Source organism: Lathyrus oleraceus, chromosome 6 (assembly GCF_024323335.1).
Source record: "Lathyrus oleraceus cultivar Zhongwan6 chromosome 6, CAAS_Psat_ZW6_1.0, whole genome shotgun sequence".
Taxonomy (NCBI): Eukaryota; Viridiplantae; Streptophyta; class Magnoliopsida; order Fabales; family Fabaceae; genus Lathyrus; species Lathyrus oleraceus.
In genome coordinates, this window is record NC_066584.1 from 288,418,209 (window position 1) to 288,490,297 (window position 72,089).

General features: G+C 36.9%; 2 protein-coding genes, 2 long non-coding RNA genes and 1 other non-coding gene across 5 annotated transcripts; 2 read left to right on the forward strand and 3 right to left on the reverse strand.

Annotated features, from left to right (window-relative positions):
* The first annotated feature begins 1,995 nt into the window (after window positions 1-1,995).
* Window positions 1,996-3,998, forward strand: LOC127098354 (thioredoxin-like protein YLS8). The gene is made up of 3 exons (XM_051036934.1): window positions 1,996-2,164; window positions 2,515-2,665; window positions 3,500-3,998. Exons 2-3 carry the CDS (start codon window positions 2,546-2,548, stop codon window positions 3,806-3,808), a joined length of 429 nt encoding a protein of 142 aa, XP_050892891.1. The 5' UTR covers window positions 1,996-2,164; window positions 2,515-2,545; the 3' UTR covers window positions 3,809-3,998.
* Window positions 3,999-9,958: 5,960 nt separating this feature from the next.
* On the reverse strand, window positions 9,959-10,065 carry LOC127098934 (small nucleolar RNA R71). Its single transcript, XR_007793617.1, has one exon. It is a non-coding gene; the product is annotated as a small nucleolar RNA R71 (small nucleolar RNA).
* A 13,030-nt stretch (window positions 10,066-23,095) lies between these two features.
* LOC127095239 (uncharacterized) lies at window positions 23,096-23,488 on the reverse strand. The gene has a single exon (XM_051033955.1). The coding sequence runs from the start codon at window positions 23,486-23,488 to the stop codon at window positions 23,096-23,098; it is 393 nt and encodes a 130-aa protein (XP_050889912.1).
* Window positions 23,489-36,730: 13,242 nt separating this feature from the next.
* Window positions 36,731-39,021, reverse strand: LOC127098356 (uncharacterized). Its single transcript, XR_007793340.1, has 3 exons — window positions 37,236-39,021; window positions 37,058-37,149; window positions 36,731-36,963 (listed from the first exon to the last, which is right to left on the reverse strand). It is a non-coding gene; the product is annotated as an uncharacterized LOC127098356 (long non-coding RNA).
* Window positions 39,022-39,055: 34 nt separating this feature from the next.
* On the forward strand, window positions 39,056-41,300 carry LOC127098355 (uncharacterized). The gene is made up of 2 exons (XR_007793339.1): window positions 39,056-39,886; window positions 41,104-41,300. It is a non-coding gene; the product is annotated as an uncharacterized LOC127098355 (long non-coding RNA).
* The last annotated feature ends 30,789 nt before the right edge of the window (window positions 41,301-72,089 follow it).

Here is a 72,089-nt window from a genome sequence, read left to right on the forward strand (position 1 = left end):
ATTCGACCGAAGAGGCTCGAATAATGAAAACTAGGTGTTACATTATGCTTTTAATTTATTCATTTTTATTTCCCGAAGGTAGTGGTTCTAGTATGCATGTTATGTATTTACCTTTACTAAGACATGTAGATAGAATAGGAAGTTACAGTTGGGGATCCGCTTGTCTGGCTTATCTTTATAGCTCTTTGTGTAAAAATTCACACAAAGACACATCCACCTTTTCTGGATGTGCTGTTTTGCTCAAAGCATGGGGTTGGTCCAGACTACCGTCCCTAGCGCCCGTCAACAACAACCCTTTCACATTCCCCGTATGCACAAAAGTAAGTTCTTTAAAATGGACTATATTTACTTACTTTACCCATTATTATCTCTAAGTATGAGTTGTAACAGATGTCCTAGAAACTGTGTTATCCAGTATCGCAATCTCTTGAACCACCTCTGACCGACAGATGTATGGATACTAACCTAATTATTTCGTAATAATTTGTTAATTTCTTCTACCAAATTTATAATCTAACATATTTTCACATTTCAGTTCATTTGGTGTCCATAGCTAAATTTGGATCATGACCATGAAATCAACGAAGAAGACGCAACCGTTTGGACTGCATGCACACCGATCATACGATTCACCATTGTGGAGATGCACAACAGTGATCGTGTTAAATTGCAGTTCGGTATGCTTCAACACATCCCAGATCCCCCAACAAACCTAGGAGAATGGAATCTACGCAAAGTTAACGACCAATGGAACTTTAACCCATGGCAAAGCTTCGCTAGATCTGAGTGTCGCAAATGGAAGCACCACCATGACCATGTCTTAACTGACACTGTGATGCCAACTGAAGGAAAACCAAGTTGTAATTATATGGCTTGGTATATATCGGTTGATTTTGAGTTCATCACTGAGGATATGTACCTATATGACCCACGTCATGCAACTTACACACCAGAGGCCTCAACATCTAACCCCAACAACATTGTCAGACCGGCTACTCACAACCCCCTATCCGTCAAACTTTCCGTTCCACAAACACACAAACATACAACCCTAATATGCCATGCACCCAACCACAATACCAAGAACATACCCCGTACCACCACCAACAACTAGATCATCAACCAGAGACCCAACATCGCTTCACATCCAACATATCACCCTACCAAAGTCGCCTTAGCCAAAACACTCAACGATCATTTAACACCAACTGTCCCTCCTCCTACTATAGCCAAGAAGCCCAAACATCTCAAAACCGAAACCTTCAACAACCATATGTCTACCAAACACCACAACAATCTTTCCAACCTTTCCTCGACGCATCATTCACACCAATGTCTCCCTTCAACCGCCCCGGTCGCCCTCCAACAACTCAAACACAACTCAACTACTCTGGCATGGGTCATGAACTCAGCTATGATGGTACACCTTCGATGCATACACAAGACTACGCTGATTTGTTTGACTATCTCAACAGGCAATCTCTTGTCGTTGGTAGTGATGTTCCTGGCCCCTCAGATACTCAAACACCTGGGATGAATCATCAACGTGGATTATGGCCAAAGTTCAGGTAGCTAGGGCATGTGGGACCGGAGGTCGGTTAGGTGATCTCAGTCATCAACATTAGTCTTTTTTTGTATAAATGAGAATTAATATTAATATGAATTGGTCCGATTTCGATTTTATCTATCACATAGATTTTTTTTTCAAAAAAAATCATAAAACACACGGAGGTGCCAATCCAATTGGCATCTCCATTTAAGTTTTACACATGGGCGCCAATTGGATTGACGTCTCCATTTAAATTTTGCACATGGGCGCCAATTGGATTGCCCACACCAGGAGCCTTAGCCAATCCAATTGACGTCTTCTCTCTAAATTTAAGAGGAGGCGTCAATCCAATTGACACCTCCTCTTAAAAATGGGGTAGATTAAGATTTTTTTTGAAATCGAGATTATTTTAGAATTTTTTTTTGAAAAATTGGGATATTTTGATAAAAAAATCTATAAGTAAAATTTTTCACTCAAAGTTCATAGCAAATTAGGGATTAAATACAAAATAAATAAGATCGTATTTATTTTATTTTTCTTCTCAGCACCATCGCACGCAAGCTCCGTCGCTGCAGGAATCCTCACCACCTTCAACTCGTTCTTCCCTTACTCACTGTAAGTACTCCTCTTATTTTTCCGATACTTATACCTTCAAACTCATAAAACCCTAATTTTATCGAAACCCTAAATTTCCCCTTTATCTCAAACCCGAAATTAACCACTCATATGATTGATCGACTCTTTCGATGTTGTTTAATTTCATTATTTGGTTCAGTTTTTGTACATAAAGCAAAAAATCCCCAATTTTTGTAAAAACCTAATTTAATTCTCCCCTCTCAAATCCGAGTATGATAATGTTCATGAGTAAATTGATCTTTTAGTTTGTGTTATCTTATACATAGCTCTGATGTTGTTGAATAATGAAACCCTAATTGAAGAAAGTTGATTTGTGTTTGTTGGAGCAGAAAGTAGAGTTTGTGATTAAGAACAAGAAAGATGTCGTACATGTTGCCTCACTTGCATTCGGGGTGGGCTGTAGATCAGGCGATCCTTGCGGAGGAAGAGCGTCTCGTTGTCATCCGTTTTGGACACGATTGGGACGAGACTTGTATGCAGGTAACTGTTCTATTCTATTTCAAAATCATTCATTCACTATAACTACTTTACAAAATATCATCGAAGGTTGTATGGCATAATTTTCATTCGTTCAACTATACATGAAAATGTCGAAGTTTTATACTTCGATTTATTGATAGTACTATTTGGCTAATTGAGGTTTTAATGTATCAATAAACAAATCACCAACAAGTACTTTTTAGTATATAGTTTTTAAAAGAATATTACTTTTTAAGACAAAGCAACTTGTATATAAGTTGAAATTAGTTCAGAAGTTCTATATAGCGCGGATCTTTCCCTAAAGAAAATTATACGAAACCGATAATGGTCAAAGATAAAGAAGATAGGAGAGATATAGTGTGAATTTAGGGAGGAGATGGTTATTCACAAGGTGCAAAACTCTTTCTTCCTAATTCGTTTAATTTGATTTCACAACAAGCATTTTCCAAAGTTGTTTCTGCATCTTAACTTCTCATGAGCTCCCTCATTTGGCTTTTCTGCAAACACAACAGAATCTATATAGTTAAAGGATTTTTTTCCCGATAAAGTTAATTCAAATCTAGTTTTAGTCCCGTAGAGGTAGTCACACGTTTATGATTTATCTATAGTTTTTCACAATTTCAAGGATGTGATGTAATGTGATGAAACCACAAACACCCCTACAATTTTAAAGCCTGGATTGTTTTATCATATGACTCGTCATGTTTGTTTATTTCAACATCATCATATCCCAATTCTTGGTTGTAAGTTGATATGGGTTATGTCGAGTGAAATTGCATTAATTAGGCTGGTACTCCTATTTGATTTGGTGTTCTATTTTTTTTATGTGCCAAGATGGATGAGGTGCTGTCATCGGTTGCAGAGACAATAAAGAACTTTGCCGTGATATACCTTGTGGACATCACAGAAGTGCCTGATTTTAACACTATGTATGAGTTGTACGATCCTTCGACAGTTATGTTCTTCTTTAGGAACAAGCACATCATGATAGACCTTGGAACTGGAAACAACAACAAGATTAATTGGGCTATGAAGGACAAACAAGAGTTCATTGACATCATTGAAACTGTCTACAGAGGTGCAAGGAAGGGGCGTGGTCTTGTCATTGCTCCCAAAGATTACTCCACCAAGTATCGATACTAGAATATCTCAATTTCTATTGGGATGTTAACCTCATTTGGTTATTATTGGGATGTTACCTCAATCTATCTTTTGTTCCTGTATGAAGTGTGCAAATACTTGTCTGTCATCTTAAACCTAATAACTGCTATGATGTGTGTATGCCTAATATTGACTTTATTCTCTCAACAAGAATTTATATTTTATTATAGAAGTGATAAAAGGAATAGAAAGGTAGTATGGTGTGGGGTAGACAAGCAAAAGAAATAAAAAGTATTTTGGTCCTCCTATTTTGCATTTTTTTGGCTTTGATCCCCTTATGTTTAAAAATTATATTTTTGGTTCTCTTTTAAGCAAAATTACTGTTTTAAAATGGGGGACCAAAACCCAAAAAAGATAAAATAGAGGGATTAAATTTACAATTAAGCTAAATAAAAAAGATATGTGAGTATGAGTAAAAATTTAAGATATAATTTTGTTGTGTCTTCAATCTTTTCTCCATTGATTTTGGCAAGGGGCCAAAATTTTATAAAAATCAAATCTAAATTTTTTATTTATAATTTGCATATTGACCCTTGAAATAAAATGAAAATAACAATTTTTATTTTTGAATTTCTTAACTTGTCTATGTTTAGCATCATCCTTTAAACTCTCTTTGAATATCATGAAATGAAGGAACGTATGTTTAGCATCATCCTTTAGACTCTCTATGAATATAATTTGTTTTAAAACAATTGTTATTCTCACTTTTAAATGTAAATATGATTGTTCATTCCGCTTCGCTTTATTCGAATTTAAATGATCAAAATAATAACATATTATTTCATCTCATTCTTGTCTTTCCATTCGATTTCATCTATTCAAACAAGGTCTAAACAAGATTATTTTAATATGATGGGAAATGGGGGGATGAAGTTAATGTCAAAGGAAAAAAACGTTATCTATTGAGAATGTAAGAAAAAGGATGGCGTAGGTAACCTTAGAAAAAAATATTTAGCATGCGTGAAGTGGTTAATATTTTAGGGTTAAATATATTTTTAATAAATATAACTTTTTATAATTTCGTTATTTTGTCCTGATACAAAAACTCACTTTTTAATCTTACTAAATCACTTCGCAAACAAGTTTGTTTTAGCTCTTTTATTAAAACTAATTTCTATAATATTATATATTTTTGTTTAAAAAAATTAAATTAAAAACTGGTTTAAATAATTTTTTTAAAAAATATATTGTTTGAGGTATTTCATTATTTTATCATAATATTTTTTAATATCAAAGTTTCAAAAATTACTTAAATTAAAGTTATTTTGAATAATTTTTTATAAAAAACATTTTGATATATATCTTTTTGAAAAATAATGTAACTTTGACCATTATTTAATGAGATTAATTACTATGCATTGTCAGTGTAAAAAGTTTTACACTGTCGATTCATCACTATCACCCATTTGCATTATTTTATAGGTTTTTAAAATAAAAATCAAACTTATTTCAATATCCAACGGATAAGATTAACTCATGGTGTAAAATTCTTTTACACTATAAGTGTATATCAATTAAATCCTTATTTAATTTTCAATAAAGCATATTTATGTTATTCGTTGCCAAAATAATCTTTTAAGAGAAAAAAGACTATGCACTTACACTGTAAAATATTTTTACACTGTCAACCAATCAAATACGTGTATCCCGCTAAATCACACATTTAATTTTAAAATACTGGTATGACATGACAAAATGTTATAATTCTATTGGATGATGGTGTAAAAAAAGTTTACACTGTCAGTGCATTACCTTTAATCTCATCTTTTAATTCATAAAAATGAGTTAACAAATTTATTTTCATAAAAAATATTTTTAAAAATATAAAAAATTATGTTTTAAAAGTAAAACAAACAGACTCTTTATCATTATAAATAAATCAATATATGTTTTTAATAGCTTTTCACATATTTATCTGAAATATTATACAAATCCCCTCTATAAAAAAATAGTTCAAAAAATTGATTTTTTTTTTCTTTCAATTTCATATTGAGTTTTTAGTGTTTAAAAAAGTTATATTTAATTTAACACATGTTAAAAAAATTCTAAATTTTTGTGGAGATTTTTTTATAATCTAAATGTATGTAAAAAATCATTACAAGATATATGTTGACTAAATAATAAGGACTAAAATGGTTTGCAAGATAAGTTTGTAGAGACTACAAGTTTGCAGTGTTTTAAAAATCGATCCGGTTATCAAAACGGTGAGGGCATGGCCTGCCCAAGGGTAAAACAGGCTAGACTCTTGCCTTGGACTTCCAAAAAAGAGAAAATTGCCAAAGGTATTCTATGGATTGCTATCACACCATATGAAAAATCGAAATACCCCAAATTTCGGAGATACATTTTTGAACGCACTTAAAATACATTTTAAATTCAATGGTGAGATTCAGGCTTTAGGATGCTTTAAAAAAATTACGGAGATGCATCTCTATAAACTTTAAACGTCAAGATACACATTTCCTACTTACCATGTATCTCGTGATGATATTTAATCAAAAGGGCGTCAAAACTCTTTCTCCTTCCTCATTTCTCATAATATTCTCAAACTCTCATCTACCAAATCCTCTCAACTCACATTCACTCAAAATCATTCATGAAACTTCCAAATATTCTTCCATCAACATAAAAATGATCAAAGAGTTCATTCAACATCAAACTCCAATCATATTTGGTAAGTTTTTTATTTTTTTATTTTTAAATTTTTCCATAAATATAAATAGAAATTGAGCATTTGGTTATGTAATAGGTAGTTTAGATAGTTCATTTACATTAACAATGTGTTTGGTAGGTTATTCTATTGAAAAAATGCATTGTTTTGCCTATTGGGTCGAATGCATGTTCGCCATGGACGACTTCTGAGTTGCAAAACTTTACGGAAATGCATCTCCGTAAAATTATAACGTATTTTTAGAAAATGGAGATGCATGTTCAGAAGTTATTTTTTTGTTTGAATTTATATGTTTCATTTGTTTAATGGTTGTGTATTTTTGTTTTAGGAATTATGGTTGATAGGCAAGATAGATTGAGGTATGGTAGAGTTGCGCAACATGCATCAGTTCGGAGGGAAATATCCTAATCCTCCTAGGCACCTATTAGTTTTATCTCGGTCGTTGCTTATAGCCTGATTGTTTCTTCTAAGGGATCGACATCTAGGGCTCGTGCATCTCTTACTACATCACCTCGTAGGAGACAAGTGTCACCTACTGATACACAAGAGACACCTGACTCCCAGCAGGAGGCACCCAAGGCCCCGCATGAGGAACTTGAGGTCCTGACATCTGATGTCCCGCAGGGGTTTAGAGGAGGCCCACCTGACTTACCATTATTGCCTTTTATACCTGAACCAGTTTGTTAGACATATCTGAGACGGAGAGGTAAACCATGAAAATTAAAAGAAAAATGTATCTTCATCTTAATTTGAAAAGACATGTCTGACGATTTTTTATTTTTGTTTCAGGATCGAGATGCATTAAAATTTATAAACCATGGCCGGAATATTATGAGGCTATATGTGCCTAATGAGTTATGGTTTATGGATGTGTTGTAGGCATCTGAACTGAGATATTTAAGCAGGACCAAGTATCCTACTAATAATCATGGACTATTGTTTGTGTTTGTAGAGAGATGATACTCAGAGACGTCATCATTTGATCTCCCATATGGTGAGATGTCTATCACACTAGACGATTTCTCGTGCCTAATGTATCTTCCGATCAGGGGGGATAGATTCTTAAATCACAATAGGATCAACAAAAATGAGGCATCGGTGATGTTGGTAGGTGATAACATGAAATAATATCACATTTTTGGACTCGATTTAATTAAATTATATTATTATTTGTTTGGATTTATTTCATTTTATTCGAGATTACTTGGTATTTTTCCTTCTATTTATCTCAGGTAATTTATTTGAAGCAAAAGTGGAAAAAAGAAGAAAAGGGGTGCAAAAATGAGGAAAGCAAAAGCCCAGCCCACAATTACAAGCCAGGAGCGTTGAAGTTGTGACGATCGCCACACAAGCTGTGACGAGCGTCACGCCTTACTACCTTGTGTTACGAGCGTAACACATGGTGTGACGCCCGTAACACCCCTCTCCTATATTTTAGGCTTCAGAAGCGCAACAGAGGCACGTTGAAGCTTATTCTTACGCTTGACCCTTGGAACGTGAAGACCATTTTACGGAAAGGACTTTTGGAAACCGTTACAAAGTAGACTAATATAAATAGTTGCTTTTAGCCAACCCTGAAGCTCTCCGTCTCTTTCCGCCGTGCAAGCATATTTTACAGCATTACTTTTCTACAACTTTCTACTTTATTTGCAATTTTTATTTTCTTTTCCAGTCAATCTTTTAAGCACTAAATTAATTTTTCACACAATAGTTTCTACACCGGAAACTATTGTGTATCTTTTACTAGATCTAACCTTACGTTAGATCCTAGAATTTTATTCCTTCGCTTTTATTTTCCTGTCCGATTGAAGAATTCAAGAACGAATCCAACCGGTCTGTGGTGGAGAGTTCAAGATTGCTATTAATTATTCAGGTTCTTTAATTTATTATTTAATTTATATATGCTCTGCATTGCTGTTTATTTATATTGTTTGCCTGATATGGTTTTATTTAAGCATGATGATTGTTTAGACCTGTTTAGCATGTCCGGCTAATTAAATTAGACATTGGTATGTAAAGTAAGCGGAATGAAGGAATCAAAACTAAGTTGGTTTAATTTCATTTAAAAATAAAGTTACTCTTTTTATGGCCTCAATTTACAGCATTAATCCCAAAGTTTTTGTACGAGAGTAAAAAACATAAAGAAGTTAAAATCAATAGAACGAAAGTTTGAGTTTTTAACTGGACAGTGTAAATTGGACATTAATTCTAAATCAGGGCGAAAGCAATTTTTAGAGTTAATTAAATTCTAATCTTTTTCAAAAAGTATTTTTAAAGGTTGAATGTGAGAACGAGAGTTAAGCATTTAAGTTTAATTATATAATCTAAGTCAATAGAGCGAGAGTTTGAGACGAGGGTGTTTAAACGGTTAGTGTTTTCTTAAAGAAAGTTTCTATAGATTCTGTTGTTTTCAAAAGGTGATTTTAGACTTAACTAATAAGTGACAGCTACGTTAATATAAAGTCATGGTCTATTCAACAGAGCGAGAGTTTGAGAAAAGGCTTTTAATCAATAGTGTCTACTGAAAAGATTTATTTTAAAACCAAGAAACCAACGAAGATTTGATTCCCTAATTACGACGAACTACATACCGATATCCGCTTAATTGATATTTAATTTAGATCTAGTTTTAGTTTTACTTTTCCCCGAACAATCAAAGTATCATCTGCCATAGCTTTACGAAGTAACCTTAGAAAACGGTATATCGATTCATAAGTCCCTGTGGGATCAATATCTTTTAAAACTACACGATAGAACTGTGCACTTGCAGTTAGTACCCCAAATCGACTCATAAAGTCGCGATCAAGTTTTTGGCGCCGTTGTCGGGGACTTTTATTTAGTCGATATCGTAACTCTTCTGATACGCTGTAAAGACTAAGGCAATTTTTATTTTTCATTTTTGTCTTTCGTTGATTTGTATGCCACACACTCGCTCACAAGGCGAACCGTACTACTTACGAATCAACGACGTTGAACTATATCTCCGAGTCTTACGACGAATTCGGGAATATCGTGCTGCAAACAATCTTCCTCCAATCGAAATTCCCGACCTCAAAAATCTTCTTCCTTCGCCGATACCCGAGATGGCAGAACCAGCTCGTGCTCTTCGAGATTACGCCGCTCCATCGTAAGATGAGCCGCATTCGAGTATTGCTCCACCCGCAATCGAAGCAAACAACTTCGAACTTAAGCCTTCGCTGCTACAAGCAGTGCAACAGAATCAATTCTCTGGAAATCCTACCGAGGATCTAAACCTTCATTTATCCGTATTTGTCCAATACGCTGATACTGTTAAAGCTAATGGTGTCACTTCAGAGGCAATTCGACTTCGTCTTTTTCCTTTCTCGTTAAGAGATAAAGCTAGAAGATGGCTTCAGTCTCTACCTTCCAACTCAGTCACCACATGGAACGAGTTGAAGAAAGTCTTCCTTGCCCGATATTTTCCTCCAAGCAAAACTGCTATGTTGAGAGCCCAGATAAATGGATTTAAACAGAAAGATAACGAGTCTCTTTTCTAAGCATGGGAAAGATACAAAGACATGATGAGACTTTGTCCACACCATGGTTTAGAGGACTGGTTAGTAATTCATACCTTCTATAATGGTCTCTTATACAACACAAGGTTAACAATAGACGCCGCCATAGGTGGTGCGCTTATGGATAAACCTTATGCCGATGCTTATCAACTTATCGAGAGCATGGCCCAAAACCATTATCAGTGGGGAAGCGATCGAACAATGGTAGAGAAACCTCAAACGAAAAGTGGCATGTACGAGATAAGTAGCCTGGATCATGTTAATGCAAAAGTGGATGCTCTGGCCCAGAAAATTGAAAGTTTAAATGTATCACCTCCAGCCACCGTGGTTGCCGCAACTCAGAATTGCGAAGTCTGTGGAATCCAAGGTCACACTCCTGCAGATTGTCAACTCCTAACAGGAATCCAAGCAGAGCAAGTGAATTATGCTCAAGGAAATCCCTACTCGCATACCTATAACTCTAACTGGAAGAACCATCCTAATTTTTCATATAAGAGTAATAATGCTTTATACGCACCAGGACAAGCTCCCAATCAAGCCCCAGCTATACCTCCGGGATATCAAAAGCCGATCCCATCTACACCTAACAATAACGTTCCTAGGAAATCCAACTTGGAAATCATGATGGAGAACTTCATAGCTTCTCAACAGCAAACCAATAAAGATTTCTTAAACCAGAATGTACACACTAGCGAACAAATTAAACAACTAGCAAGTAAAGTAGATGCCCTGGCCACCCATAACAAAATGCTGGAAACACAAATCTCACAAGTAGCTCAACAACAAGCGCCTACTGCTGCCCCAACTGGTACATTTCCTGGACAGCCCCAACCTAACCCGAAAAGCCACGCTCATGCAATCATATTAAGAAGTGGAACGGAAGTAGAAGGACCGTCTGATCCAAGGATGGAAAACCAAAACTCTAAAAAGTCAAATGAGGAAGAAAGTAAACCTAAGGAAAAGGAAGAGAGTAATAAGGAAACCGTAGAAAAGAAAGAACCTTATGTACCTCCACCACCTTATAAACCACCTATCCCTTACCCTCAAAGGCTTATTAAAACCAAAGATGCGGGCCAATTTAAAAATTTTGTTGACCTACTGAAACAATTAAACGTCACAATTCCGTTTACAGAAGCTATTACGCAGATGCCCTCGTATGCTAAGTTCTTAAAAGAAATTCTTTCTAATAAAAGGAAACTTGAAGATAGCGAAACCGTTACACTCACTGCTGAATGTAGCGCCATAATCCAGAATATGCCTCCAAAACTTAAGGATCCTGGTAGTTTCTCTATACCCTGTCACATAGGAAAATTTGTCATAGATAAAGCCTTATGCGATTTAGGAGCCGGTATCAGTGTTATGCCTTTATCCATATGCAAGAAACTGGAAATGGGAGAATTAAGACCAACTAAAATGTCTGTGCAACTAGCAGATCGTTCTGTTAGATATCCTGTAGGGATTCTTGAAAATGTTCCCGTGCGCATAGGTCAATTCTACATTCCAACCGATTTTATAATTATGGACATTAGAGAAGATGAAGTTACACCCATTATATTGGGAAGACCATTCTTAGCAACCGCCGGTGCGATCATAGACGTAAAACGAGGACGACTCACTTTCGAAGTAGGAGAAGAGAAAATTGAGTTCATTCTTTCCCAATTTTTGAAAGCACCTGCAATAGAAGACACATGTTACTTCATGGATATCATCGACGAATGCATAAAAGAAACAGAGTTAGAAAATGGCAAATTGTTTGACTATCGTGTAGAAGACGAACTTAACCAATGTTTAGCAATGACATCGGATCCTGCGCAATGCCTTAAGAAACCAAACCTCAACCTGAAAACACTTCCCAAAAATCTGAGATATGAATTCCTAGACTTAGAACTTGAACGACCAGTAATAGTTAATGCAGACCTAGGAAAGCTCGAAACCGAAAAACTCCTACATATCTTAAGAAAATATCCAACCGCACTAGGATACAACATCACCGATCTTAAAGGGATAAGTCCTTCTATTTGTATGCATCGCATCATGCTAGAAGAAGACTGTAAAACCTCTAGGGAACATCAGAGGAGACTAAACCCGATCCTGAGTGAGGTAGTGAAGAAGGAAGTAACAAAGTTATTAGAAGTAGGTATCATATATCCTATATCTGATAGCAAATGGGTTAGTCTTGTACACGTAGTACCAAAGAAAGGAGGTATAACAGTTATTGAAAATGAAAAAGGAGAAACTATAACCAAACGAATCGAATCGGGATGGAGAATGTGCATTGACTATAGGAAACTAAACAAAGCAACCCGAAAAGATCATTTCCCTTTACCATTCATAGACCAGATGTTAGAACGATTAGCAAAACATTCTCATTTCTGCTATCTAGACGGTTATTCAGGCTTCTTTCAAATACCAATTCACCCTGATGACCAAGAAAAGACAACATTCACATGTCCTTTTGGTACCTTCGCTTATCGACGAATGTCGTTTGGCTTGTGCAATGCTCCCGCAACCTTCCAAAGGTGCATGATGACAATATTCGCCGATTTTCTCGAAAATATCATGGAAGTCTTTATGGATGACTTTTCCGTATGCGGGCAAAGCTTTGAAGAATGTCTTGAAAACCTAGAAAGAGTTCTAGAGCGATGTGTAAAAGTAAACCTAGTACTTAATTGGGAAAAATGTCACTTTATGGTACAAGAAGGAATTGTTTTAGGACACATCATATCAAATAGAGGAATTGAAGTAGACAAAGCCAAAATAGAAGTAATCGAAAACCTTCAACCTCCGAAAACTGTGAGGGAAGTACGAAGCTTCTTAGGACACGCCGGTTTTTACCGACGATTCATTAAAGATTTCTCTAAAATAACTAAACCTTTGACCGGATTATTAATGAAAGATGTTGAATTCATCTTTGACAATAAATGTTTAGAAGCATTTCAAACGCTTAAACAAGCATTGATCTCTGCGCCCATAATGCAGACCCCGGATTGGAATGAACCATTCGAAATAATGTGTGACGCAAGTGATTACGCCGTGGGCGCTGTTTTAGGACAACGAAAGGATAAAAATCTTCACGTCATATATTACGCAAGTAGAACTCTAGATGAAGCACAAATGAATTACGCCACAACCGAGAAAGAACTCTTAGCAGTAGTATTTGCACTAGATAAATTTCGTTCTTACTTGGTCGGAGCTAAAATAATCGTTTACACTGACCACGCCGCCATTAAGTACCTCTTAACAAAAAAGGATGCTAAACCTAGACTCCTAAGGTGGATCTTGTTGCTACAAGAATTCGATCTGGAAATCAAAGATAAAAAAGGAACTGAAAACGTAGTAGCAGATCACCTCTCTAGACTCAAAAACCTGGAACCGGAAAGAACATCGATCAACGATGATTTCTCGTACGATAAACTTATAGCTACTTTGAAAGAAAATAAAGTTGATAAACAGGTAGAGACCACCTTAGATATATGTGTTACACCATGGTACGCTGACTTCGTCAATTATTTAGCTGCCGGAATAGTTCCACCTAATTTATCTTACCAACAAAAGAAACGATTCTTCCGTGACATAAAACATTATTACTGGGATGACCCTTTACTTTTCAAAAGAGGCCCCGATGGTATTTTCCGTCGGTGTATACCTGAAGAAGAGATAGAAATTATAATCCGACACTGTCATTCCGCTCCTTATGGTGGACATGCAAGTACATCCAAGACCTGCTCCAAAATCCTACAAGCCGGTTTTTATTGGCCAAACATATGGAAGGATGTGCATGCGGCTATAAAAAAATGTGATAGATGTCAACGCACGGGAAACATATCTAGACGTGACGAGATGCCACAAAAGGGCATTTTGGAAGTAGAGATTTTCGACGTGTGGGGAATAGATTTTTGGGACCTTTTCCACCTTCTTTCGGTAACAAGTACATACTCGTAGCGGTTGACTACGTATCAAAATGGGTTGAAGTTATAGCTTCTCCAACAAACGACACACGAGTAGTAACTAGACTCTTTAAGAATATAATATTTCCGAGATTTGGTGTCCCAAGAATAGTAGTCAGTGATGGTGGATCACATTTCATATCTAAGATACTCGAAAAACTACTGTTTAAGTATGGTGTAAGACATAGAGTAGCGACACCTTACCATCCTCAAACCAGTGGACAAGTGGAGGTGTCTAACAGAGAAATCAAACAAATATTGGAAAAAACAGTCGCCACCTCAAGGAAAGACTGGTCATCGAAACTACCGGAAGCTTTATGGGCATATCGAACCGCTTACAAAGCTCCCATAGGGACAACCCCATTTAAGCTTATTTATGGAAAATCTTGCCACCTTCCGGTAGAATTAGAACATAAGGCCTACTGGGCTATTAAAAATCTAAATTTAAACTATAAGGCCACTGGTGAAAAGCGAATTCTTGACATAAACGAATTAGAGGAACTTCGACAAGACGCCTACGAAAATGCCAGAATCTACAAAGAAAGAACGAAGAAATGGCATGATAAACGTATATCCAGAAAAATCTTCAAACAAGGCGATATAGTCCTTTTGTTCAACTCTAGACTTAAGTTATTTCCGGGAAAACTACGTTCTAGATGGTCAGGCCCTTTCCAAATCACCAATGTCTTTCCAAGTGGAGCTGTGGAAATTAAAGGCAAATCTATGGAACCATTTATCGTAAACGGGCAGCGTCTAAAACATTATCATTATGCAGAGAACAATGAAGATTTACAAGTCCTGCACTTAGACGAAATGCCTCCAGAAGTTATAGATTATATTTGATAGTTTTTATGTCGAGCTTGCGACATTAAACAAAGCGCTTCGTGGGAGACAACCCACAAATATTCTTTATTTTATTTTTTATTTCTCCTTTAATTATTCTTCTAAATTTTATTTAGTATTCATTCTTAATTTATTTTAACTTATAAATTATTTTTCTTCTTTTCTTCTTTCGGCATTTGGCCAAATCCTGACTAAAACTCTTGTTTTTCTTTTCTCTAGCTAACACTAACCTGATGGGACAAATTGATCGTATGGGTATCAAATTCAGAGGGAAAGCTCAGAAACAAAAGTTTGAGGAACTAGCAGAGAGAGAGATGCTACCTAGTTTGTATGCTGATGATTGGGTAATGACTGCCCTTGGACTAAGAGAGAGTGTCTTGTATTTGCTGAGTCAAATAGGGTGGGAAACCACACCTATCCGAAGACAATTCGTCACTTACCGGAGACTAACGCTTGAATTCCTTAGCTCCCTGATCTATCTACCCAGCCATGGAAAAGGAATAAGCAGAGGTTTCATTCAATTCAGAATGTTCAACATGGAGTATCAATTTAACATTCAAGATTTTACCAACCTTTTAGGTTTCCCTACCTCTTTTGATACATTCACAGTGAGCCAAGAAGACCTTTTTGAATATAGAGAACTTGAACATTTTTGGGGAAATTTGACTGAAAATGACGACCCTGAGGAACATGAGTTTCTTTTTGGAAACATACATAATCCAGCCTTTCGTTATTTCCATAAGATCCTGGCCCACACCCTTTTTGGGAAGAAGTCAAATATTACTACAGTATCACGTGATGAACTCTTCATCATGTTTTGTGCTTCCTAGAACCGTCCTATGAATGGTGCCACTTTTATGTTGGCGAACTTTGACCGCCTTATCCAAGATGAACGAGCACCAATTCAAATAGGCGGATTGATAACCATGATTGGTAATGCTATCGGATTACGTTTCAACCTATGCTTGACCTAAGCTCTTTCTGTGGCATTGCGACTATGAGTATACCTTTCCTCTTCAACATTATGTTTATAGCAAACCTCGGGCCTGAAGAGTTTGAGCTTATAATTAACAACCAGGTTCTTTGCCTATTCACCTTGCCTAGTCCGAGGACTAGTGTTCATAACCGCAATAACTGGCTCTACAACCTGAACGGAATACCATCTCCCGCTAGATCTACTGAATCCATCCAGGACTATGAGATTTGTGACGACCAGATTCCGTATGCTGAGTCTGACCCTCAGACACCATTTGGTTATTATGATATTGACCCTCCTCCTCAACCTATCCCGACCGAAGAGTCGGCAATACCCGATCCTAGACATCATATGCCCGGAGATAATTATAACACCATCATTCAAGCCTTGATGTCAGAACAAGACGCCCTCAGAGAAGAGTTAGCTAACATGGGACAAGAATTTCTGGGATACATGAGCAGTATGACAAATCAATTCCACGAGTTTCTAAACCGTGTTAACTCCTTTGCTCCTCCGGCCAGAGATCCTGCAAGTAGCTAGAAGTTGTTTTTCTTAGTTACTTAGTTTTAGTTTAGGCTATTTATTAATTTTGTTTCACATTATTTTTTTATTAGTATTTGTTTTTCTTTCGCATGTTTGCTTTTGCTTTCCAATATTACATTATGATTATTTTACGAAGCTATTGCATTGTTGGTTTATTTTATTTTGATCTATGCAATTTCTATTACAAATAATGATATCCACTATATGCTAATAATTACTATGCCTGTTGAAGAAATACACATATTATGGTAGTAGAATAGCATGCAAGACAATTTAAAAGCATTACAATAGCAAAATACAATAAACATAAGCAAAACAAAATAACAAAAATAAAATATAATAATAAAAACAGAGTATGAAGAACCCACGCAAATGACCGTTACAAGCTGACTGTGTGACGAGCGTCACACAAGCCATCACGGTCGTCACACCAAGTGCCTGTGACGCCCGTAACGCCTCTGTCACGAGCGTGACACCTTCAGACTAGGTGAACGTTAGTAACCGTTGGAGACACGACCGTTACACCACCCCACTTTTTACCTTCCCCATTCATTCACCCATTTACTCACATTTACCCACATTTATTTATTTTTCACCCACTCCCTTTCCAACTTCCAAATTTTTTCCTATAAATACCCACCATACCTTTTTTCATACACCACAAACCATTCTATAAAATACCTTTCATTTTCTTACCTTTTACTTCTTTCAACCCACTTATCAGTATGGCGGGAAACCAAGCATTCGAAAATATCATCTTCCGATCCGAAGATGATAATTATCAAAGGGAGCAGTTCGAGCGTTTCCAACAGCGAGGTGTCGTATCTACCAGGTACCCTGATTTAAATTGTTTACAAGAATTAGGATTACTTCAAGGTATCCAATGGATGCTTCGCCTTGCTGATTTAACCTTTCTATGCACTCATAATCAACCTACCTACCCATCTCTCACCTTAGAATTTTTAAGTTCTTATTCGTACAACACTCCCACCGGTGAAGACGAGTATTTAACCGGTACCGCAACCTTCCGCATGTTCAACACCGAATACTCACTATCCCAGGATCAGCTGAGTGTCATGCTACAGTTCCCTGTAGGAGACCGAGTCCACCCAAGAATCCCTCCGAACTCCCAGTGGCAAATAAACGCCTTCGACCTCTTTAGGAAAATATCTGGTGTGGAAACCGATAATTGGGATGCACTACTTGCTTCCCATATACATAACCCAACCATCCGGTACTTTATTCGCATCCTGCAAAACACAGTTTTTGGAAGACCGAACAACAGCAAAGTCAACGCCAAGGAATTATTCTTCCTCCACTGCGTCTTTGAAATGGATACAAAGGTAAACGCTGCTTCTTTCTTATTTCATCATATCCGCACCCTATGTGCTAGAGGCCGCCAACCTTTCGTGATTAGAGGATTAATAACCACAATAGCACTTGGCTTAAATCTAGGGGACCAACTTCAAAATTTACAAGCTCTCCCACCCCTATTTATGGATATAAGCTATTGTCGGTGCAGCTGCCTAATCAAAATCAGGGTAGGCGGAAGGTATTATCTTATGGTGAGTAACCACGAAGTCCCAAGTGTTGTTTTACCCAACATTGCCCTCACAGATGTCACCAACCCCAACCGCTTCATCTACGACCTTAATGCTCCCGAAGCTACCGAGCCTTCACACGCAAACCCGCCTACAGACGAGTTTGAAGAAATGGAGCAAGGCGATCAGGTTCCTGCACAACAATCAGTCCCGCTCAACCCTTCCGATAACGCAGTTGGTCCATCCTCACGAGTCACGACGTCGTCGACGAAGAAGGCCAGCAACCAACGACGACATCATGGATGCTATCGATGGTATGCAAGCGCAGAATCTCGAAGTGATGCAAATGATGCGCCAGATGCAACAACAACAGGAAGCAAGAAATGCCATAACCGACCAGCGGTTCACTGAGTTGCTCAACAGGTTTGACGACTTAGAAGTACGTCAGCGATCACCAGGTCCAAGAACAAGAGGCGGCAGGCAGCATTGATTTTAGTTTTTTCTCTCTTTTCTATTTCTTTTGTTTTCTTTGAAATATTGGGGACAATGTTTCATTTAAGTGTGGGGGGGAAAACCTTGTTCTTTCAACCTTCCCTCTTCAAGTATGTTATTTTCCCTTTCATTGTTATTTCCCTTCCTTATTATTAAAAAAAAATAAAAATTATTATAATATATATTTATTTTAAGTTAAGTCCCTAGTGTGAAAAAAAAAATTCTTATTATCTATCCCCCTCAATTTTCTTGAGCCACAACAAAAATTTAACACAATCAATAAATATAAAGGTTGCTTATTTTATCAAACTTGAGTGAAATCAAGACAAAATTATTACCATACCAACGCTCTAAACAAACCTCAACATGTTAGATCAGAAAAAGTACCTATTATACCAATCCCTTGAACTTTTAGTTTTATAGTAACCCCGAGTAGTTTATACAAGAAGTCAGCACCATCTTAATAGCAAACTACGTGGAGAGCCGATGATATAAGTGAATGATTCCCAAAATAACAAAAAAAAATATATATTAGGAAATGCACTAATTAAGTTAGGTGATCCTTACCAGATCATTTAATCTAAAGGTTCCAGATCATACAAAAGCATGATACGAAAGATCCATTATGAGTTGGTTCAGCAGGTATCTGGTGCTGAACTTGGTAGGGCGGACTACGGTCTGATCCCCCACAATTTGCTATGGACTAAATAACGAAGTTATCCAACTTATGTACCAGAACTTCAAGCTAAAAAGGGGATCAGAATCACTAACCGGTCACTCCACTATGTGCGCGAAAAGATAAAGGGCTTAATGTGATTTCGCTAGAATGAAAACGGGTGAAATAAGAGTAAAGGAACTAGGCTAGTTATAATAGCATGACTCGAACTGGTTTGCATAAGGTGAGGTTATCTGAGGTTGTAACGGTAGTTGTTGATGTCAAGATTAAACCCAAGATACTTCTAAACAAGGTTTACTTGCAACCTAGTACGAATTGATGTGTGTTTTGAAATTTCATCTGGCTAAATTTTTAAACGATTTCTATACTGTATCTTGCTTGAAGACAAGCAAAGGTCTAAGTATGGGGGAGTTTGATAACATGAAATAATATCACATTTTTGGACTCGATTTAATTAAATTATATTATTATTTGTTTGGATTTATTTCATTTTATTCGAGATTACTTGGTATTTTTCCTTCTATTTATCTCAGATAATTTATTTGAAGCAAAAGTGGAAAAAAGAAGAAAAGGGGTGCAAAAATGAGGAAAGCAAAAGCCCAGCCCACAATTACAAGCCAGGAGCGTTGAAGTTGTGACGATCGCTACACAAGCTGTGATGAGCGTCACGCCTTACTACCTTGTGTTACGAGCGTAACACATGGTGTGACGTCCGTAACACCCCTCTCCTATATTTTAGGCTCCAGAAGCGCAACAGAGGCACGTTGAAGCCTATTCTTACGCTTGACCCTTGGAACGTGAAGACCATTTTACGGAAAGGACTTTTGGAAACCGTTACAAAGTAGACTAATATAAATAGTTGCTTTTAGCCAACCCTGAAGCTCTCCGTCTCTTTCCGTCGTGCAAGCATATTTTACAGCATTACTTTTCTACAGCTTTCTACTTTATTTGCAATTTTTATTTTCTTTTCCAGTCAATCTTTTAAGCACTAAATTAATTTTTCACACAATAGTTTCTACACCGGAAACTATTGTGTATCTTTTACTAGATCTAACCTTACGTTAGATCCTAGAATTTTATTCCTTCGCTTTTATTTTCCTGTCCGATTGAAGAATTCAAGAACAAATCCAACCGGTTTGTGGTGGAGTGTTCAAGATTGCTATTAATTATTCAGGTTCTTTAATTTATTGTTTTAATTTATATATGCTCTGCATTGCTGTTTATTTATATTGTTTGCCTGATATGGTTTTATTTAAGCATGATGATTGTTTAGACCTGTTTAGCATGTCCGGCTAATTAAATTAGACATCGGTATGTAAAGTAAGCGGAATGAAGGAATCAAAACTAAGTTGGTTTAATTTCATTCAAAAATAAAGTCACTCTTTTTATGGCCTCAATTTACAACATTAATCCCAAAGTTTTTGTACGAGAGTAAAAGACATAAAGAAGTTAAAATCAATAGACCGAAAGTTTGAGTTTTTAACTGGACAGTGTAAATTGGACATTAATTCTAAATCAGGGCGAAAGCAATTTTTAGAGTTAATTAAATTCTAATCTTTTTCAAAAATTATTTTTAAAGGTTGAATGTGAGAACGAGAGTTAAGCATTTAAGTTTAATTATATAATCTAAGTCAATAGAGCGAGAGTTTGAGACGAGGGTGTTTAAACGGTTAGTGTTTTCTTAAAGAAAGTTTCTATAGATTCTATTGTTTTCAAAAGGTGATTTTGGACTTAACTAATAAGTGACAGCTACGTTAATATAAAGTCATGGTCTATTCAACAGAGCGAGAGTTTGAGAAAAGGCTTTTAATCAATAGTGTCTACTGAAAAGATTTATTTTAAAACCAAGAAACCAACGAAGATTTGATTCCCTAATTACGACGAACTACATACCGATATCCGCTTAATTGATATTTAATTTAGATCTAGTTTTAGTTTTACTTTTCCCCGAACAATCAAAGTATCATCTGCCTTAACTTTACGAAGTTTACGAAGTAACCTTAGAAAACGGTATATCGATTCATAAGTCCCTGTGGGATCGATATCTTTTAAAACTATGCGATAGAACTGTGCACTTGCAGTTAGTACCCCAAATCGACTCATAAAGTCGCGATCAGTAGGCTATCTAGGAGCTGACCCAGGGGAAGCCATGATGGAGTTAAAAGCCACTCGTGGGGCTCATTCTAGGTTTCGATGCCTGGAAAAGGTGTATAAACAACAATTGCTTAATGTTGTGTAAGGTGTTGGTGATGCTGAGCAGGTTGTGCACCATAAAGTATGCGCTATTAGAGCATTCATGTTGTATTCATCAAAGCATCTCTAAGTAAGATGCAGAAAAATGTTATCTGATATGGTTAAGAAGATGTATTTTCGGGATTTATCTGGTGTGATCACATAAATGCATCTTCAAAGACAATTTTGAATAACATTGGGGTTCTACTCAATTTGACTGCATTTTAGATATACATGTGGTGTATCCGGAGATGCATCTCCGAAATTTGAGAGATATATTTTTTTTCAAAGGGTGTTTTTCTAACTCATATGATGAATTAACAATTCCCAAAAAAAATTATGAAGAAATTTTAGACCTTAAAAAATAAAACATTAACATTTATTAAATATATAATATTATAACTGTCAATTGTACATTTAGCTCAGGTGGTAAAATTGACTAGGAATAATTTTCAAGTCCCGTGTACAAATTCAGGTAAGGAGAAAAACAATTTTTTTCTTATTATTTTCTATTATAGCTTATAATTTCTTTTTTATTTTGTTATTTATAAATAAAAAACAAATGTTATCTATTTAATCATAATATCGACTTAATATTTAATTTTAGAATTTAATTAAAATACACTAATAATGTAAAAATATTTTACATAGTTAGTTAATTATAGATGTTAGATGTTGAAAAGATTTTAACTTTTATTTTAACCACCTATAAAATCATGCAAACGAATGATGGTGATGAATTGATATTGTAAATTTTGTTATACTGACAATGTATAATAATTAATCTCTTAATTTTATAGTTAAATATATTTTAAATTTTGATATTTTTTAATCTTTATCTTGCATTAAATATAAAATATGAATATTTCTTATAAGTTAAAATTATATTTAATTCATTATTTTAATATAAATAGACTATTAATAATTATAAATTCTATAACTAAAAAATAACTATTTTAATTTTGTTCTATTTTAATTCTTGTTCTATTTTTGAAGTCGTTCACTTGAGAGATAACTGAATCCTAATAAAAATAATCTTAATGCGACTTTATCATTAATTTCATAGCAAATCTTAAAAATCAAATATTTTAACTGAATTTCTTAATGCACCCTATATATTAATAGTACACCACATGAAAAATACTAAAATGCCTCCTGATTTCGGAGATGCATCTTCGGACTCACCTTGGAACGTTTAATGATCTAGACTTGCATCTCCGTAATATTTTAAAAGTCATACACCATACATTAACTCTAAAAGATATTTGACACGCATATTATATCGAAGATGCATCTCAGTTTATTTTTCAGAGAGATGTCTCTGTAACTTATCAGAATAATGCATGTCACATTTTGCTTATATTTATTCAGATGAAGATTTATAAACGTTATGTACCATGTTATGTGACGAAATTTAAACCATATAATCGATATGCGAAAAATGGTGTATATAAATCCAGATGGTCCAAAAATATCATATATAAATAAATTTGAAATACACAATAAAGTAGCATGAGGTGAAAATAAAATACAATCCATAATGAATCCAAAGTACAACTACTATATACTACTGCACTACTGTGTATTTCAGACCAAATATCCTCTGTCTCCTTAGGCTCCTTGACCTTCAATACCCCCGTCCTCTAGCGTTGTCTCTGATATATCAATGCCCTTGTGCCTCTTCACGATGGCATCTAGGACCTGCCTCACATCAGACCCATCAGGGAAGGTAACTCTGTCAATGCATGCATGTGCAATCTCCATTATGCAACGACATCAAGGAAAGACATCCTCAAAATGATCTAACCGTGCCTACTCCTCCTTTAGTATCTCTTGATGAGATAGCCTCGGTGGATCTTCTGGAGCAGCATGCACCATATACGAATGTGGCACCCTGAAGAACCATCTGATGTACTCGTCGACGTAGCTCCAGTCACTCTTATCTGTGTTACTTTGTGCCTCCTCTGATACCAGATGGATCTCATAATCATCAAACATGGCATCCATCTGTCTATATGTCAAAGCAGGATGAGCAGAGACAACATGGTCTCTGAGAATGGTTTGAGTGTAGCCAAACTGCCGCATCACGCGCTCGGGCATATGAGAAGCAGTGAGACGTGATCTGCAAGTCAACCATCCAGAGTATAACGATATCTCGTCAAATGGCTGCATCTCACGGTGATTGATATAGTTGTTGAAGTGCATGTTCTTGGCAATCAAGTAGTCAAGATACACTCTAAACATATCTATCATTTGGTTCCCTCTGAGTGGGAAAATGCAGTAGCATGCGGCATATCCTCGTGTAAGTCAATACGCTTGCCCAACTAGAGATGCGCGGGAAGTGCTTGAGGATCCACTTCTAAAAAGTTTGGAACATGCGAATCATTAGTAAGGGAATTGGAAAGATGAAATGAAAATGACCCATAAAGATTAAAAAACCAATAAATATTACCAACAGTAGTGTGATGTTGCATGTGACCTGTAACACCCTTCTAAAATACCCCGAGTATATAATTAAAATAACACATATCAATCAGAGTAAATATGCAATCAAGGGTGTCACACAACATTTCACACCATAATAACTGTCATGCTCTTTCATTAACTCAAAACATAAAACATTTGCAAAATACGCAGCGGATAGAGATCAAATCGATCATTCAAAACATGCAACATACTACATGTAAACTGGTTCAACAATCATCAACAACAATATTAAAAATGTTCCCTCCCGATGTTACATCTATCAGAGCATGACCCACTTAGGAGACTACACTAGACTCCAAGCATTAGCTTCCACTCAACTCATTTGTTCGTTACCTGAAAAATAGTTGTAAGGGTGAGTTCCTCAATCGATATAATAAGCATTATAAATCATCATGTAATGCTAAGTAAATTCACACATTTCATCACCCTAATCGTAACATACATCCAGTAACGGCACATCAACTCAAACATCATACTTAATATCAACACAATTCCACTCCTCAATTAAATTAAATATCCATACAACAAGCCAACAAAATGCAACTCTAATGAGACTCGACTCGTCATGCATGTGGTACCATTCGGAGTAAAACTCCCAACTTAAAATCATTGCCATTTTATTGGGCATCAAGGCATAAGCCTTCAACTTTCAACTTAAAATTTGCCAATCCAGGCCAACGTGGTGTGAGCAAAGCTCCGACTTAATGCATATGAATGTACATGGCATACACGACTTTAAACTGTCGACAACATAATAATAATAGCAATACAACAATGTTTTCAACAACATCAACTTATAATCAACTTTGGCTCACCAAGCCTACAACTCAGTATTTTCAACAACTTTCCGTACACGGAACAACTCAGCAACATACTTGTATCAACACTTCCTAACATAAATCCAACAAAATTACTCATCACAATCAACTGTAATAGGCCAATCACCAATTAGGTTCGCAACATTAAAAATATCAATTTTCCTAATTTCCAACAGTGTTAACCGGTTAACGCCCTGGGTTAACCGGTTAACGCAGGATAAAACACACTTTCTGGCAAAACGCAACAGTGTTAACCGGTTAACGCCCTGGGTTAACCGGTTAACGCAGGCAAAACAGCACATTTCCACAAAATATAACAGTGTTAACCGGTTAACGCCCTGGGTTAACCGGTTAACGCAGACAAAACAGCAGTTCCTGCGCTAACACAAGGCAGAATGCAGAGTTCTCCGCATTTTCCGCCGTTGGAGGACTTCCGGACCTCCGATTCAATTTCCGTAAAAAGCTATACGTTCGGGGGAACACGACTCACACAATTACGGACTCAATTACAGCTTTAATACAACTTATTCATCACAATATTTCAGCATTCTAAATCCCAATTAGGGTCAATTCAACGGTTTATCACTACCCATTACATGCTAATCTATAATACCCATTAAACGACGATAAACCCCCCTTACCTGAGATAATCCGGCACTCTCTAAGCTTCAAGCTTTTCCGTTCTTCGACCTTTGCTCTCTAGCTCTTCCTCTTTGCCCTTTCTCCACTTTCCACTTTTCAGCCGCTTCTCTGTTTCACGTGAAAACTCTTTACCAAAAATGAAAACCCTTTTCTCTTATTCCAACTTATATATTTTCCACTAATTATTATTCCAAATAATAATAATAATAATAATCCAATAATTCAATTTATTTAATTAAATTAATAAATATATTATTAACTTAATTTAAATAATTCTCTTATTTTATTCGGGGTGTTACAACTCTCCCCCACTAAAAGAGTTTTCGTCCTCGAAAACATACCTCAAGCAAATAACTCTGGATAAGACTCTTTCATCTGACTCTCCAGTTCCCAAGTCACATTGCCACCTGCTGGTCCTCCCTAAGCTACTTTCACTAAGGCAATCTCTTTACCCCGCAACTGCTTCAACTCTCGATCCTCAATCCTCATAGGCGATATTTCAACAGTCAGGTTATCTCTCACCTGTACATCATCTACTTGGATCACATGCGACGGATCATGAATGTACCTCCTCAACTGAGACACATGAAAAACCTCATGCAAATTCGCAAGTGACGGCGGTAAAGCGATACGATAGGCTACCTCTCCTATCCTCTCCAAAATCTGATAAGGACCAATAAATCGAGGTGTCAACTTTTTTGACTTCAAAGCTCGACCAACACCAGTTATCGGAGTAACACGAAGAAACACATGATCTCCCTCTTGGAACTCAAGTGACTTCCTCCTCTTATCATGATAACTCTTCTGACGACTCTGAGCAATTCTCATCTTCTCCTGAATCATCTTAATCTTTTCTGTAGTCTGTTGAACAATCTCCGGTCCAACCACAGCACTCTCACCGGACTCATACCAACATAACGGTGTCCGACATCTCCTACCATACAAAGCTTCAAACGGCGCCATACCAATGAAAACTATTGTTGAAGGTAAACTCAATCAAAGGTAAATAACAATCCCAAGCACCTCCCTTTTCCAAAACGCAAGCTCTCAAAAGATCCTCTAATGACTGAATCGTCCTCTCAGTCTGACCATCAGTCTGCGGGTGATATGCAGAGCTCAATCTCAGCTTAGTTCCCAAAGCCCTCTGCAAACCTTCCCAGAATTTCGATGTAAATCTAGGATCTCTGTCCGAAACAATACTCGACGGAATACCATGCAAACTTACAATTTTCTCAATATACAACTCGGCTAATTTCTCTAACGGATAGTCCATTCTGATCGGAATGAAATGAGCCGACTTTGTCAATCTATCAACAATCACCCAAATAGCTTCAAAATTCTTAATTGTCCTTGGTAAACCAGAAACAAAATCCATACTGATACTATCCCACTTCCACTCTGGAATAGCCAACGGTTGCATTAGCCCAGACGGCTTCTGATGCTCAACCTTTGACTTCTGACAAGTCAAACAAGAATAAACAAAACTCGCAATTTCTCTTTTCATTCCCGGCCACCAAAATAACTTCTTCAAAATGATACATCTTCGTAGCTCCAGGATGAATACTCAACCCACTACGATGCCCTTCTTCAAGAATACTCTTCTTAAGTTCGGCAACATCCAGAATGCACACCCGCTTACCAAATTTCAGAATACCATTTTCATCAACTCTGAATTCACCACCTTGACCCTGATTCACCAGAGTCAACTTATCAACCAAAAGCACATCGGATTTCTGACCCTCTCTGATCTCATCCAGAATACCACTTGTTAACTTCAACATTCCCAATTTAACACTATTGTGAGTACTCTCACACACCAAACTCAAGTCTCTAAACTGCTCAATTAAATCCAATTCCTTAACCATTAGCATAGACATATGTAATGATTTCCGACTCAATGCATCAGCCACTATGTTTGCTTTACCCGGATGGTAATTCAAACCAAAGTCATAATCCTTCAGAAACTCTAACCATCTTCTCTGTCTCATATTCAGCTCTTTCTGATCAAACAAATACTTTAAACTTTTATGGTCACTGAAAACCTCAAATCTTGACCCGTACAAGTAATGCCTCCATAACTTCAGAACAAACACCACAACCGCCAACTCTAAATCGTGCGTCGGGTAGTTCCTCTCATGAACCCTCAGCTGTCTTGAAGCATAAGCTATAACCTGCTTATTCTGCATCAACACGCCACCCAAACCCAACAATGAAGCATCACAGTAAACTTCAAATGATTCCGACGAACTCGGTAATATCAGAATAGGAGCAGTAGTTAACCTTCTCTTTAACTCTTGGAAACCTCCTTCACATTTTGAGTCCCAAACAAACGCTTGCCCCTTCCTAGTCAACATCGTCAATGGTAACGCCAACTTAGAAAATCCCTCAATGAACTTCCTATAATAACCAGCCAAACCAAGGAAACTTCGAATCTCAGCAACAGACTTCGGAGCTTCCCACTTAGATACCGCTTCTATCTTAGAAGGATCAACAGCAACACCACCTCTTGAAATCACATGACCCAGAAAACTTACCTCTCCTAACCAAAATTCACACTTGGACAATTTAGCAAATAACTTCTTTTCTCGTAGAACTCCCAAAACCACTCTCAAATGTTCAGCATGCTCTTCTTCAGATTTCGAATACACCAAAATATCATCAATAAACACCACAACAAACTTGTCTAGGTACGGATGGAAAATCCTATTCATATACTCCATAAATACTCCAGGCGCATTAGTCACACCAAAAGGCATTACAGAATACTCATAATGTCCATACCTTGTTCTGAAAGCAGTCTTCTGAATATCCTCGGTTTTCACACGGATCTGATGATACCCAGATCTCAAATATATTTTGCTGAACACACTTACACCAACCAACTGATCCATCAAATCATCAATCCTCGGCAAAGGATACCGATTCTTGATCGTCACTTTATTCAGTTGCCTGTAGTCCACACACAACCTCATAGTACCTTCTTTCTTCTTAACCAATAACACTGGTGCACCCCACGGTGACACACTCGGACGAATAAATTTCTTATCCAACAGATCTTCCAACTGACTCTTCAATTCAGTTAACTCAACAGCAGACATACGGTACGGAGCTATCGATATCGGCCTAGTACCAGGTACCAAATCAATCGAGAACTCCACTTCACGCTCTGGCGGTAATTCATTCACCTCTTCCGGAAACACATCAGGAAAATCACACACTACGGCTAGATCGCCAATCACCAGTTTATCTTTAGCCTCCAAAGTCGCTAACAGCATAAACAACTCTGCCCCATCAGCTACTTCCTCATTCACTTGCCTTGCTGATAGGAACAAACTCTTTCCTTCCTCAATCTCAGGAAAGACCACCGTCTTATCAAAACAGTTGATAGAAACTCGGTTAAACACCAACCAGTTCATACCCAGAATAACATCAATCTGCACTAGTGGAAGACACACTAGGTCCATCCCAAAGTCTCTACCAAAAATACTCAAAGGACAATTTAAACAAACCGAAGTAGTAGTCACTGAACCCTTCGCAGGAGTATCAATTACCATACTACCAAACATCTCAGATATCTCTAACTTAAGTTTCACAGCACAATCCAAAGATATAAAGGAATGAGTCGCACCTGTGTCAATAATAGCTACAAGAGGAAAGCCATTAATATAACACGTACCTCGGATAAGTCTGTCCTCACTGGAGGTTTGAGTTCCGGTCAATGCGAACACCTTCCCCGTCTGAGATTTCTTTGGCTTCTGACACTGACTTCCAATATGCCCTTCTTCGCCACAATTAAAACAAATCATTTCCTTGTGCTTGCAATCAGCTATTGCATGACCAGTCTTACCACAACGAAAACATCTCTTTACTTCAGCAGTGCATACATTACTCTTATGACCAGCCTGACCACATTTGAAGCAAACTATACCAGCAGGAGCACCTCCCCTACTGGTCCTCTGAGCCAGAGCAGCTCCTTGTTTCCCTTTTCCCACTGGGGCATCATACGGCTTTCCACGGTTTTGATGTTGCTTGCCCCTGCGGTCACTGACAATCTTGTAATGAGCATTATTGTCTTCTTCAAATATCCTGCAGCTATCAACCAATTCAGTAAAAATGCGTATCTTCTGATACCCAACAGCCTTCTTAATTTCAGAGCGCAGTCCATTTTCAAACTTGATGCACTTTGAAAATTCAGCACCAGCACCAGTGTAATGAGGATAAAATTTGGACAGCTCCACAAATTTCGCAGCATAATCAGTGACAGACATGTTTCCTTGCTTCAGCTCAAGGAACTCAATTTCTTTCTTACCACGGACATCTTCCGGATAATACTTTCTCATGAATTCCCTACGGAATACATCCCAAGTAATGACTTCACCTGCCACGGTCAACCTCTCGTGAGTCTCTAGCCACCAGTCATCAGCTTCGACTGCTAGCATGTGAGTACCATACCGAACCTTCTGAGCTGGAGTGCAATCCATAACACGGAAGATTCTCTCAATCTCTTTCAACCATCCCAAGGCTGCATCTGGATCATGCTTCCCTTTAAACACCGGCGGATTCTCTCTCTGAAAAGTCGCCAAGCTACGTGATCCAGCATCACCACCAGCATTTGGCAAGTTCTGCACAGCTTGTGCCATTGCTTGCATTGCGGCAGCCATTGCAGCGTCATTCCTTCCAGCCATTTCAACTTAACAATACAACACAACTTAAAGTTAGATTAGTAACAATACACAATTGTTAGACAGTAACGACACGACAACTGGCCGGACAGACCGACCTGCTCTGATACCACTAATGTAACACCCTTCTAAAATACCCCGAGTATATAATTAAAATAACACATATCAATCAGAGTAAATATGCAATCAAGGGTGTCACACAACATTTCACACCATAATAACTGTCATGCTCTTTCATTAACTCAAAACATAAAACATTTGCAAAATACGCAGCGGATAGAGATCAAATCGATCATTCAAAACATGCAACATACTACATGTAAACTGGTTCAACAATCATCAACAACAATATTAAAAATGTTCCCTCCCGATGTTACATCTATCAGAGCATGACCCACTTAGGAGACTACACTAGACTCCAAGCATTAGCTTCCACTCAACTCATTTGTTCGTTACCTGAAAAATAGTTGTAAGGGTGAGTTCCTCAATCGATATAATAAGCATTATAAATCATCATGTAATGCTAAGTAAATTCACACATTTCATCACCCTAATCGTAACATACATCCAGTAACGGCACATCAACTCAAACATCATACTTAATATCAACACAATTCCACTCCTCAATTAAATTAAATATCCATACAACAAGCCAACAAAATGCAACTCTAATGAGACTCGACTCGTCATGCATGTGGTACCATTCGGAGTAAAACTCCCAACTTAAAATCATTGCCATTTTATTGGGCATCAAGGCATAAGCCTTCAACTTTCAACTTAAAATTTGCCAATCCAGGCCAACGTGGTGTGAGCAAAGCTCCGACTTAATGCATATGAATGTACATGGCATACACGACTTTAAACTGTCGACAACATAATAATAATAGCAATACAACAATGTTTTCAACAACATCAACTTATAATCAACTTTGGCTCACCAAGCCTACAACTCAGTATTTTCAACAACTTTCCGTACACGGAACAACTCAGCAACATACTTGTATCAACACTTCCTAACATAAATCCAACAAAATTACTCATCACAATCAACTGTAATAGGCCAATCACCAATTAGGTTCGCAACATTAAAAATATCAATTTTCCTAATTTCCAACAGTGTTAACCGGTTAACGCCCTGGGTTAACCGGTTAACGCAGGATAAAACACACTTTCTGGCAAAACGCAACAGTGTTAACCGGTTAACGCCCTGGGTTAACCGGTTAACGCAGGCAAAACAGCACATTTCCACAAAATATAACAGTGTTAACCGGTTAACGCCCTGGGTTAACCGGTTAACGCAGACAAAACAGCAGTTCCTGCGCTAACACAAGGCAGAATGCAGAGTTCTCCGCATTTTCCGCCGTTGGAGGACTTCCGGACCTCCGATTCAATTTCCGTAAAAAGCTATACGTTCGGGGGAACACGACTCACACAATTACGGACTCAATTACAGCTTTAATACAACTTATTCATCACAATATTTCAGCATTCTAAATCCCAATTAGGGTCAATTCAACGGTTTATCACTACCCATTACATGCTAATCTATAATACCCATTAAACGACGATAAACCCCCCTTACCTGAGATAATCCGGCACTCTCTAAGCTTCAAGCTTTTCCGTTCTTCGACCTTTGCTCTCTAGCTCTTCCTCTTTGCCCTTTCTCCACTTTCCACTTTTCAGCCGCTTCTCTGTTTCACGTGAAAACTCTTTACCAAAAATGAAAACCCTTTTCTCTTATTCCAACTTATATATTTTCCACTAATTATTATTCCAAATAATAATAATAATAATAATCCAATAATTCAATTTATTTAATTAAATTAATAAATATATTATTAACTTAATTTAAATAATTCTCTTATTTTATTCGGGGTGTTACATGACCTGCTCCGTCTTCCATCTACAACCCTCTGAGAACTTCGAGTACAAGTAAACCAAACAAGCTACCCCCCAGTTGTACTCTTGGATCCACTAGAATTCCTCGAATTACTATAGGTAGACGAGATATGTATAAGAGGCACTTTTGTCCATAAAAATCACAGTGCATACCAAATAAAACACATATGCTCTCATAGCATACACTCTATGGAGCCCCACCTACTCGCCATCGCCTCTAGCCTCCTGAGCTCTAAGAAGCTAATTTGTATATACCTTTTTCAAGAATTAAAACCTAGCATGATCCTCTATGGTTCTCTCTATCTCCGACATCACAGCCTCTAGGTCAACTCCTAGATAGTCTGTCATCAACTTGAGTGCATCGTCTTTGCTAATCCTCTCACGGTCTAGAAGTTTCCCCCTAATCGAAAGATATAGAAAAGACGATATATCATCGAGTGTGATAAATATCTCACCAAGCAGGAGATGAAATGATGAAGTCTCGCTGTGTTGGTGTAAGCCCTAGAGGCCAATACTTTTGGTACTTGTATCGAATTATTTATTAATAATAAAAGGCCTTTTCTTTATTATGTTTGTTTAATAAAGTCCCTAGAATAGTTAGTCCGTTTAATGTATCAAGTATGACTTAATCATGAGATCACATTAAACATAAGGACACTATTCTTAAAGTATCCGTAATCAAGCTTTATTGTGAAGTGGGATAACATTAAAGCATGAAGACTATTATGTCCATAGACTGATGATCACATCTCATGGATCATGGATAAAGAGTTATCAAGTCTTAAACATAGGTATGAATATTAAGAGTAATATTTATACTGGATTGACCCGCTATGAGAATACTATATAGAATGTTATTCAAAGTGTCATAAGTTATTCTCATGGTGATAATGGTGTATACCACCCTTCGACCTGAAACCACTGTGGACCCTAGATGTAGAGTCGAGTGCCTTATTGCTGATCAAACATTGTCCGTAACTGGATGACCATAAAGACAATTGATGGGTACTCCACGAAGCATGCTAAGGGACATGAGTGACCTAGATGGAATTTGCCCATCCTGTGTAACAGGATAAATGTCTATGGGCCCAATATTGAACTGGACAAGGATGACACGGTCTATGCCTTGTGTTCAATATAGGCATAAGGGCAAAAGGGTAATTATACACATAAGTATTATCACAGAAGGATTTGTCAGATCACATGACATTTTCGTGTCTTGGGTAGCAGTGATGTATTGCTAGATACCGCTCACTATTTATTATGTTAAATGCGTGATTTAATATAATTGCCAATGCCGCGAAAACCTACAGGGTCACACACAAAGGACGGATTGATGAGAGATAGAGTAACTAAGGAATACCATAAGGTACGGTGCACTTAAGTGAATTGTAGAACATCATAAGGTACGGTGTACTTAAGTAGAATACGAAATATGGTAAGGTACCACACGCTTAAGTGATATTGGCATATTATAAGATATGGGCCACATACACTTGAGTGGGCTTTTTAGCTTGCATCCCACACAAGTGGTTTTATAAATAGAACCCTTGTGTAGAAGCATTTGTGAAGTTGCAATTTCGTTTCTCTCTCTCTCTCTCTCTCTCTCTCTCTCTCACTCACTCAAAGCCTTCATTCGTAGCAGCTAGCACTGAGATTGAAGGAATCCGTTCGTGTGGACTGAGTAGAGGCGTTGTCATCGTTCAACTTTCGTGATCGCTCTGTAGATCTGCATCAAAGGTTACAATCGCCACAAGAGGTAACGATTCTATCACTGATCATGCCCATTCGTAAGGATCATTAAAGGAGAAACTTTAAATTCTGCTGCGTTTTGGATCGCCCTTCTCCTTCAGTGGTATCAGAGCCACTTACGAAACCATGCATCTGATAGCTGTTTATTTTCTGTATTTTCTGTATTAATACGATAAAAAGACAAAATGAATCAAAGAATAAACGAGTAATTAAATTGAGATCGATCAAGTTATATATATGATATAAGTAATCCTTATGCAAAATACGGTATATATGATATAGTATTTCTGTTCCATTCATTCAAACACTTAATGGTTGTTTTCCTTTGAGCGATCAATGGTCATTTGCTTCTTGATCCGACATTAGTATGGTGAAGCAATGACGTGTTGATCAATCATACTGAATCAACAATCGAGATGTGTTTGACAGTCTGAAATTGGTGCATTAGGGTTAATGACAGCACAAGGGTTGTGTTGTCAAAGAGTTATGCATTAGGGTTAATGACGGCGCAAGGGTTGTGTTGTCAAAGAGTTATGCATTAGGGTTAATGACGACACAAGGGTTGTGTTGTCAAAGAGTTATGTGATTAGGGTTGTGACTGCGCAAGAGTTGTGCTTTAAAGTATCAAGTGTTGGCAGCGGACCCCCGGCTAACTCTGCGTAGTGTGATCGGTCTCCGAAATTTAATTTGGTTTTAATTAATTAAAAGAATTAAAATTAATAATAATGATAATGTGTTTATTATTATTGTCTTGTGGTGATCGGTTATGGCCTTAGTTTTCCTTTATTTTGTTTTGGGTTTTAAAATACGACCTGCGTGTCGTGCCTCTCTTTTAATCTCTTAATGTAACTTCTTTTCTCATCTCACTCCCTTGTATGTAAAACAACTTTCTTTTATGTAATGTAATGTTATGAAGAAAGAGAAGAATTCAATATCAAAGGAGGACAACCTTGAAGATCTTGCTTGGAGAAGCTTAGATCGTTATTAGGTCAACTTAGGTTCTCTCATTGGCTTGGGAGAACAATTGCGCTAGGGGCCATAACTGTTTCATTATGTATGTATGTTGATGCATATGAATGTATGTTGATGCATGTGAGAGACGATTTATATGATAAATAAGCCGGTGAGATCAGAATAATTGCAAATTCCCTCAAATTAAATATTAAGTTTATGCTTTCCAAGTTTTAGCACTCATCAAGACTAGTATCGGATAATGTATGTTTCGCCTACACGAGGTGCATGTTCTATATTAGTAAGGTGCGATGGGATAATTGTAATATCCAATTGTTAAAACAATGGGTCAAACTTAACTAAACAAATTATAATAAGATTATATATGTTTAGAAGCAAGAGTTGGAAATGATCTATGTGATGGATTGGAATAAGGAGTTATTCACCCAACTAAAATATTCGAGAGTTGTATTAGATACAATTGGAAGGAGTTCCTACCTAAATTGAAGGAGAATTGCCATCCAAGGCACAACGGAATTTAAAAATTTCTCCATTTAGTGATCCTTACGAATGGGCATGATCAGTGATAGAATCGTTACCTCTTGTGGCGATCCAAACCTTTGGTGCAGATCTCTTGTAACGATCAAAACCTTAGATACAAATCCACGGAGCGATCACGAACGTTGAACGATGACAACGTCTCTACTCAGTCCACACGAACGGATTCCTTCAATCGCAGTGCTAGCTGTTATGAATGAAGGCTTTGAGTGAGAGAAAGAGAGATACGAAATTCCAACTCTTCAGTTGTGTTGTATTCCCATACAATGCTTCTGCACAAGAGTTCTATTTATAGAACCACTTGTATGGGCTTCAAGCCAAAAAGCCCACTTAAGTGCATTTTGCCCATATCTCATAATATGCCAAAATCACTTAAGTATTTGGTACCTTACCATACTTCGTATTCTACTTAAGTACACCGTACCTTACGGTGTTCCTTAGTTGCTCTATCTCTCATCAATCCGTCCTTTGTGTGTGACCCTGTAGGTTTTCGCGACGTTGACAATTATATTAAATCACGCATTTAACATAATAAACAGTGAGCGGTATCTAGCAACACATCACTGCTACCCAAGTCACGAAAATGTCATGTGATCTAACAAAACCTCCTGTGATAATAATTATGTGTATAATTATCCCTTTGCCCTTATGTCTATATTGAACACAAGGTATAGACCGTGTCACCCTTGTCCAGTTCAATATTGGGCCCATAGACATTTATCCTGTTACGCAGGATGGGCAAATTCCATCTAGGACACTCATGTCCCTCAACATGCTTTGTGGAGTACCCATCAACTGTCTTAATGGTTATCCAGTTACGGACAATGTTGGATCAACAATAAAGCACTCGACTCTACATCTAGGATCCATAGTGGTTTCAGGTCGAAGAGTGGTATACAATATTATCACCATGAGAAAGACTTATGACACTTTGCATAACTTTCTATATAGTATTCTCATAGCGGGTCAATCCGGTATAAATATTACTCCTAATATTCATATCTATGTTTAAGACTTGATAACTCTTTATCCATGATCCATGAGATGTGATCATCAGTCTACAAACATAATAGTCTTAATGCTTTAATATTATCCCACTTCACACTAAAGCTCGACTACGAATACTTTAAGAATAGTGTCCTTATGTTTAATGTGCTCTCATGATTAAGTCACACTTAATACATTAAACGGAGAGAAAGAGAGATACGAAATTCCAACTCTTTACATGGGGTGTTTGAAGTGGGGTGACACATTTGTTCCATACTTGCCTGACAGATGTTTACGTCAGTTCGGGTATAAGCAGTATGTTCCATCCCCACCTCTTGATTGTATGATGGCGACTGATATTGATGTTGATTGGATTGGTTACCATCTGAGCGTTATTGTTGTGATCCGTCCAACTACCCTGGCCACCACTCTATCTGATATAGAAGATGGTTATCTGGAGTGGTATTATTGTGTTTCGCATCCACGTTTGGCCCCTCCCCATCGTGACGAACCAAGAGAGGTATCAGTTCCTGTTTATGACGCAGGACCATCTGATCCTAATTGGACTCGTGTATCTACATTGATTCATCGTTATCTGAGACAGGTTAATGTCGAAGAGGAAGATCCATAGTTTGCTGATTTATTTGAAGCTTTGCATATTTCTCGTTCACATTGATTTATGTATTAAGTTTTAGAATTGAATATAATAGACATAATATAATATTCATGTTTTGATTACATATTCATGTTTTTGAGTACATATTCATGCTAATATAGGCGTAAGTAATTGCCAATGTTGTAGACGTCCTGCAAATCCTAACATCCAAGACGTTGCTGTCTGACAACGAAACTTCTTCCAATCTAATGTGACCGGTGGCAACGGAAACCCCTATTTCATGTTAACCTGATGACAATAGTTAAAACATATATTTAATAAAGTGAAATAATTAAAATATTAAGTCATTCGAAAAGAAGCTCTAATGTTGCCCAATTGTAACCTCAAGTTGTTATTCATAGCTTCCCAACATTTGACCATGTCACATATATTGTTTCCTAACATCTGCTTTAACTTCCAATGAGCAGATTCAACCTAAAAATATTGAAAATAACACATAAAAAAATACATAGAAAAAATATCACATAGAAAAATAACATAGAAAAAATTATAACACGTACCGATTAGTCGTTGTGTTACCCAAATGTAGCACTCGATTAATTCATGCTCCAACAAATCTATGTCTATGTGGAGTCAACCATGTGTCTTTCACATAATTAATAAATCCACTATAATCAACACATGCTTGCTCAAGTTGATGCAACCGTTGACCATACTCAACCTCATCACTAGCCCAAACAACTTTCATCCATAACGTGTCTATCGTCTTTTGCAGGTTATTCACCACATGTTGTTTGCATTTTGTACCAACATTTTTGTTAATGTAAAATCTACATAGCAAATTAATCGACCTGGGAAACACAATTTCAATTGCTTTCATCAAAGCAAGATCTCTATTTGTCAAAATCACTTGTGGACACAAATCTTTCTTCACAAACAATTCTTTTAGTTTCTCCAATACCCAGCAAAAATTCTCTGTCTGCTCAGACTCCATATACGCAAATGCAACAGCAAAAATCAACTCGGTTGATGTCATGCCAACAATTTCAAATAAAGGTTGTCTATATTTGTTTGTCTTGTAGGTGCTATCCATAACTAACACAATAGAAAAAATATTCAACAACTTAACTGACTCAGGATGGACCCAAAATATATCTCTCACAACTTTCGAGTCATCTTTTTTTATACTCCAATACGCATAGACTGCATCCTCAATAAGCTTAAAAAATGTTGTATCTCACTTCTAGGACCTTTTATCTCTTTTTGTATCACACTTTTATGCTTGTATACTTGCGTAATTTGAGTGACATTATCAGGATCTCGGTCTTGCAAGGAAAACAATATGTGTCTAGGTGGTACATATCTCTTTGTCCAATCAGCGACATATTGCTTCTCATCTGTGGTCAATCTACCAATAAAGGAATGACATTCTAATCTATTAGGTAAACCATGATTATGTAACCCATATTTTATATCAATCTTCCAACCAGACCCATCTTTCACCGGATTCGACCTGATTTTAAATGGGCATCCACATTTCTTGGACGCACTTTGGGTTTCACTATCAATATTCTTGTGTTTCCCACCTTTATCACAACCAAATATTAATTTGTTACTTCTCCCTCTCTTGCCTGTTTCAGTATCTGAACAAGTGATAATAACAGTTACTCTATTATCGATTCCAACCTTTTTAATCCATCTTATCACCTCTTCTCGTGTACCAAATTTTTCAGTCGTTAAAAAATGCATCAGAAGTATCTACACATATTTGGGGAAGATTTTTCATTCTTGCACAATAAAAAAAATTCAAAAAAAATCCCCAAAAAAAGTCAAAAAAGAAAAATTGCAAAGCGGAAGTCTTCAAAGAAGAGTTCCGGAATACATAAAAACAATACCGGAAGACTTCAACAAAGAGTTTCGGTATATGTCACTTTGTTTACCAGAACTCTTTCAATAAGTGTTCCGGAACGTTTCTTTTTTATTAAAGAACCATAACTCTTTGTTGAAGTCTTCCGGTTTACTAATTGCAGTGTTCCAGATGTCTTTCGTTTAGTCTTCCAATTTGAAAAAAATACATACCAAAGTCTTTTTCCAGGAGTTCCGGTGCGAGGGTGGAATGTGTAATTTCCGAAAGTATCAACTGAATGGTAAAAATGAAATGATAAATTGACTAAAAACAGTTAAGTATAAAATTGGTGTTTTTAAAAAATTATTGGGGTTTGAGGCTAAATGTAGGGGTATGAAGTAAAATTTTCGTGTAACATATAAGGGGCGTATGGGCCTTAATGGTTCAAATCCCACTTGACTTCAGATCCAAACGACTGTAATGTGATACGAAAAATGGCTTGGGCCTTGGATCCGTCCTGAACCTTTGCCTCCATCGGTCCAATTCAAAAGTATCTTCGTCAAAAGCTTGGTCGCGCCACATACAACCTATCGCGTTTTCGAATTTGAAACGGTGCAATCGGAAACCAAGAGAAAGCATAAATCTGGACCAAACCTCTCAAATCGGATCCATCAATGGCAACCTGCAACGATCCTGCGTGCTCTCCAATTTGTGATTTGTACTTTCTCGCCGTAAAATCCCTCGTCTCAAGCACAACTCAAATCCAGAGACGTAAAACAGAATTCGGCGCAGTGGAGGATACGCTCAGAACTGAATCATGTCAATGAAGTGAAGGTTGCAAGACACTTACCAGAATTCTGCGCGGCGATTCTTCGAAGTCGACGTCAACTTCACAGGTAAATAATCTTTCTATTTCTTCCTCGATTCTCTCCTTCTTCTCCTGTCTTGATTCCCTTCTTCTCCTTCTGCTTGAATTGTCCTTCTTCTTCCCTCTACTGTTGGTGCGATTTTCTGTTTGCGTATGCGTGCGTTTTTTGCTTCTATTTTGATGCCCTGAGAATTGTCGAGCTTCTTCTTCTCTTCTCTTCCGTTTCTGTCTCTGTTGTGTTCTTGTTGTTGGAAGGTTGGAGGTGTGCGAGAGTGTATCAGAATCAGTTAGGGAGGTTCGTTCTGGAAGGTTTGGTTACCGGGTTTTGTTAAGGGTGATGGCAGATGAAGTTATGGAAGTTGTTGAAGAGTTATGGAGTCTGTTATCAAGTTCTAGAGACAGTTGAAAGTTCTGTTGGAATGAGGAGGAATCTCTAGTTTGTTAGAAGGTTGAATGGAGATTGAGAGCAAAAAAACTCTCCCCCAATGATGACACAGGTATCCTTTTTATAGAGCTCTTTTCTGTTATTAAATGTGCTTGAAATTAACAATGAAACTCGCCTCAAATGCAGTTGGTTACAAATGAACAAGTTAGTTGAAATTCAGATTGAAACTTAAATGAAATATTCAATGAAATGCTATTTTTTATGAGCTGAAAATACTGTTATGTCCTTCTTTGAAAAATTAACAACTAGCTATGTTATACTGGTTTTCTCATTATTATTATGTTTTTATCCATTTGCAATTCCAAGTGAAATGAACTTGATAAGATCCCTGCAGAAATTCGATTAGGTTCATGCTATGCTTATTAGTGACAGGTTCTGCTATGACAGTTGGTGCCTAAATGGTGTGGCTTTCTGATTTAAATCCTGTTATCGAATTCATTTGCTGCTAACTATTGTAAAGTGCAATTACCATGTTAGATGCTATCCTATTATTAAGTTAGTTCAATTGGATTGGGATTTCAGATGGGGTTACTAATGCACATGTGGTGTGGATATTAGTTTGGTTAATGTTGAGTTGAACCTGAACTGATCAAGATGCTCATGGTTTTAACCTTTCTACGGGATTTGATCAAGTGGCCGTATGCATTGCAGGTTTGGGAAGCATAATGTTCACATCTCCCTTCTGACTCAGTTCAACCTCTTTGCTTAGCTTGTTATGAGTTTTGTTTGTGGCTTGGATTTCAAAGGGAAGATGTTAATGCATTAATATGTTTAGCTAGTGAAAATAAATGTAGACTTAAGGTGTTAAGTTGAAATTGCTTAACGTGTTAGATTGATGTCATCATGAAAACTTAGGATTAGTGGGTTTGAAGTGGATTTTGGCCTTGAACTGAGTTTGCAGGTTAATCCACATTTGAGTTTTCATTACTCTATTTGTATTGTAGATTACGGTGGTGGAGATGGGGGGACATGTTTAGGGGTTCATGAGCTGACTTGGATCGTTATGATGCTTGTTGGATTTTGTTTGAGAATTGTTCCAGGTCATTGAAAAATTGTGCTTGAATGATGGTTTAGATTATTGCAAAATTCTGCTATTGAAAGAAAAACGGTTAGAAACCTTATGATGTTTGATTATTAATTCTTGTAGGAACTGCTGCCTGTTAGAAAATTATATGAACTTGTGAAAACCAAAGTTTGTTGTTGGTCATTTTGTTTGTATGCTAACAACCCAATAGGCTACTAATGTGATATTTCCGGTGTATGTGGCAGCTAGGACTTGAAGTGCATTCGGTCCAATGGAATGCTTGGTGAAACTTTGATTGATTGAAACCGATTTTTGGATAATGGTTGAATTGTGTTGTGATTTTTGTGCATGGGATTGAAGTTTTGTATTTGTGTTTAGGGATGATTAAATGTATGAAGATATCGAACTAAATGATTTATGTATGGAAATGGTGTTTGTAATATATGCATTGAATTTGAATGTTTGGAAATGAAATAGATTTAGTTTATGTACTTGAATGAAATTGGAAGTGAAGATGTGAGAATGTAGATTGGAAAGGGATTGGTTTATGTAAGATTATTATATGCTTGTAATTCAACCTTGTGATTCAAATTCAAATCAAGCTTTATTCTTTTTGTATGAAATGTATTATGAGATGCAAGTTTCTAGATTACACCGCAAATGACTAATGAAATAGATTAACACGTGGGATATACACCAAACTTAGTATAATAAAAAATTGATTGACCAAAAAGTCAACAGTTGACCAAAAGCCAACTCTTTTTTGTAAAAAATGCGTCCTTTGACATTTCTTTTGTATGGACAGTGTTGATGATAATACTTGAATGAATTAAGCGAAAGTTTATACATGAGAAAATGTCTTATGAAGCATGCTTTACATTCACTTGGACCCTAAAGCTTATGAATGTGCCATGAATAAAACTGTGAACTTCGAGTATGTGGGCCATGAAACTTAAATCAATGGGATTTGAATGTGATATGATCTTTACGCCAATGCATGAATATCGAATGAACCAGCTTAAACAATCAAAGTTACGAAGCCATGGTCATCAGATGAACTTAATAGCAATGACATGATGCAAATCACAAAGAACAACCAAACCCCTTTTATGAGCTAGGGTTTCACACCAATGCCCATGGATGAATTGTGACCTAAATCAAATGAGACCAAATTAATACGCAATGGAATATGAAGACAAACAAGCCATGTAATAGGGTTTAGTAGCCAAATTTAGATCCAAGTAATCAACCAAAGGCCTCAAACCAAGAAGTAATCAACATAAGCAATGCACTCATGTCTTAAACCATAGCTAGGGTTTTCAACTCTCCTCACAGTTCCGAGCAAAAATCTCAAACCATGGGCCCATCATTAGGGTTTAAAAGTCAAGTCAGACACAGAGAAGGTCAAGCATAAGATCCTATAGAAACACAAACAAGAGTTAGGGTTGGGATGCCCAGATGAATGTCCTCATATAAACTTCGAGAGTCAAGGCCCCCAAAGGGTCAAGAAATTAGGGTTTCATCCCATATGATGAGCAATACCATAATCTTCAGGCCAAAAATCCGTTTTTCATTAACCACAATCTTTGAAATTGTGATGTTTGTTAGCATGTATTAATCATGAATGAAGGATGCACTTGAATGAGACATGAATGGGTCTTAAGCCATAACTCAGATGAAAAGCAAAAAGGGAGGGAAAATTTTGGGGTACAACAGCGGCACATGGGACAAAACCTACAGACCTTAATACTGCAACACATGAGCCGACTATGCATCATATGTGTCGACCTGTAGCTAGAGAGGCATAGTATGATGTCATGAGAATTAATGAAGTTTTTTTATAAGAGTTCGAGTTTCAGATTTATCGTGCATAAAAAAAGTCCAAGTGTATCGTGTAAAATCATCCACAATAGTAAAAAACTTGAAAACCATCTAAAGAATAAGTTCAAGTTAGTCCCCATATATCCATATGCAGCAGTTCAAAAGCATGATAAATGATACTTGTACTAGTGGGAAATGGGAGTTTGCATTGTTTAGCAAGATGGCATGCATGGTAAAACACACTTTTATGAAATTTAATACAAGGAAAATAGTGAGATATATGTCGCAACATCATTAGATGAGTGACCTAATCCATGGTACCAAACATCTAAAGTGTTATTTTTATTAAGAATAGTGTCAACAAAAAAAGAGTAATGATTATAAGAATTTGTCATATTACAAATTTAATGTGTAAATGTTGGAGTCTTGTGCAGGATGTATAGGTTTTTATGCGGGATCACTTGACCAATCATCCTTTATGTAGATACATCCTACATGTGACAAGAATTGTGTGAAAAGTAAATTTGATATAAGGAAGTCTTGCATAAATTAGATATGGAAATGAGACTAAAGTTAAATTCTAGTATGTATAAAACATCATCTAATTATAAATATTTACCAAGATGAATTGTGCCAGAGAAATGGGTTGTTATGGTGTTACCATTAGGAAAGTAAATATAAATAGGGTGAATAAATTTAATGTTGGGAAAACATTTGATGTGGGGGCATACATGATCTGATGCCCCTGAATCAAGAATCCATATAGATAAATACTTTAGATTCATACTTGTGTTGGTGATATTGGAGACTACATGAGAAGTATCAGCAATAGTAAGCTTACCTGAGGTGTTATTTTGACATATATTTTTTACTGTTGAAGTAGAGCTAGTAATTATTGGTAGTCTTCCTTAGATATGAATCCTTGTTTGTTTGTATTTGGAGCTCAAGAATTGGATGCTTTGTTCTCGGCATGAGAGTTGTTATTTCACATAGTTTGGTTTCTGGTTTGATAACCTGGAGGTAAGTCGTGTTTGAAGTAGCAACCATTTATTGTGTGGTTGGTTTTGTTTCAATGAGTACAAAGCATATGAGGTTTAGGATGTCATATTACTCAGTCATGACTTGGGAGTAGAAATTGTTGGAGAAAACGAGATGGTGGAGTCAGGAACAAATGGCGGAGGAACCACTTCTTATTGCATGGTGAGAGAGTAAATGTGACTAATGCTTAGAATGAGATTTATGATCAAGATTTGGGTACGGACGTTGGTGTAAGAATCATTCAATCCTTTGAGGAACACTACTACGGATAATATATTTCACTATGGTTGGAAAAGAGATATAGCCACGGTTGATGAATTTTGATAAAGTAGTGTGTGGTTGTAAGTGGGCTACTTACAACCATAATTGACTGGTCGTGGTAAAAAAACTCTAGCACGTAATATACCACAATAGTTGTTTAAACCAATCGTAGTTAAAGGTTGAGGTATGGGTTCGATACCCGACGCCTCAATTTTTTCATATTTCAATACATTTCACCATAATTATAGAGTCCAACCATATTGAAATACTTTGCGCATAACTTTTCACCACGGTTCTTGATTCCAATCGTGGTGATATGCTTACTTTAGTTTATTATAATTTATGTGAAATGTTTATTTCATCAAATGCCCACTAAACATCTAACCTTAAGTGTGATTTAGAAATCAATTATATGACATAAGTTAAATTAGAAAACATTTTACACTTATCATTGGTTTATAAGCTTTCTGCAACCTATTATCCATATTTTGCTCTTTAACGGTTAAAACTTGTTTCAATGCTTCTAGTTCTTCAACTACTCTTTTCTTCACCTCTAGTTCATTTTTACAAAATATTATTTACTTTGCAGACAAAATTAGAGCTAAATGAATGATTAGTTGAAGAATTGGAAGCATTGAACCACGTTCTAACTGTCAAAGAGTAAAATATGGATAATGAACTACAAAAAGCTTGCAAAAAATAAGTGTAAGTTGTTTTCTAATTTAACTTTATTTCTCATATTATATTTATAATTCAATTCGAAAGGTTATATATATTACATAAAGAGTTGGAAAAACACTCAAACGACATACAATATAATAAACTCATCTTCTAGGAAATATTGAACGAATAACATGATAGTTGCAATGCAATGTCCAAATAATAACATTATCAATATCATAAATAATAGCATACCGTAACAATATACAACTTTAATAAAAAACTTAGGACTTTTATCAACAATAACATACTTTAAACAACATACAACATAGCTCTAAAAAATTAAAATCATCAATAACATAGAATTTTTATCAACAAAACATACCTTAAACAACATAGAACTGTTATCAATAAAAACAAAATCATCAACAACATAGAACTTTTATCAACAACAACATACAACATAGCTCAACAAAGATAAAATCATCAACAACATATAACTTTTATCAACAATAACATACAACATAGCTCAACAAAAACAAAATCATCAACAACATAGAAATTTTATCAACAATAACATACTTTAAACAACATATAATATAGCTCAATAAAAACAAAATCATTAACAACATATAAATTTTATCAACAATAACACACTTTAAACAACATACAACATAGCTCAAGAAAAACAAAATCATCACCAACAACTAACTTTTATCAACAACAACATAGTTTAAACAACATACAATATAGCTCAACAAAAACAAGATCATCAACATAGAACTTTTATCAACAATAACATACTTTATCTAACATACAACATAGCTCAACAAAAACAAAATCATCAACAACAACATACAACATAGCTCAACAAAAATAAAACCATCAACAACATATAACTTTTATCAACAACAACATGCTTTAAACAACATAAAACATAGCTAAAAAAACAAAATCATCACCAACATATAAATTTTATCAACAAAAACATACTTTAAATAACATACAACATAGCATAAGAAAAACAAAATCATCAACAACATAAACATTTTATCAACAAAAACATACTTTAAACATCATACAACATAGCATAAGAAAAACATTAACATATCCTAACAAAAAGATCAAAATATCATAACTCATAACATAAAAGAAGGAAATGTCTACGTACCTGAAATGTGAAGAGGAAGTGAAAGAAATTAGTTTTGTGTAACACCTTTCCTTGATCCATAAGAGTTGAATAAGATATGTTGGAGTTTTGTGAATAAGTGGTATGCAAACGTTCATGGAGTAAGGATAACGTGTGAGAGAGTTGTAAGTTGAGTGTGCACCTAAGAGGGGGTGAATTAGGTACTGTGAATTTTTTTCCGGTTTTGTCTTGTTTTAATAATATTTCCTTGGAGATTACTATGTGATGAATACGGTAAATGCTGAAAAGGTAAAGAACACAAAGAGATATCCTAGTTCCCCTCACATATCGAGAGTACTCCAGTCCCCTTTCAACATGAAAGAGGTTTTACTATGTGTTCTGACTTATACAAGACAGACACAATCACCAAAAATAACCTCTTGTGGTTCACCAAGTTGATATGAGAATAATCCTTTCAAACTCAACTCTCTTGCTTCCAACAATCCTGGACAGCAAGGTGTTTACAACCAATTTTGGAAAATATTGAGTAAAGAAAGTATATGACAATGTATCAATCACTATGATTGATCTTCTCTTCCAAACATGCAATTTATAATGATATATTAGTTCTCAAGTGATTATGAATATGATATGAATTTTTTGGACTGCTATATGTGAACAATGCAGAAAAATTCTTAATGAAAATTCAAAGATCAAAATACTTGTTTGAAAATGAATGTGTATGAGATTTCAAATTGCAATGGAAGAGGTGACTTTGAATTCTGAAATTATGAATATATATCACCTTGACACCTCTATGAAATAGTGTGATTAAATAAAAAGATGCAATGATTAATGAATGAACTTTGGAAAATGTTTAGCCCATAAGACACGCATGAAACCAGCCACTACTTCAGTGAAAATCCAAAATTTCGTGATGGAAATCGATTTTTCAAAAGGGGGTATTCGATTTCCTGAGTTAAAAAATTGATTCTGGCAAGTGGAAATCGATTTCCTGGAAAGGGGGAATCGATTTCCTGAACTGAAAAATGAATTTTGGAAATTGGAAATTGATTTCCAGAAATGGGGTAATCGATTTCCTGAATTGATTTTTGAAAAAATGTTTAGAAAAATTAGTATAGCAACAAAGGCAAGTGAGACAATGAATCATGCATGCAATGAATATTTGGATTAATTTTAAGAACTAAGTTATCAATATATATTGCATGCTTGTACCTTAAAAACTCAAGAGCAATGCTAGTCTTCAAAGAGTCTTGAATCCTTTGATGCTAGCTTTCACACATTACTTGAAACTTGATTTGATTAAATGCACTTGAAGCCTTTTCCATACTTTTGACATGATCATTTGAATTGCACTTTGTCTTCATCAAAACATATTGGATGGAGTGTCTTCACTTTACAAGAGTATTAGGGTTTTTTCATGAGGAAGACAATTGTTTTATCTTGAAAGAGCAAACTTTCACTTAAATATAAGTTAAACATTTCACCACGGTTGTTATAGACGAGCGTGATTAAACGTAGGTACATTTACAATGGTTGTTATGTTGGACCATGGTAAAAGGTATTTTAATTTTAATATTAAGATTAAGATTATAAGTGACACGCTCATTTTGTAACCAAAAGAAGGAAAAGTGTTGGTGGTGGGTTTCAAAGCTTGTATGCTTTAACATATTATTCTGGTTATTAATAAATACCATTGTAAAATGTCTTTTAATAAAAGAAAAAATTTGCAGGCACCTAAATAATAGCTTTTGCTTCGGTTGACTTATTAGCTGAGATAGTAGCATGTTACGTTAGTGAATAACTTTGGAAAGATTGTAGGTGTGGGGTATTTTGGCAAGAACGTGCTAGATTTAGGCATAGATCTTCAAACTCGTCCCATAGAGACTTAAGTTTAGTGAAATACTGAGAATGCATATTGTCGCCTTGTTTGGTTGAATGAAGGTCCCTAAGGAGATCAGAGAACCACAAATGGTTATGTTAGGTGAATCTTTCGTGCAAATCTTCCTATAGACCGAGAATAGAACCAAAGCAAATTGTGCTTTGAGAAATATGAGAGGGATTTTTTTTGTTGAAGCAAGAGATAAACATGTTATTTTCTCTATCCCAAAGTTCAAAATTAGGGTTTTCGGATGAAGGTTTGGTTAGATTTCCATTTATAAAGGCTATCTTGTTTTTGGATGTGAGAGAACTACACATCCAACGACTCTAATTGTGATAGTTGTGGTCATCGAGCGGTGGTGTGAAGAGAATAAGACATGGGCTTTCGTTGGGATGAATATAGTACGGGTTTGGGGATCTGTTGTTGGATATTTTTATACAGTGGAGGAGGATGAAGAATCATCACCATGAATTGATTCTTGTTTGTGATCAGAAGCCGTGGATGAATGCAAGTTGCATAAAAGGAAATTTTGGAAATAAACCCTAAAGAATGGTGGAAGCTATGACAGGAGAGAAAGAATGAAATAGGCTTAGATATTTTTTGCATTTGATACCATATTACAAGTTACTTTGTGACCTGTACAAAGAATAATGCACATGTTGAATATCCACTTTGGCTTTGTTTATTCATTATTAACTTAATACCATACAAATGGGAGATCTAGGGAATATAAATACTTGATCCATCTAATTAACAAACTAGCATAAAGAGAATAACTAACTTAGTTAGGTCTCTAATATGTAGTGTATGAATTCAAACTATTAGTACCTCTAGACTATTCATTTTAATTCTTAAACTCATTGTCACACATAACTCGATGGTCAATGGTTGAGATGAAGATGAATATAGAATATGTGGAAGAAGATGAGTTATGTTCAAAGAACTCTAATTTTGTTAAATAAGGAAATTGAGGAACAAAAATGAGGTAACTAGAAGGAAACTATTGACATAACAATCATGTCAGCAAATCCTAATGTCATTTGAGTGGAACGGGTGGAAAGAACTAACATGAAGCAACTTAATGAAGTTAACAAACCAATATAAATCTTTTTTATTAGAGGACCAATATGAATCTCGAACTCAAGATAAAGGGTCAAAAATGTGTTTTAGCCTTAAAAATTTATATAATCCTAAATTTTAAACAACGAAATTGTTTGGGAAATATATACAATTGTTAAAGAAGTGTAAATAATGGGAATAAAAAAATTACATGAGAAAATAATTAATAATTTTATTATTTTGATGCACAATATTGAGGATATTTTATGACATATCAATTTTTATATAATATAATGGTATGTGTCTAAGATTTCAAACTAAAGTAAGGCTTGACTTAAACATCAAGAAATACTACGAAAAAGGAGTGAGACGAGTCAATTACATACCTGACATCATCCTCGTGGGTAAAACACCAACTAATGATTTTAGAAGCGTTAATGTGCATATACTACTCCACGCATTAGGGAATTCGTTTAAGCTTGGTACAGACTACCATTTTTTCTGACGTAAGTTATCTTGATGTGTAACACTTATTCCAATATGATATTAACGACCATCTTAGTAAACATAACAACAAAATGGAGTGTCTTTCAATTCAACTACTATAAAAATAAGGGATTTTCCCATTAGTTATGATCACTTACTCAACTCACTCACTTTCTATGTGTTCATGTCATTCTTTATTTTAGGTTCATAGTGTATTAGAAGGTGCACTCCCTACCTCATCAAAGAAGAAGCATATGAAGAAAAGGTATAGAGGTATTCAACACAAAATCTCATAGATCACTAGAACGGTGATTAATACCTTTAGTCCCACACAAGAACATTGGCATTCATTGTGAGACCAATAAATTTTGCATTGGCCTCAAGACCTCGTCACTAGGGTGGTTACTAGAAGTTGATCTCCTTTAGAACCATCTCAAGGAAAACAGAATCACTAGAATCATAACTTCAACATCTATAATGGATGGCCCATACCTCTTAACTCTCCAACATAAAGGCATGCCAACAAAGGCTGAGGTTATAGATGTCAACATTTTCAATCATCTAGAAGGCACATATGTGAGGGGTCTATACATCATAATACCTCATCGCATAAATGATGCAACCATAAATAACAAATATAAAAAAATATTATGCACGAGATGTGGGATCGAATTAGAATAATTAAGAGAAAAATATCCAATATCAAAGACAGGAATTACAAACATATGGACAACTTACCTTCCAAACATGATGAAGTTAGTGTTTCTAGTTTAGGATCGAAACGAAAAGTGTCATCCCAAGTAGTAGCAAAGAGAAATAGGAAATATGAAGATGTGAAACACCTTCCTTTAACATATGAGATCTATGAGGAACTAATATAGTTAAAACTCACTTTTCACTAGTATTGCCTTATAACAATCAATAGTGTCATCTTATTTATCCTTAAAAATATAGATCCATATGCATCCAAATGGAATTTTGTCTCCCTGCCTCTCAACAATTTCCCAGGTACCATTTTTTTCAAGAGCTTTAGTTTTCTCACTCATAGCTTGTGCCCAATTTTTAGATTTCAATGTTTCTTCAACAAATGATGGGATTCTCACATAATCATTAGCTTTAATAAAACTTTGATATTATGCGGAGAGATGTTTATGAGAGTGTTAACGCAACAATCTCTAGCATTCTATCGAGGTTTACTTGCAGGACCGGCTACAAAGTCCTAGATTAATATGTGTTGAGTATATGGTGTGTTTGTTGGTAAAGTGTTTGGAACAATAGAACAATAAGTAAAATGTTTGCAAATAGAAAGTGAAGTAAAAGTAAAAGAGAGTAAAAGCAAGATAAAGATGTAAATGAACAAAGCAAATGAAAATAACTTGACAAGTTAAATGGTTTGAAAATAAATGTGGAAGCATGTGTACATTTTGCAGGAAGTTAACTCTTTTCTCTTAGACGCCTGATACTTCAAGTTTTTTCCTATTACAATGTTACAAGTTCCACCTCTAGAAATGAAAATCATATCTACTTAAATAGTAATAAAAAATAACTGCTAGGAGGTTATGACCCATTCATGATGCAGCACGTGTCGGAGCCTATCAATCCACGTCTCTAGTAACTTCCACGTCCTGCCTCCAACAATCAGTGTCCATCATGGCATGTTGCCCTTCGACTTCGACAAGATCACTTGTTTCATCGACTTTGCTTTCCTGATTTCTCTCTCTGTCGACTTCGTTGTTGACCGCATCCATGTTGTCCTGAATTCTTCCTTCGTCGTGGTCGAAATTTGCCAGCTAACAAATTGCCCCCCTAAAAGGCCAGTTTCGATCGAGAGACGCTTCGACTGAGAAACTTGGCTTTTTGACTTTCCAAATTTCGGATAATGATGCTCCACACAATGATGATTTTTCCTGCGTCATGATTTCCCAAAAAAATGCCATAATTAGAAGCTACTTCCTAGGCCGTGGACTTTCAACTGACGCTACTAACTTTCCCACTACCACTTAGTTGGACAAGTCGTCAATCGGCTGACCCTTGGTTGCCATTTTGTTTTCCTATAAATACCACTTTTCCATGTTCAACATTTTTCTTTCTGCTTCTTCATCTGCGCATTTTCTCTGCAATCTCTCAAAGCGATATTACTCTCCTAATTTTTCTCCTTCTTTCACTACAATGGCTTCCTCTACTCACACCAAGAATGTAGCAACCTCCAACACTGGAAACAATCCTGTTGCATTTCAACTTACTGAAACAGACAACATGAAACATATTCCTCAACCCACCTCTACTGATGAAGTTGTTGTAAAAATCTGGCAACGCCAAATGCTCATTCCATTTGTCGTTGCTGACAAACTTGTTGCCTTTCATGAGCCTTACCCAGACATTAAAACTCAACCAAAATATGTTCAATCCCATTTTCCTGGTTTTACTCCTGCTCTCCCTCTAGTTTTTGAAAAGGACGGTACCGTCGACATAAAGTTCATGGACCCAAAGGCCAGAGTGTTCGGGTCGATGCCTACTCCTGGAAATAAGGAGTACGTGGCTTGGCTTAACAAGGTTCAATGCAAACTTCAAGACCAATGGATAAGTGTTGGGATCTTCAACGCTATCTAGATTTGGAGGCATGCCAATCGAATCAACTCATGCATGTTGTTGGCTTCAATGTATTTCTGGGAGGGTTCGACCAATACATTCCAGCTTCCCTGTGGTATGCTGACGCCAAATCTCTTCGATGTGGCGGCTATCACGGGTTTATCACCTCTGGGCGAAACTTTCGGCCCTACGCTTCCGAAAGAAGCCACCTTTTTGTTTAGTCGCACCAGCCTTTAAAATTATATTGAAGACCACCATAATAAAGATTATGTTTAAGTATCTGATGAAGAGCATATTGCTTTTCTAACCCTTTGGATTTCATACTATGTCTTATGTCCTGGATCTTTACAAATAGCCAAGAGTTACATAAGCCTGGCGATCCAAATCCACGAGGGTCGACAGGTTTCTTTAGGTAAGATTTTGCTAGCTTCCTTGTACCACTCTCTGGGACTTGCAACCCTAAAATTGAAATACCTTCATTCTACTCCAAAGGCCTTGAATTTGTCAGGCCTTATGTGGTTGTTGCAACACTGGTTGAACGCCGCTTTTGAATACCAGTTGGACTATCCGGTGTTAGAATACATTTGAACAAAGAAAGACCAGTCGAAGGCACAAGGCTCGCCTTAATGACATGTCAGGAAGCACCCTACAAACACCTTTTTTCTAAAATACCTCAACATGTTTATCGAGGCCGACTCCTTTGTTCCAGGTATGGCCCCATTTGTGGATCGAAGCTTTGGCCCGAAATGGTTTAAGAATCCTTTCCTATGTGATTCTCCTTAAGCTGTAGCACAGTCGAGTGCTGTGTGGAGGGTGTTTTTTTACTCTTACACTGTTGTCTTCAGGATAGAGGTGGGGTCGAAGGGATATGGTTTCACGAGCTACCAGTCCAACTTGGTGGCTCGCCAATTTGGCCTTAGCCATATGTTACTGAAATCTTTGGTGTCGCATTCGACTGACATCGTATGTGTTGGTCGACCACTGAGCTCTGAAGGCCATAAAGTTTACCTAAGATTTTACAAGTCTACCCAACGTCTCGAATTACCAGTTTTGAAATTTCAGCAATCCTTTTTTACAACCAAAGACTTCGACGAATGGTGGTCCGACTAGCAACATTAATGTTTTCCTAGTGCACTCTTTCTTCAACATATGATCGACACTTTCTCCACTTTCACTAGCGAAATGCTTACTCCAGCACCGACTACTTATGCTCCCGACGCAACAATCCAAATTACCAATGTTGACGAGGCCCAAAGGAAAAAGGTAACCATTATTCTTTCGCCTTTTCCTTCTTTGAGAAGCAAAAATAACAACTTCTTTTTATTTGTCTCTATCTTCTAGGGTCGAAAGAGGGTTCCAGCTACTACGCCAGCCTCTAGCAAACCTTTAAAAAGACAAAAGGTGCCATTGACTCCGAAACCAAAGGTATTTCATGTCTTAGCGTTTCATGAGGTTTTAAAATTCAGTCACCCCCTCACCTATCTTGTGACTTAGGTTCCTAAAAAGGTGCCTTCGGTCGACAGTGAAGACTCTGATGGCAGTGTGCATATACACATCTTTCCAACATCGAAGGCGCCACCAGCTACTTCGCCTACTCCGGCCCAAAAAAATAAAGTTCAAGCCAAGAAACCCCCTTCACGAATCGCTCCTTCGACCATGAAGACCTTAGTTCCTGATGATCTTACTGAGGTATTTGTGCCCCATGGTCAAGAAAGAAATACTCATGCTTCCCCACAACACGTGACTTTTCAGGTATTTGACTCCCCTTATTTTACCAACTCGTGAATTATTCTCCGACATGGATCCTAACTTCTTTGTCATAGGAATCTACGGCTGATCCAACTCCTGCTGAGCCCACAGTCGACATGAGGGTCGAAAGTCAAGCAGCTGAAAGTCTCTTAAGTCCTCAAAGACAAGATAAGTTTCGAAGCGTGTCGCCTGAGGCTCAACAAAATCTCAATACTCAGCAAACTCATGCCCTTTTGACCGCTGCTGGAGAAGGCACTTCTTTCATCACTCTAACTCTGGAAGAAGTTTTGGCCATGAAGCGACAAAATCCGGCAGAGGCCTTAAGGAAACTACATCAACTTCGTCAAATATCGACTGAGGCTGAGCCCTCATCTTCGACTGTTGTACCTGCTCCAAGAATGGATGCCACCGTCACTCTCAAACTTCCATAGTTAAAAGATTATTTGTTTGAGCGTGAGGTTCTAATCGTCGTTGAAGAAGAAGAAGGTTTGGCGCGCGACATCCTTAAACTGCTCGACGAACTAGCCCTTTATGAGCTTCCTACTCTAGTTGCCAGATACTTGATTGAGTTCAAAGCTTTCTTCACCCAACTGGTCAAGGATCTTGCTCTTTGTCGGAATGCTGGTTTTCAAATTAAAACGAAGATCAACGAGATGAGGCTAGAGTGGGATTTTAGCGAAGACTATGAGAAAAAACTTAGTGATTGCGAGGCCAAGAAACAGGAACGTCTCAACAAACAACAAACCTTTGATCAACAAATCTCAGATTATCAAGCTCAAATAGTTGAACTTACTAAGAAGATTGTTGTGGTCGAAGCGCAAAAAACCTCTTTGGATACATCTGAACCTCTTCCTACTCAAGATGTTGTCGATCGAGAAGTTCTTAAAGGGATTTCACACGGTGAAAAGGCCCTTGAAATCAAAGCAGGGATTAACCAGTTGCGGGAGAAGAAATGTCTTCTTGACAGCAGAATTGATCATGAGAAGACCCTTTTGAAGACTTTAAGTCTAGGTTTCCTACTTGATGTATTTCTTTTGTCAAGGCAATTGTAGCGCTGGCTAACCATTTTGCTTGCCATCTCGGCTTTAAACAATTAATGAATATCTTCACTATGTTTGAATTTGAATCTCTTGTAGTATAGGTTTATATTTTTTCAAATATTTCTCATTTACCCTTAAGATTCTTTGCTTAATACCCAACTCCTGAATTTCGTAGGCATTGTTAGTAAACATTTGGATTATTTGAAATGGTCATTCCCACTTTGGTGACCATTTTCCTAAAGTTCGATCTCTTCGACCCATAGGTAAAATTACCTTCCAAACATAATAATTTATTGCAAATATTTTCATTTTAATCCTTTTATTGTATACTTTGGACACACGCACCTTCTGTCGTATCAATACGTCTATTGCAACCAACCTTTCTTTGTCTAAATCAGTCAGTTCGTCGAACATCAATCTCCAGTAATGTTCCGAAGGGATGTCGTTTTACCGTTGCACCCTAACTGATTATAAACAAATCTTTGTTGGCAACACAACATTGTGCCCAAATGTCAAACGGAAAGGCGTTAAATTTGTTGTCTCTTTTGGGGATGTTCGACAAGCCCATAAAATTTGGTCTAATGTTTTGTGCAAATTCTTAGGTTTCTTGGTAACGTGTTTTTTGATTAAACCAATTATCACTTTGTTGGCTGCCTCGACTTCGCCATTTTCTTGGGCGTAGTAAGGCGTGGAAGTAACCAACTTGAACCCTGTTTCAGCGGCGAATTCTTGCATCTTTTGTACCACAAAAACTGAGCCTTGGTCTGTAGTAATGGTTTCAGGAATTCAGAACCTATACATGATGTGTTTTTGAATGAATTCAATCACAGCCTCTTGATCTGCTTTTACCAAAGGGATAGCTTCTATCCATTTTGTAAATTAGACTATTTCGACTAGGATAAACATCTGTTGTTTCGACGAGGCTGGTCGAATCTCACCGATGACATCTAATGCCCAACCTCAAAAAGAACAAGGCTTGATAATTGCATGCAACTCGCTTTTTGGTACATGTTAGACGCTTGCGTGCATTTGACATTCCTGGCAACCTTTGGGGAAATCAATAAAATCTCTTAACATACTTGGCCAATAAACACCTTGTCAAAATAGTAGCCATTTCATTTTATGGCCTGCTTGGTGTGCCTCACAGGTTCCACTATGTACGTTAGATATTTCCAAGTAAGTGTATGTATCTCTAAGGCACTTGAGAAATACTCCTTCTGGAGTTTTCTTCAACAACTCATTTCCCAGGCGTAAACTTAAAGCTCTATACTTGATTTTCCTGTCAGTGTTTCCGATTGGATTTTCCAAGTACTCTATGATTGGTTTTCTCCAATTTGATTGCGACAAATTTTCAATGGAAAAAACTTTGTGCCTTTCAAAATTCTCAAGGAATTTATTGCTGAGGACAACCCCCCCCCAATTTTTGGGATTGCCATATTGGGTGACGACGAGACGTTCGACACCATCTTTTCCTTTACCTCAATAAAATCCTTGAGATTCTCTTTCGATACCTTATACCTAGAGGCGATTTGTGCTAACTCATTGGCTTCTTGATTCTCCATTTTGGGCATATGTGTGACGTTGACAACCTCAAAGCACTCTAATAGTTGTGTCGCCGTTGCGAAATACATCAGCAGATTTTTTTAATGCACTTGTATTCTCGTGTGATTTCTCTAATCACTAGCTCCGAATCTTCTTTTATTGACCTTCTTGGCCCCTAAATCCCTTAAGTTTTTTAGACCAGTTATTAAGGCTTCGTACTCTGATTCGTTATTGGAACACTTTCCGTCGACTTTACATTTGAACTTCGTTGGAATATCTTGTGGGGACAATATTAAGACCCCAACTCCTGTTCCATTTTTATGACTTGACCCATCGGAGTATAGTTGCCAAGGGTTCGTGTCGACCATGTTTAGTGAAGGTTCGACCATGGCGTGATCCACAATAAAATTTGCCACTATCTGGCCTTTCATAGCCCTCAAAGGCTTATATGTTAAAGAAAATTTTGTTAATGCTAGTGCCCATTTCCCAATTCGACTATGTAGAATGGGTTTAGACAATACATGTTTAATAACATCACAATGAGACAAAACATAAACACCAACTGGTTTTATATATTGCTTTAATTTCATGCATGAGAAGTACAGACACATGCACAATTTTTAAATCATATTATACCTAGTTTCAACATCTATCAAAATTTGACTGAGGTAATAGATGGGTGTTTCGACACCACTGTCATCCTCTTGAGCTAACATACTTCCTATGGTCGTATTCGACGCAACACTATACAAACTCATATTCTTATTCCTACCAAGCGGTAACAAAATGGGAGGCTTTGTGAGGTATTCCTTGATGGCGTCGAAATCCTACTCCTAATCTTTCCCCTAGTGAAAATCACTTTCCTTCATGATCTTGAGTAGTGGCGAAAAAACATTTGTCTTGCCACTTGGATTTGATATAAATCATCTCAAGAAGTTTTTCTTCCCCAATAAAGACTGGTGTTGTTTCTTTGTCTACAGAGGCTTGAGATCCAAAATTGTTTTTATCTTGTTTTGGTTGATCTCGATGCCTTTCTTTTGTACCATGAAACCTAAAAAGTCTTCTGCATGTACACCAAAAGCACATTTTAATGGATTCATTTTCAATCCATATTTTCTCATCCTCTCAAATGAGCATCGAAGATGATCCAGATGATCATTTTTAGATGACGATTTTATCACAATATCATCGATGTATACTTGCATAATTTTTTCAATAAAATCATGGAATATGGCATTCATGGATCTTTGATAGGTTGCTCCAACGTTTTTTAAACCAAACGACGTCAAAACCCATTCGTATGTTCCCAAAGCTCTAGGACGTCGAAATATCGTCTTGGTAACATCATCTTCTGCTATGAGAATTTGATTATAGCCAGAATAATTGTCAAGCATACTCAACTATTCGAAGCATGCAGCTGAATCGACTAGCATTTCTGCCACAAGCATCGAATACTCATCTTTTGGAGTAGCATTGTTTAAATCTCAAAAATCTTTACAGACTCTGAGAGTTCCATTTTTCTTACTAACATGTACTATATTAGCTAACCATTCGACATACCTTGCAGTTCTGATGAACCGACTTTTGAGGAGTCTTTTAATCTCCTTCTTAATCTTTATTATGACTTCTAGAGCAAACCGTTGAGGATGTTGCTTTACTGGTTGTTTTCCTGGTTGAATAGGCAATCGGTGCTCCACCACACTTTGACCTAGACCATACATTTCTCCATAGTTCCAGACAAAATATTCTTTGTATTATTTCAATACTTCGATCAGTTTTACCTTCATCTTTGACCCAACTTTAATGCTTAAGTATGTTGGTCTTTTTGTGACTCCATCTCCTAGATCAATCTCTTTGAGTGGGTCTTGTGCTTGAATTTTCTGCAACTCATTCAATGGTTTTTTCTCAAACCCCAAAGGCTCATTGTCATAGATGCAATCAAGCCTCTGACTTTTTAAAGTTGTTGTTTGGCCTTGTCGGCCATCTTCACACTCTTTGGCTTCGATAGCCAGATTTTGTAGTCTCTCAGCCTCTAGAGTCGACTTTACTTTGTTCTCATCCAAATAGGCCAAAATTTGAGCCAAACATTCTAACTCAGCAGTCATCTTCATCGACTACAGGTCACCCCGTAGGTAGAATTACCATATTTGACTCCATTTCTTCTTCAGCATCCCATATGAATCAGTAGTTGGGATCGAGGTTCAAAATGCGACAAGTGTTTACTAAAGTGTAGGACCCTGATTCGTCATCACAAGGTTCCGGAATATTTCTTCGAGCCCTTGGCCTCGTCGATCATGTAATAACTATAGTCAGCTTCGATGTCTTCCATGATGTCTTCCATGATGTCGTCCTTTCTCCAGATTATGAGTATTTGATGTACAATTGATGGTACTGCTCCTATTCCATGGATTCGTTCCCGTCCTAGGAGTAGGTTAAAATTTTCTTTGGAGTTTATGACCATAAATAGAATCGATCATGTAGTCGTACTAATGGCCAGATCGAATTGGATAACCCCAAGTATATTACTGGTTTTTCCCTCGTAGTTGGATAAAACCATGTTGTGCTATCAAAGATCAACATTTCCCTATATTTTTGAACAAAGTGTAAGGTATCAAGTTGACGGTTGCACCTCCGTCTACGAACACTTTGTTCACTGCGACCTTCTCCCTTATGAACAAAGGTTTCAGATGGTACATCATCCCTGGGCTAGGTCTTTCGAACATGGCTTTTTGCTCCTCTACCATGCCACTATTCATAACATAATAGCATAGTGGTTTACCTCCAACAGTTTCGTCTGGCATGAAGTCCTCCTCTGCTTCGGAGACTTCCGACACCATATCATATTCTACAGGTAACACTAATACGATGCCGCAGTTAACGACAAAGTTTTCACCATAAGTGTCATCATTAGTATCGTCATACATATCCTCATCGAACTCTTCATCGGACTGGGGAGAATACTCGGTTTCCTCCTCATCTGACATAGGAGAGTATTCTGGATCCTCCTCATTCGACTGAAGCGTGTTCTCAGGTACTTTCTCATTCTCGACCTGAGGTGAACATTTCATACTTTGATATGATACTATTCTTTTTTTCCTGAAGGGTCAACAATCATGACTATTGTCTGATTAGCCACGATCTTCCCTTTTTCTGTCCACACTCCTTTTAGGAGTTGCCTCTTTTGTCCAGAGGTTTTGTTAGGCTTCAACTACAAAGTCAGATCCTCTTTACCAGCTTTCTTGTTTCGCTGGTAACGCCTCCATTGCATTCTGGTCATTGGGTTTTTCCCTTGTAGTTGGGAGAAACTACATAACCTCTTATTTTGACCTTCTTTTTTGGCATCTTTGTTTCTTTTTCCAAATCTAGTACTCTTCACTTTGGCCTCTTGCCCCCCTTCTGGTTCACCGATTCCACCCACTTCTCTAGTGGGATATCTGATGGTCGAAGGAAAGTCTTTGGTCGAGGTTGATGGAATTTCCTCCTATATTCTTCGTTTCGGCATGGTGCTCCACGTTTGTCGAACACAAATATGGAGATGATAGGTTTCTCTTCTTTATGTGCCTTATATTTGTCAGCTTCCAATCTTTCAGCAGCTTTCTCTTCGAACACAACGTTACACCTTGGGCAAAGTACCGCTTTTGACCCACTCACTTTTCATTTCTCTTGGAAATTTGTTAGGTCTTCACCCGCTTGAGGATAAACCACTTCCAGATCATCTTCAGTTCTCTTGTCGAAACCATCAGTAGTTTCAACCATTAATACCTCAAAAGATTCAGCTAAAGACCCATCATCCAGAGACTCCATGAGGCCATCAATAGTCTCCACCATCATGCATTCAAAGGGTTTAGAGTACAAGTCTTCTTCAACCTTAAGAGGATCAGAGTCCACTTGCATCTTTGGCCTTTCGCCAAAGTGAAATATGCCTTCTTTCAATGCCTTTTGCACCAAATCCCTGAAAAGAACATATTGATAAATTTATGACCAAGAAAGTTATTAAACTTACAAAATCCCCTTTTCTTTTTCTATTCTAAAAAGGGATCCTTTAAACCCCGAGGAACAATAATTTGACCATCTTTAACTAATAAATCAAAGATCTCATCACACTTAGACACATCAAACGTGTAAGTTTTAGCGACGTATTTATCCATTTTTTCTGCCTCGATGGGATTTTTCCCGTTTGATGGTTTTAATACTTTACACGTGTAAGGAGGTCCAACTTGAGTTCAGCCACGTTGACCTCACTTTCATCGACAAACTCTTCATCGTCAGAAGAGTATTCCTCAACTACTATATAAGACACTTTCTCTTTCTTATGGTATCAACCAATTTTGGTCTTTTCAGCTTTCAAGTGTTCGATGTGTCGAACCCTATCAGCTAATTGCGCCATATCCCTCAGATACTGTGTATCCAACTCTTTCTGATAGAATAGTCTAAACCACTTGCGTCTATTTCGACTAATTCATGCTCAAGGACTTGAGTAAAGCATCTAGCCTTCAAAAGTCTAAACTTGTTGAGTACTGATCGACTAACTCAACAGTCTTTCATTTGATGTTGGCCAGTTCTTTCAGACTTATTTTCAATTGTCCCATGTAAAACTATTCACGGAACAACCTCTCTAACTGCGTCCACGTTTGGACGGATTGTGGAGGTAGCATTGTGAACCACGTGAACACATTTTTTGTAAGAGAACTTGGAAAGTATTTCAACTTTAAATCCTCATTATTTTCTATGTCGTCATTTGATATCTGGCAACATGTTCGACGGTAGACTCTTCGGTGTCTCCGGTGAAATTGGTGAATTTTGGAACCTTCCACCCCTAGGTAATTTTGTTTGTAAAAAAAAAATCCAGTAAGGGAGAAGAATATGAAGGCCTCTGTAGGCCTGGGTTTATCCCGTTTCGAATTATGATCCGTTCGACAATAGCTTCTAAGTTTTGCTCCCTAGCCATTGCCTCTTGTCGAATCTGCCTGACCACATGGTCAGGATCTTGGTTCCTATTAACTAATACAACGGGAGGCCTTCGGGCCACCCTAGGTATTGGTTCGACTTCCTGGTATTCTTTTTCGATCGTTTTGTCTACCATCTCCTCATGTCGGACCGGAGTTTTCGGTCGAGGTCGAGGTGGGGGAGTCTGATGAACTTGTGCTCTAGGATCCCCTAGGAAATCCCCTATTCGAGTCATCTGAGTTTCTGGTTGTTGGTAAATCTGAGTTGAATCCTGAATTAACGGTCTTAGTATGGTACCCATTTGCTGAGTCAACATGTGGATCATTTCGTGATGCTTTCATCCATTTGTTGTCTCATGACTGCGGCAAAACTTGATGTGAAAGTTGGGATTGATTGAGATGATAATCCTAGACTTGGGGGTCGACCAAATTGGTTTTCCAAAGGTCCTAACCCCTGGTAGAATGGAAATGTCAACGATGGTGTTTCACCAAATATCGACTGGTATTATGCATACTTGCCATAAAATTAATTGGCATTCCCAATGTTTTATACATGGGGACTGTAAAACTGGGCATGTATTGCCCTGAAGTTCTCGTCGTCATCGACCTTGGAGTTTCAGGCTGACGCGGTGTTAAAATTGGTCCACTATATGTAGTCGAAACCGCAGGTATAGTGCCAGAACCAACATCAGTTGCTTGCAACACAACTGTGTCTCCTCCCGAAGACGTTTCTTTGTTTGGATGTGGTGACACCATTTTCCACTACGTAGTTGCATATACTGAACACGACACGCCCCACCAGATGTACCAATTTGTTAACGTAACAATCTCTAGCCTTTCTATCGAGGTTTACTTGTATGACCGACTAGAAAGTCCTAGACCAATATGTGTTGAGTATATGGTGTGTTTGTTGGTAAAGTGTTTGGAACAATAGAATAATAAGTAAAATGTTTGCAAATAGAAAATGTAGTAAAAGTAAAAGAGGGTAAAAGAAAGATAAAGATGTAAATGAACAAAGCAAATGAAAATAACTTGACAAGTTAAATGGTTTGAAAATAAATGTGGAAGCAGGTGCACATTTTGCAGGAAGTTAACTCTTTTTTCTTAGACGCCTGATAGTTCAAGTGTTTTCCTATTACAATGTTACAAATTCCACCAATAGAAATGAAAATCAGATATACTTAAATAGTAATAAAAATATAACTGCTAGGAGGTTGTGACCATTCATGATGCGCCACGTGTCGGAGCCTATCAACCTACGTCTCTAGTAACTTCCCATGTTCTGCCTCCAACGATCGGTGCCCATCATGGCATGTTGCCCTTTGACTTTGACAGGATCACTTGTTCCGTCGACTTTGCTTTCCTGATTTCTCCCTCCGTCGACTTCACTGTCGATCGCATCCCTACTGTTCTGATTTTTCCCTTCGTCGTGGTCGAAATTTGCCAGCTAACAGGGAGGCATATTAAGAAATAATATATCTATACTTGGAGGGACAATAAATATCCTTTATCTTTCTCACAATAATGGGTATATTATTTAGATCAATATAACAAGTATATACAATCCAAGAATCATCAATATGAGAACCATTTTCAATATTTACCTTCGACTAAGGTGATTAAAGTTGTTTATGGAGCAAGTTGGATTTACTTTTTCTCTGATACACTATAACTAGTTCTGAAGGTGTTGGTTAATTCTAAACAAAATACAATGGAGGAATGGAAATAAGACTAGAATTTGATTTAGGACCATGACTAGGAGTAGGTTCACTCAGAATATGTGAAAACTCAAGTTCATAAGTAGACTCAACATGACTAGGAGTAGATTCACTCAAAGTAGGAACTCACATCAATGTTTTAGGGAAGTTATGACAATGGTTGAAAACCTCAAACTCAGAGTTAGAATCATTCGTGTTCTTTCTCCGAGGCTCAAGACGAGTGAAATAAAACGCATTTTCGTGAAAGGTGACATCTTTACAAACAAAGTACATACGGACGAGAGGATGATATTATTGTACCCTCTTATGTTAGAAGATAACTCACAAAGACCCATTTAAGTGCATGGGAATCCAACTTAGTTCAGTGTTGCTTACGGACATGGACAAAAGCTACACACTCAAATACCTGAGATTTGAGACCCTGCAACAAATAAGTCAAATGAAGTTTGATCATAAACTAAATAAGATTAACACTAATTATAATACAAGATTGCATATAATTATCTAGAAAAGTAGCTGTCAAAATTTGATTAAGTTTAATATGATTTTGGGAGAGATATTTTGAAGAGATGGAATCGAGCAACTTCAAGTTAGTGACATTTTTTTCTTTTTGTGGCATCATTTGTTGTGGGGGTGTCGACACATGTAAACTAATTGATGATGTTTTATTTACAGGTAAAGTTGGAAAAATTATGATTAGAAGTTTTTTACCATTGTTAGAACTTATTCTTTAAATCTTTCCTTAATTGTGTTTGTACCACATTATAAAATTGAATATACAATTGTGTTACTTCTAATTTATTATTCATCAAGATAATTCAAGTTACTTGAGAATAATCATCAATAAAAGAAAAAAACTATTCCGCACTAGAAATGTTAGAAAAATAGGTTGGTCCCCAAACATTATAATAAATAAGATCAAACGGTTCATCACTTTTAGTAAGACTCAAAAGAAAAATAGTTGGCTTATGTTTATAAAACTAACAAATATCACATTTAAAAGACTCAACAAATTATTTAGTAAACAAGGATGAAAACATATAATTCATTAATAGAAAAGGAAGATGCCCAAGATGCTTGTGATAATGCCATAGTTGGGAGGTAAAAGAAAACTCTGAATGAGATTGAACTGTAGAAGACAACACCTTTTGATTAGTTCATGCATCAGAGATATGGTATAACCTTTAATGTTCCTTGCAAAAATTTCTTTTAAATAAAAAATCAAGAATAAAATATCTCAACAAATAGTAGCAAAGAGACGCCCAAATTGTGTTCAAATTGTTTCTTTTTTAATGAAAAGATAATCAATAAATACTATCAGTGCGTGAATACTGTTGTTGGATAAAACATTACTTTCGAGATGAACAATACCTTTAGAATGAACAATGATCACGTGATGAATAATACTTCCGAGATGAATAGTGTCCACGAGATTATATGGTGGTCACAAAGTGAACAATGTTTTTAAATTTCAAATAACCCACAATTTAGGGTGAGAATAGGCTAAGCCGACTAACAATGGCCTACATAGGACCGGTTCTTTAAATTTGGGTGCCTTTGGCGAATCAAAAAAGTGGTGTCCCTATAATTTTTTTAACAATAAATACATAAGGATAAAAGAAATAATTGGATAAAAAACACATTTTCATTTGACATTGTGCAAAAAGAATACAAGTATGGATCTTTGAATCAATGTTTATACTACATCAAAATATAAATCATTATAAAGAGACATATTCTTCTTCTTCTTCTTCTTAATTCGATCTTTTTTCCTATAAAAAAATTGACTAAACCTTTAAATTATTTAAATATCATCCTCTTAGCATTTTTTGTTGCAAAATTATTAATAATTCGTTCATAATTAAGGTTCTTCAAAAAATTATTTTCAATTGAAATCAACGCAAGACTATTTAATCTATCTTATGACATAGTAGGTCTCAATAAGATTTTAATAATTTTAATTTATAAAAACTTTTTTCAGCATATGCAACACTGATATGAATAGTAAATATTATTTAATAAGCTACGCATGCATTAGGAAAACAATTAAAAGTCTTAAAAGAACTCAATATCATATAGCTTGATTTTGATTCAACTGTTAAAACTTCTCCAATAACTTTCAATTCTTCAAACAAAATTGTTAGTTATGTGTTTTTATGATTTATAGCAATTTTGTTAAAACTTGCATCATAGCAAGATGTCGTGACATGTTGATCAGACATCTTTGCATGTTTTGTTTTGCTTCTTGGAAGACTTATTTTATTATAAGATATCTGAAGATTCTCTGAATATTTAGCTATCATATCTGATTGTCCAAGAAGGTTTATTTTATGAACTCTTGTTTCGTTTCCAACTGTGCACTTGTTTCATAAAAAGGGATGTTGAGATTTAATTTGATTCTGAAGAAGATTGTGCAGACTGGATGTTTTGAAACATTTGTGGAGACATTAATTTTGATTCTTCCGAATAGATGTCGAAACATTTATGAAGACATCAGATTTGATTCTGCAGAACAAATGTCGAGACATTTAAGGAAAAATTTGATTATGCAGACTGGATGTCGAAACATTTATAGAGACATCAGATTTGATTCTGCATAATAGATGTCGAAACATTTCTGGAGACATCAGATTTGATTCTATAGAACATATGTCGAAACATTTCTGGAGACATCAGATTTGATTCTATAGAACATATGTCGAAACATTTAAGGAAACATTTGATTGTGCAGATTGGATGTCGAAACATTTAATGAGACATCAGATTTGATTTGATCAGTTTTGATTTGATTTAGTTTATTTTGATTTGCTATTTTTTTAGCCCAAAGCCCATGCTTACTAAAGGCTATTTAAAGAGGACGTTACTAAACCTAATTGATAGGAAGAAGCAGCGTTGGAAATTGTCGTTGTTAGGGTTTAGTTGTCATTGTTATTTGTGAGTCATTCTAGTATCTCTTTGATACTTGAATTGGACTGAGTTCATTGAGTTGTAATTGTGAATCACTCAGGAGCTTTTAAGCAAGAGCGAATTTTGTTTTCATTGGAAGTGTGTCTTCTTTTCTTTGATTGTTTTTCAGTTGTTATCATTGTTGTGTGATTGAAGGGAAGTGAGAAGTGTCTCATATCTAGGGGAGTCTTAGATAGAAATTCCACGGGTAGTAATTAGGTGAGAAGTTTGTAAAACCAGAGGTTGTTTAGAACTTCAAACTAATATTGTTATAGTGGATTTCCTTCATGGCTTGGATGCCCCCAGATGTAGGTTACGTTGCACCGAATTGGATTAATAGTTGACATGTGTTATTTTCTTTCTGCTTTTTACATTATTATTATTTCTATTGTGACATGTCCTGAACCAGGTGTCGTGGCATCGTATACAACATATGTTATCTGCATAATTGTTTCTAGTGTGACATATCCTGAATCTGGTGTCGTGACATGGTATATGACATTTGTTATCTGCTTACTGTAGCACCTCAAATTTGCACCTATCATTGTACATACATTTTCATATTAGGTCATAGCATATCATGGTCCACTGCATAGCATTGCATTGTCCCATTTGCCTCAAGTGCAAGCCAATCAAGAAATTAGGTCAAATTGATCAGGAGATCAGTCAACCAAGCAAGCAAGCACAATTCTCAAGGATCCAAGGCCCTAGGGTTGGTCCAACATGTTCACATGACTTGGGGATCCATTTGAAGTGTTTTGGTCAAGGATTGAATGTTCAGAAGTCATCAGTCAGTGCACAGTCAGTCAGAAACCCTAAAAGTCAACTGTTGGTCAACTGTGCATTTAATCAGTGATTTGATGATGGAAATTGGTTTGAGGGGTCTCATTCATGTCCAAATAGGCCTCATGTATCATGTCAAACAACATCATTGAAGAATTTGAAGCCAGATCAGAAATTTCCAAAAATGGAAACTGGACCTGTAACTGAAACCTGCCCAAAATGGAAAGTCTTGATCCTCAAACTTACATCATGATAAAAGCTTCAAATGAATTTTTGCCCAACATGAAAGTTGAAGATCTTGTTCTCCCATTTCCGAAAAGTCCAAGAACACTCAATTCCCATGTATGGTTGGCAAGTTATGATCGAATCATTTTCAGAAATTCTTGAACTTCAAAAGGCCATATCTCTCAAACCATTTGGCCAATTTGGGTGGGGTTTTTTCCTACAAGTCACATTTGATCCCCTCTTTCCAAAAATGTAACTTTCATGTACCAAAACCTTATGGATCAAAATGGCATTTTTTGACTTACTTGAATTAATTTCAAGTGAAGTGAAATTTTGACTTTTTAAAATAAACCTTTTCCATCATTTTGGCCATTGGGAATTGATCTGAAATTGTATTTTGGACATGTTCAAAGTCAAATTCGTGCAAGTACATACACCCATCACCTAGTTGCTTGAAAATTGGAAAAAAAGTACATTTCTCAACAACTCTATCCCACATTTCCATGGACTTTGATTTGTACTCTTAAACAGAGAATTAAAAGATCATTTTCTGTCAATTACAAACCCTGGTTGCAGCCTCAAAACACAGAAAAAACCACTCTCTCAAAAATCACCATTTTCCTTCATCTTAAATTTCTGCTAAAAAAAACACCAAAGGGCTGGAATATTGGTCACTTGTTTCACGATCCATCATCATCTTGGGACCCTTTTCTAGCCTCATACCACGACTGTAAGCACAAAACCCAGCTCTGTTTTCTTCGACCCCCTCCCATGGCAGATTTCGAATCGGTTTGTTTCAAGCATCACTGAGCTAAAGTCATTCAACCATGCATCTTTTGGAAGCTTTGTGGACCTCTGTTTGAGCTTGTATCATCAAAACAACAACTGAATTCCAACTTTCTTCAAAAACAAGTAAGAGATCGATCTCTCTATTTTTCAAATCCATGCTATGCTTAGTGTAGATCTCTCCATGTTGAGTTTCATGATGCTTTTATTTTCGAAAATGGTTGGATATTCATGAAGTTACACTGAAATGAAGTTTGATGTTGTTTTGGATTCTTGCTCGATTCATGATGTATGCTGCGTTTTAATGAAAGTTATTGTTGGATTCTTGTTTGCCATGCTGGGATGTTCATTTCTGTGTTTTCAATTTTGATTTCTGGGAAAAAATTTCATCAAACACGATTTGGAGGTGATGACTGTTGGTGCTGTTCCAAAACCCTAGCTCCTGTTGCATTGCCCAGGAAATTGGAATTCTCACGTTGCATGTTCACTGTTACACCATGCCAGCCAATAGAAACATTCCCTTTCCGCGTCCAAAACGCGGTCGTTTGGTTTAGTGACTGCCAATATTACAAGATTGCCATCCGGTTCATTAATAAATCCAATTAATTCATTTTAATTTCAATAATTATTTCACTTTGATCATCAATCTTGCAAAATTCATAACTTGTTCATTTCAATTCCAAATTTCATGGGAATTTTTGCATCATCTTCATCATGATCCCTATTTTTTTATCATTATTTTTCCAGATTTTTTTGATCAGTGAATTTTAAATGGCCTTAGGGTGTGTGACATGTGCTCATATTTTGTACACTTAGCCAAAACATTTGTGAAATGGTGATACTTTATCCAATGGCTTCCAAATTTTTTGTGCTTAAACTAGACACACTCATGGTGATTTTGGTGTAGAGTTTGTGAATTTATCATTGCTGGTTTGTGAGTTATGATTTTTTGAATTGGGGTGTGACAATTTGTGTCACACCATTGATGTGCAACTTCATGATTTTCATTACCATGCTTCTTGAACTCAAATTGGTTTGAATTTTTGCATGAACCTACTCTTGTATGTCTAGTTTACATGTGAATTTTCTTGGAATCATTTGTGGCATTTCCTAATTGTTTGAGATTTTCTCCCTTGCTTGGTCATATGTTGACTTTTTGTGACACATGTTCCCATTTCATTTGTGAAATTCTCATACTTTATTAGATGGACTTGAAATTTCATATGTGATTACTAGACATCTTAAGATTTGCCATGGTTTTAGTCCCATTCATTTATCATACACCATTTCTGATTTATGATTTTTCTAAGTTGATGCATGTTTGGTTGACTTCATTGAGCATGTTCAAAATTGCTTTGACTTTCTGATTTTCATTGACTGCCTTCCACTTGTCTAAATGAGATGAAATTTGACATGCTTACCATGCTGTGGGTTGTGATTGAGCATGATTTATTTGGTGATTTTTGGAAATGTTTGAGATTGCTTTTGAGTTAAGTCTTGCTGTTGACTCCTATGAGCTTCTGTTTGCAACACTTTGACCTAAATTGTTCATGAAATGATGATGATGATTGATATGAATGTGAACCCAATTGGTTTTGTTTCTTGATTGTTTGAACATGATTTTGGATGCTTGCCCTTTGCTGTTTTGACTTTTTCATTCTCTTTTGACCCTAGGCTTGCCCTAGTGGTCCTGTTACTCACCTTTGAGCTCATGTTTTCAGGTTGACCAACAAATGACCAATGAGACCAACTCTTTTTGATTGAGCTTGCTTAAATATAATTGACTAACATGCTTGTTTTGTAGGTTGCTTGGCTCACATGCCTTGAACCTTGTGCATTGCACACCTATCTGCTTGTGCTGACTGTTAACCTTTGTTTCATTCTGATTTAACTTTGACTTGTATACTAATGTCTGCTTGACTGTTTCAGGTGCTTTTAGTTGCTTAGTTCTTTGTGAACTTTTGCTTTGCTTTGCTTATATAAGCAATTTGCATTGAGGTATATTTCTAATCTTCATGTAGTCTGGAAGACCTGGCCTGTTACTTGGCCAGGCAACTGTCTGAAGTCCTCCTTAAGAGGCAATGTTTGTGACTGTTTACTTTTGTCCTTGCATAGAGTCAAAGACCTCCTAAGTGAAGAGGCAATTGGCAGAACCCAAGGGATATGCAACCTATCCCCTGCTATTCAGTGTGTCTTCTGTTTTGCTCACACCACTGTGTTGATGCATTACAGATAAAAACCCAAGATCTTGTGCAATTGCACAGTTGAGTCAGTATCAAATGTGTAGAAGGGTTCCCACTTTCTGAACCCACACATTCTTGTCTTAAGCTCTCCCAGGCCAGGGATAAGAGCTGTGAAGTCTTATCTTCACTCACCTTTCATCTGCTTCACCTTAGCCCCTCAATGGCAAGGTTAAGAGCAACATCTACCCAGTTCCAGAGGTTTGTTTGTTGAGGTTGATATGACCCCTCGACTAAAACCTAACCCTTGCTTGAGCCACTTGCTTGTGTATAGTGTGTGCTATCTGTGCTTGTATGTTTGTTTGACTTGCTTCCTGTGCAAGTTAGGGTTAGTTTAGACTTGCTCCCTGTGCAAGTTAGGTTTTGCTTGGCTTGCTTCCTGTGCAAGTTAAGTGTGTGTGTGTGGCTTGCTTCCTGTGCAAGTCATGACTAGGATAGGCTGGCTCCCTGTGCCAGTTAGCTAGAAACCTTAACTTAGGGATGATTTTGCATGATAACATCTAGGCTCGAGTCGTAGTCTCCCTAGTTGTGTCTCCCTCTGTTATCTGGTTAGGCTAGTCCTTTATCCCTGCGTAGGGGAACTACGTCGCCCTGATCCTCATACCAGATGAGGTACGTAGGCAGGAGATGAGCTGATCTCTCCGGGCGCCTGTGTCTTTGTTTTGTGTTGTCGTGTGCTTGGAAGCTGATGTAAGTCCATCGAGTGGCATTAGGGTTCCAGTGTGCGTGTGTTTGGTTCGGATGCTGATGTAAGCCCGGTGATTGGCATTCAGGCTCCATGTTTGCCTTCTTGAGTGCGTTTTGGTTCGGATGCTGATGTAAGTCCAGTGATTGGCAGTCGGGCTCCACGTTTGCCTTTGTTTGTGTTTGTTTGTGTGCGTGTCAGCCGAGCTACGAATGCTCTGATTCTTCTCTCGTCCGAGGAGATACGTATGCATAGGATGCGATATCCTAGCGAGCATGTGTCGTTTCCCCAGTCCGAACTACTTCGACTCTGATGTCTATGCCTGATAGACTAAGTAGGCCCAGGATGCGATATTCTGCCGAGTCAGTCTCTTTTGTTTTCTTGTGTCTCTTTCAGCCAGTTGTGTGTGTGTTTGAGCAGTGTTTAGCAACCATTTTCCCTTCCTATTGTGCGTGGATCCCGTCGAGTACGACGGATGCGTAGGGGTGCTAATACCTTCCCTTCGCATAACCGACTCCCGAACCCATTCTCTTTGGTCGCAAGACCATGTTCTTTCCAGGTTTACTCTGAGCGTTTCCTTTCCCTCTTTTGGGATAAATAACGCACGGTGGCGGCTCTGTTGTTCTTGTTTTCCCGCCGGTTTTTCGCGTGATGCGACAGCTGGCGACTCTGCTGGGGATATAAGAGAAGTTGGCCTGTGCTGGTCCATCTTCCCTAAGCGAGTCTCTCCTAGCGCTCTCTAGGTTAGGGTTTTGGTTGCTTTGTGCTGTTATTTATTGCATTCATTTGTATATATTTGCATTTACTGTTTGCATTTATTGTTTGCATTAATGTTTGCATTCATTCATTGTTCACCTGGCTGGTTGTCTGTTTCTCTCTGTTGGGGTGGGAGTCACATGAGGTAAAAGGCCCAATACCCAGGCCATGAGTGAAATCTAGGATACTTAGGAATAGAGTGATTCATGGGAAGCGGGTGGTATTGCGCCACTTAGCAGAACATTGATATCACGAGCAGTTCAGACCCTGGTGGGGCATTATCGTTACATACTTCGGGTGTGTATATGATGATGTTCTGCGAAAGGTTATTTATGCTGCGTTTCTCTCGACCTTACCCTGGCTTAGACGACACCCGTGAGTGGGGAGGGAATGATCATTATTACAGGTACAGTTGGTGACTTGTTGGTGACTTGTTGGTGACTTGTGATCCTGTTGGTGACTATTGGTTCAGAATTTTGGGGTCTCAGATGACTTTGGGTTTCAGATGAATTTGTGGTTCCAAGTTCAAGCCGAAGTTTTGATCCTGTGTTCTGAGAGACACAGCCAACCAGTCGTGTCTGCATCATTTGCATCATAGCATATTTATTTTTCAAAAGAAACGCAATAAAAAAGGATATAAAAAAAAAAGAAAAAGAAAAAGAAAAAAAAACTAATCCCTGCATGCATATCATTTCTCAGGTACATTCCAGAGTTTGTTCACTGATAGAGATGGCAACAGTCCCAGAGTTGAAGCGGAAGACTTGTTCCTACAGCTTTCACCGTGAACCTTTGACGTCTCTGATTGAGTTGAGCGACCTTATGACCAGTGGTAACCAGAAGGGGTTTGTTGACCAGTATGGAGATATTCT

Excerpts from the sequence above, each read along its gene's own strand:
- LOC127098354 (XM_051036934.1), top strand. The coding sequence starts at position 2,546 with ATGTCGTACATGTTGCCTCACTTGCATTCGGGGTGGGCTGTAGATCAG. Across the intron at positions 2,666-3,499 it reads GGGACGAGACTTGTATGCAG|ATGGATGAGGTGCTGTCATC; the intron begins GTAACTGTTCTA and ends TTATGTGCCAAG.
- LOC127095239 (XM_051033955.1), bottom strand. The coding sequence starts at position 23,488 with ATGCACTTCAACAACTATATCAATCACCGTGAGATGCAGCCATTTGAC.